Source organism: Cryptomeria japonica, chromosome 3 (assembly GCF_030272615.1).
Source record: "Cryptomeria japonica chromosome 3, Sugi_1.0, whole genome shotgun sequence".
NCBI classification, from domain to species: Eukaryota; Viridiplantae; Streptophyta; class Pinopsida; order Cupressales; family Cupressaceae; genus Cryptomeria; species Cryptomeria japonica.
In genome coordinates, this window is record NC_081407.1 from 250,513,695 (window position 1) to 250,585,783 (window position 72,089).

At 37.1% G+C, this 72,089-nt stretch overlaps 1 protein-coding gene across 1 annotated transcript; it reads right to left on the minus strand.

Moving 5' to 3' along the window:
* Positions 1–1,185: 1,185 nt before the first annotated feature.
* LOC131037197 (ATP synthase subunit gamma, mitochondrial) lies at positions 1,186–44,160 on the minus strand. Its single transcript, XM_057969265.2, has 9 exons — positions 43,917–44,160; positions 39,507–39,550; positions 39,116–39,268; positions 34,168–34,281; positions 13,541–13,668; positions 12,148–12,270; positions 11,902–12,021; positions 1,818–1,939; positions 1,186–1,682 (listed from the first exon to the last, which is right to left on the minus strand). The coding sequence occupies exons 1-9, from the start codon at positions 44,042–44,044 to the stop codon at positions 1,607–1,609; spliced, it is 1,008 nt and encodes a 335-aa protein (XP_057825248.1). The 5' UTR covers positions 44,045–44,160; the 3' UTR covers positions 1,186–1,606.
* Between the last annotated feature and the right edge of the window lie 27,929 nt (positions 44,161–72,089).

The window sequence follows — 72,089 nt, forward strand, 5'->3', positions numbered from 1 at the left end:
ATGATACCAAATTAGCTAATGTTTGGACATTGGGAAAAGAAAAAAGACATCTTGCATTTGCTTTTCTACAACTCTCACTTCAGGTTAAAAGCCAAACATTTCCAGGTCAAAACCAAAAATCTAACATAAGGTTTCAATCTATGTTACCCCAAGTTTCCGGGACGGGGGGACGGGGGGACGAGTTTCTGGGACGGCAAATTTTTTTCCCAAATTTGGGGACGGGGGGGACGGCAAAGGGGACGGCTGTATAAAAAATAGGGAAAATTTAAAATATATAGGAAAATTCTAAATGTTCATATGAAAACATGGATAAAGCATGCATCTATACATTATATTCATATGAAAACATGGATATAGCATGTGTATGATACTATGAAAACATTTTAGAATGCAAACATCGAACATACAACATTATCAATAGACTCAATACTCAATATGCACTCATAATTCAGAATTTCAATTCATTCACATTGTCAATATGCATATCATAATAGATATTAAAGAAATAAAATACATAATGGAGCCTAATCAGACTCGGAGGTTAAATTTTCACTACTTCCATCAGCGCAGTTCCCCCCTATATTTTTCGACAGGGGTTTGGGGGCAGCGCCCCCAACTTGGGGTCAAGGGGCATTACCCCTTGCGGGGTCAAGGGGCAGCGAGGCCAAAAATACTTTTATTATTTTATATAGGCATCGGGTGTTATTTTTCTATTGGCAAAAAACCCTTCATGAGATATTTCACTCCCTCAATTACGCAAAAAACATCATTAAAAAAAATTGAAAATACGACATTTTTTATTTTAATATTTTTCCCTAGCCCTAGATGTGGGGGACGTCTGGCCGTCCCCGGGACGGCTGGGACGTCCCCAATCCGTCCCCAGCCGTCCCCGGGACGTACGGACGTCCCCCACAGCTAGGGAAGCCGTCCCCCCGTTTCGGGGACGTCCCCTCAAAATTTTGACAATTTGGGGACGAGGGGGGGACGTCCCCTGGCCGTCCCCAAGTCCCCGAAACGTCCCCGGGACTGGGACGGGGGTTTTCAGGTAGGGGACGCGTCCCCGGGTTTCGTAGGTTTCAATATGTTCTCTTGTTCAAATATGAGATATCTTACTCTAGAGAGTGATCCACGACAAAAAGTTCACAAGAGAAAATTTATCATAAATATACACAACGGGAGGAATGATGACTCAATCTGAATTTCATTCATTTCCATAGTATTTTGAAACCTAGATTCATTTTTCTCAGAATCCAGTCATAAATTTGCCTTTCACAGAGAACAATCACAACATTAATAAAAAGGGAAACAAAAGCACGATTAACAAATTAAATGATGATGGCTAATTGTGCTAGTTTTGCAGATGTGCATAAGCACAAAGGAATGCAAATCGCATCCATGGGCAAAATTTGGTTATGTATATAATGCCTTGAAAATACTTATTCCAGCCACACTTCGGGTAATGAAACTAAAACAATTTATTTCCTGTGAGGTAAGATTTGCCCCTCACGAATGTTCAAACATACAACCCATCACCCAACCAGATTAGAATGTATGTAGGAGACAAATCAAACATAAAAACGTAATCCTGAGAACAAAACAAAGATAATCAAGCTTTAGCCTGTAAAGCTGAAGCACCAGAAATAATCTCTATCAACTCTGTTGTAATTGAAGCTTGTCGAGACCTGCATAGTAAATAAAAGTATTTGTAAGAACAAGAGAACAGCCAATCAAAAACATTAAAATATGAACTTAAAACATATAGAAACTCATATTGTCGAAATCAAAAGAATCCCACTACTGTAGATTTGATGGCATACCTATTATAAGACAGAGTTAGCTTATCAAGCATTTCCCCAGCATTTCTGCTGGAGCTATCCATGGCAGACATTCTGGCCCCTTGTTCACTACAGGCATTTTCCAAACAAGCATTGAACAATGCCTGCACATAAAGTTGAATGTGTTTTAGAACATCAAATAATTAAATTTTGGTGAAGTTGCATGCTTTGCTGCATGATTAGAGAGGATGCCAGTTGTCACTTAGAAAATATACTTTATATACCCCAAAAGTCACAAATAGATCCTATATTTCAGAATCTCACTTAAAACTAAGAAAAAAAATTGGTACATCCAAATGCAATGAATGAATTCTACTTGCTAATATTGGTGAGGCTTCTAAAATAAAGACATATAAAAGAGAGGTAAGACTATTTACATCAAACATACCATGATCCTCCAGGATACCATTATATTACAGAGCCTCAAATATAAAAGCTGAATTCAAAATATTTGAGTTTGTTGAAATTTTCCCTTCTCTAAACAATGTTGGGAATGGGTGTTGTCAAAACTGGTCTGGATTGGTCCCGATCAAAATGATTTTCTAGATTTCATCTCAAGTTGGCCGATTCTGAAAAGGAAATCTCTATGGGCAAAATCTGGTTAGCCACACCTTCTCTAGTAATGTGGCAAATATGGAAAGAAAGGAATAGGCGAACTTTTACTAACACAAGCATTGGGGTTGACAGTGTAATCAGAATAATCATAGAGAGTATCTACGAAACTGTTAATGTTAAATGTTTTATAAAGGCAAATACGTCCTTCACAAACTAGGATGAAGAAATACAGAAAAGGTGGCAGGAGCTAAAAAGACCAAGAGGAGTAATACAGGGTACGAAGCATTCCAGATCGGAAGCAGTGTGGAAAAGACCAAAGCTGGGTAGGTGGAAGATCAATTTCGACGGAGCATCCAAAGGTAATCCAGGCCCGGCTGGAGCAAGATGCTTGATTAGAGATGGTGAAGGTGACCTAATCTGTGCTATCTCTAGGAAAATAGGGCTGACCACAAACAACAAAGCGGAAATGGAGGCCTTCACTATGGGGCTTCATCTTTGCATCACAAAAGGGATTGATAATATAGATATTGAAGGTGATTTAATGATTTGCATTCAAGCAGTGACGAAGAATCAAATTCAAAATTGGAAACTAAAAGGATGGGTCAGGAAGATTGAGATTTATTAAAAAAGATCAATAATTATGATATCTCCCACGTCTTTAGAGAAGAAAACAAGGCAGCCGACACAGTAGCAAACAAAGGGGTATCACAAGATATAACAGAATTTTTAAGCAATTCTCCAATGTGCTGGGAAGGACTAGAGGAAATCATAAATCAAGAAAAATTACTTAAAGAATAAAACATTCAAGGTTGTATCATTACACACTCTAAGTAAGTGAGACAGCCAAAAAAGGTTCACTAGACATCTTGATTAACACTGTAATAGGATTGGATTGTTTGACTCTCGAACACCTCTCGAAAAAGATGGCAAGATCAAGTTAAGTGTAATGTCCCCACTTTAGCAGTTGACCAAGCATATGTGCGTTAGCCTAGCTCTACATGGTCCCGAGGGCTAACGAAGGGTTTAAAGGGATCCTGGAGTGTTTTGGCCTAGTCATTTCCAGTTCAAGCCAAAACGGAGTTGATTTACTTAATTTCAGGCATACTTACTATTTTTACTAAGTCAACAGGACACAACGGAGGCTAGTTTTGGTGATTGGATTCGATACTCCTTGGCGAGAGCTTTCTGACGAGTAATCAGTCGCGCTATTCGGAGTCCGATTGCTAGTATATTTTAATGCCTGAAGTGTTATTAAAGTAACATTTAATTTAATTGTAAAATATTAAAGTGTTACTTTAATATTTTTATGGGGATGTGTGCAAATCAAAGGGGCATCCAAGGGAGACATAAGTGAATACTTTAATATGTTTTATATTGCACATGTTTTATCCCACATTGCTTGAGTGAGTTGGGTCGACCCTTGGAGAAAGAATAAAAGGAAGCTTTTGTGACTTCATTCAGCATGTTGAATATGAGAAGAAATTGATGTGTGAGTTGCAGATCCGTTCTTGGCATTAGAGGACGTCTATCCTCTCGTGTGACATTCTAGACGTCATTCCCTTGGGGTTTGGCCTTTGGAATCCATTGCTTTCAGCTTCATTAATAGGCAGATTGGGTGCATTCTGGGTGCATTTCCAGCTACAGGCAGCAACACTATTTGGGTGTATTTCCAGCTACGGGCCGCAACACTATTCACGCCAACACTATTCACGTGGCACTATTCACGCGGCACTATTCATGTCATTGTAGCAGCAAGATTGGAAAACATTTGATGGAGCATTATTGCTGGAGTATTTAGTGAGTTGAAAAAATCTGCCATGTATTTGATTAATTCTGAAAATAATATCATATCAGCAGTAGTTCAATTTCCAGTTGCATATTATTGTAGTTTCATTCTTGTTCATATTCTGTGATTTCAATTCCATGTAAAACAAACCAACATTTCATTTCTGGAGCCATAAGGGAATTTAAAACATTAAACGGAGAAATAAGGAGTTGGATGCAAACTGTTTGATAAAATTCCTAGCAGCAGTTGGTATGGTTTTGGGCATTCCGGGGTGTCCATTACATTAAATGCAAGGAGAACACTGGAATATCTTTGAACAGATTAACATCCGTATAAAGAATATGCTTTTGACAAACTCTCGAATGTAGTACATCACATGTCTGACTGATCAATAAAATGTTGAACTAAAAGGATAACACCTCCCAAAGGACATGCATGCCCTGTGAAAGCTAAATCAAGACAAAGCACTTAAGGATTCGGCCAAAATATTCCTTTATAAGACAAAGCACTTAAGGATTCAAACAAAAGAATAAGGGACAATGGAGATCAAGTTTGTTGGTGTATTTGGATAGAGAATACGATATGATTCTGAAAAGTCTCATACCATTTCCAATAACCTGGCACTCACCGGTTATTTGTCAATGTGTATGACCGTTCGTCAAGCAAAAAAGAACGGTTGGTGAGGCTCAGCTACAATCATTATGCAAGGCTGTGTATCAAATATCAAATACCAATGAAGGCTGCGGATTATATTGTAGGAATTATTGTACTCTAGTGAATTTATTATAGTAAGGGACTCAAGGACGAAGAGATAAGGATGAAGATCCCGAGATCACAGAAAAACGTTGCCCGAGGGGTGATCATACACTGATGAAATCTGGCCTTGAGATATAATGAGATTTCATGTCACATCAAAACTGGGTGATCTGGCAATCATCCTTGATATTTTGAGTCCATGCCTGGAATGAAAAATATGTAAAGGGGGTGGGCATTCTGGTTAACATTAACTGTCATAAAACTTCCAATCAAAAAACAATGGCAGTGTTATTTGGAGTTAAATGCAGGTGCACTGAGGAGGCTCCGGAGGAGCATATCACTCACCTGTTTTGACGTGGTTCTGAAAAAGAGCAAACGGCAGTCATCAAGGTCTTGGGCCATGATTTTTGGCTTGGAGGCTACATCCATGATGGGGAAATTTGTGCCAGACTTTTCTCCATGACAGTGCAGGTCGTGGGTTATACACTTTGGGGGATTCGTATTGCCCCAAGGATTGTCTAAGCAAATTGTGTTGACCAAGTTTGTGAGGCAATAGACAAACTGCCAACGGTACCGGCTTCAAAGGTGATTCTAGGGATTATAGATCCGGAGGACAAGAAGACCAAGTTAAACAACACCTGGAATCTGTATAAGAAAGGTGTAGACAAGAAATAGAATTTGAATAAGTTAAGTCCTTCATGAATGATAACAGTGACCCCTTACCTCAAGACGTAGTGAGTAGGTTGGTAGAAATTGGGTCTGGAATAGGCAAGTTTTTGAGGTCTGCGAGTTTTTACGACTTTAACTCGTAGCAAAAACTCGGCTAGACTAAAAAAAGAGGCCCAAAAATGTGAAAAAATTATCAATTTTTGTTTTTTCCAGTCACTTTCATTCTCTTCATCAGAATATACACATGAAATATAACATTTAAGTATAAGTGGCATTTCAATGTCTTTTTCCTTTCTTATACTTTATAACACCCGACACCTTTATAAAATATCTTGACCCCGCAAGGGGCAATGCCCCTTGATCCCAACTTGGGGGTGCTGCCCCCAAACCCCCGTCGAAAAATATAGGGGGAAACTGCGCTGATGGAAGTAGGGTAAATTTAACCTCCGAGTCTGATTAGGCTCTCTATATAACAACATAATTAGCATTGAAGAAATCCTGGTATTATACATCTCTACCCCTCTTTTTCTCACCCTCAAACCCCGGTGAGGGGTGCTACTTTCAACCTAATTTTAATTTGCAGATGCTTGGTGGCAAAGTTGGGGTGGAAATACCCCAAATCTCAAAAAATTTGCCCTCAGAATCTTATGTCAACCTTGTAGTTCATCCAGTTGTGAGCACAAGTAGAGCTTGTTTGAAGCCATCGACATGAAGAGGAGGAGCTAGCTAGCTCAAAAACACCTCAATGACCTCGTCTTTGTGCAATATAATCTTCGATTGCGCGTAAGGAAGGTAGAGGAAGTAGCAGGTGGTCCACTTGACTTGGATGATATAGATCCTTACAGTGATTGGACATCACAGGAGCAGCCCCCATTGTTTTCTGAGGATGACAACACTGATTTGGAGAGGCAAGCTATGGAGGAGGAGGGGGGTGGATTTGGTTTCACGTTGGATGACATTGAGGAGGAAGAGGATGAGGATGAGGAGTCATTGCCAGTGCCACAAGCAGGTGGAGACATAGCCTCATCCAAGATGGAGGATGAGCCAGCCATACCGAGCGAGGAGGCACAGTCACACCCACTACAGACTTCTAGGACTAGACCCTCTAGTTTTACCTCTCCCCTAGTTTTAGCTAGAGCTGGGAAGAGGAAGTTGTAATTGTAATTTGTAATGATGTATTTACTTTTGGTTTTACAAAAACTATTTACTATTTTGCTTCCAGCCATCAGCATTCCTCATGAGGATGCGATTTTGTAGACACTTTGCATTTAAATATATCTAGAATCCGCTTGTTTCTTTTGTGTTATCATTTATTGACTCATTGGATGCATCTTCTCATTAAATTTTGCAAAAAAATGCATTTTTTATTAAAATTAAGCGTGTTTTTACGTTGCCGAGTTTTTCGCCGAGTTTTTGCCGAGTTTTTTTCTCAGGGGCTTGGCGAGTCGAACCGAGTCGCGAGTAGTCCAACTATGATCTCTACCATTGAACCCTATTCATGCTATGTAATTTTCTTTTCTTAAGTTTAATGAAAGGGAGCTACCCCCTACGGTAGCAACTTATCTTAAAATAAAATAAAATAAAAAATGTATATTATTATTAGGAAATATATTATGTGCATAAATTTCTAGAAAAACTGTTTATGTTTTTAGATTGACGTTTCAGATTGCACCCAGCAAGCCATCATCAAGAAGAGGAAAAGTGAAAAAATGGATTGCAAACAAAGACTAAATAAAAGGGTTGGGAACACGAGGAACATGTGGAAGGTTGAAGGAAAAGGGCCAAAATAATAAATAAAAATGTGCACATGCCATAAATAATAATAAGTATATTAATTTTCTTTATATATATATATATATATAAAGAGAATGAAAATGCAATTAGGAAATACACCTATCAATAACAAAAAGAAGTAACCCAAGATCTATACAAACAAAACACCATAAGAAACCATATAATACAAGAAGCAATATAATAGACATACAAATAGTACATATAGAATATAACAAAAATATACATAATGGAAAGCAAAAAGAATAACAAAACAAGAATATTGAAAAGCAAATCTATTATAATATATAGTACAAAATGACAATAATACATAAAACAAAACAAAAATACAGAACAAAGGGAACTATAGACCCAACACAATAAATAAGAAATAAAGAAATAAAGCAAGAAAACAAAGAATGAAAGCCTAGTATATTATATAAGATAAAATAAAAATAATAAAAAACAAAAATAGAGAAAAGGAACAATAACATCTCTAAACCTATAATACTAAAAAAACATGAAATTATTGAAAAAAGAAGAAAACCAAAATAAAGAAAAAGAAAAGCAATAAGAAAATAAAAACAGAAAAAAGAACAACAAATTACATGAAACACAACACATAATGAAAATTAGAACACATCAAAAACTGGAAAGAATTAATACAAGAAATATGAAGAAATAAATTAAAAACACAGAGGATAAATTATGTATTATAATAAATAGACAAATAGTACAATTATTAAGTAACGAAAATATACATTATAGAATACAATGAAAAAACATAATGTATGCACAAGCTAAAATGAAATGTATACAGAAAAGGAAAAATAAATAAAGAAAAAAAAACCTCACAAATTATAAAAGATAATTGACATAAGATTAAAAAAAAAATAAGCAAGCTAAGCAAGGAAAAACATCAGACTAGGAAGATTCAATAAAACAAATAAGGAAATGAAAAGGGAAGGGAAAAAAGGAAAATAAACAAAAAGAAAGGAAGGAAGAAATTGCTGGAAAAGGCCCAATGTTAAGAAGGTACAAAGGGAGGACAGAGGGCAGAGGATAGAAAGGTAGGAACCCTAAAAACAAGAAAGTCTATAATAGGAAAGCAAGGAAAGAAGAAAACAAGGGATCGAGAATGATGCTAGGTGGTATGGAGGGAGAAAAACAAAGGTAACCAAGCAAGGCTAAGTTGCCAACCTTCATCACGGTTAAGATTGGAGGGGTCACGTTTAATGAGAATGGCTTCTTGGAATTTCCTCTTGAAGAAATTGTCCTCTTTGACTAAAACTTGGGTGATTTTAAGACAAATGTGATGCTTGGAGTGAAAGGAGTGCTCAACTAGGGCAGAATTGGCCGCACAATTGTGTCTAATGTCTGCACTGTGTTCTTTATTCCAGGTGCTTATGGCTCTGCCCATTTCTCCGAATGCCACAAGAACAAGTGACCTTATAAACCCCTGAATTAGAGGTGGCATGAGTGGGGTCTTTGGTAGAAGGGATGCACATTTTATGCACATGACTACATGGACTGTGGAAAGCTCATGCCTAATATAATTATATCAGTATTAATAAATAATATATTATAATTTAATTAATAATCATATCATATCATATCATGTTATATAATTGTATTATACTATAATTATATAATTCAAAATTATAATAATTATATTATCAATATATTATAATTATTATATATTATATTATTATTATATTATAATAATACAATTATAATACAATAATATAAGAATTATATCATATTAATATATTATAATTATTCTTATATATATTTAATATTTTGATAAAACGCACTAGACGTGAATAATATTCTTATATTATTATTACTATTCTATTATTATTGTGTTATAGTTTATATATAAATTAAAAAAAATTGAAGTGAATAAAATAAGCTTCTACTATGCCATTGTCGAAACTTGCAGATGTTTAGATTCGTGAGCTTGCACTTGCATGGCAATCAATCACATGATTGGATATTTAGGCTTTTGGAGACTCATATTCTTGCTTTAGACAATTAAGCATTGAAGTCAAAGAATTTATTTGTCCATCCCATGCACCAATCTAAATATACCTTGAAATTTTAAGTTCTAATTCTTGAATGGATGAATCTAGTACATCCACCATATGGAACACATGGAGAATCCCTGCCAAAAATCACAAAAAATCCACACTGAAAATCACGCAAAAAAACACTATTGGTAATCGCAAGAAGAAAACCCTCCAAGAATTCATGATTAAACTCGAAAAAACCAGCAGAAATCAGAGAAAATGGGTCAAACTCAGTAGTCAACGACATTTTATAAAAAAATTGTGCTCCTTTCAAGGAAAAGATAAAGAATTTTGCCAATTTGCCATTAATCACAATTTTCCTGATTATGCTTCTATGCATAGTGCAGCTTAAGGGAGTGTCGTTGGTGCTGCTTGTGGTTCTAATCAAACTGATTTATGATGATGATACTGTTCTGATTTATTATTAAACAGTCAGTATTGAAATACCAATTGTTGATTGCATTTTGTGGTTAAAACTTAATATGTATATTTGTACAAATTATCGCCATTTTTCTTATATTCTATATATTTTGGTATAAACATACCCAAGTCATACTGAGCCTGGGATTAAAAAAATCAACAACATTACAAACTGATAATTTAGGTAAAGGGTGAAGATTGGACGTGCAGTATTGAAATACCAAACAGTCAGTATTGAAATACCAATTGTTGATTGCATTTTGTGGTTAAAACTTAATATGTATATTTGTACAAATTATCGCCATTTTTCTTATATTCTATATATTTTGGTATAAACATACCCAAGTCATACTGAGCCTGGGATTAAAAAAATCAACACCATTACAAACTGATAATTTAGGTAAAGGGTGAAGATTGGACGTGCCTTGAGAGATCATGATGGATAAAAAGTAAAAAACTCTTCTTATTCCTTCTCTTTTCCACCCTTTTCTCATACTTTTTCCTTGCTGCAAAAGAAAAATCAAAAGGACTTGAGGTTTAGGGCCCTTTAGGTGGGGAGCCCTTTCGAATATGTTTTTCCCCCTCACTTTTTGAGTTTCTTGTTTTTGTCCCAAAAAAAAACAAAGCATGACAACACTGAGAAAGTCTTGATGTCCCTGGTATTGTTGAAGTATGCCTTGACACCCCTGGAACTATAGGTCACCCCCACAGCATTTCTAAAATGGGAGACGTCCCCACTTTTTTTCTTTGTTTGCAGGGATGGGAAGGAATACCTTTACCCTCATTCCCACAGTGTTCTTGATGTTCAGGGGAGCTCCAAAACATAGGGGATGCAATCCTATGGTATGCAAGATAATGGTAATTAATAACAATGGAGAATGCCAATCTTATTTTGGAAGTATAACATAGATTACAAACCACTAGGGCATTTTGTGAACCATGAGCCTATGGTTAATATCTTGTCTCAATTGGATGTCTCTTTTCCTGCCAAGATGATCTCCATTGTTTTGTCACTTTACGTATAGGTAAAAATCCAACTAAATGAGAACCAATACACATACCACAATAACACAGAGATTGATTATGGTCATTCCCTTCTCCAAACACAATCCTGAGGCTAGCCTAATCCAAATCAAAATAATTTCTTCCCATGAGTCTGGAAGCCTTTAAAATCATGTGCCTCACCATGCTTCTTATCAGCGTCTCGAGTAGGAAAATCTAAATAATATCACTCACACTCATGATTTGTACAAGCAACTATCACCTTTGGTTTCTTCACAGAAACATAAATAAAAATTATGCAATAAACAGATAACCATAAGTTACCATACACATCAAGCACTTGATATGTGTCGAATGTAAAAACTTCTCCTGTTAGTAATTATCGAAATGAAACTGTAAAAAGAGCTTATGAAAGCAATACTATTTGACATAAAATAACAAAACAAAAAAGGAAGAAGACAACAAAAAGGATATTTATCCAGAGATACTAACTGCATAAAAAACGCATTCAATTTAAAGCAAAGCTTCCATAACATTTAACCAGAGATACTAACTGCATAAAAAATGCATTCAATTTAAAGCAAAGCATCTATAATAAAAATTTCCATCAGTGAACTCTCCAATGGGGAAACCCAATCGGCTACCAAAAATAAAAGTTTTACATGTTGGTCAAACTTTTCTGTGATAGTACAAAATAATGAAACTGCAATTATTTTTATTTCCTAGACCTTGTCTCTTCAATTAACAGATAACCACGAGATACTACATACACCAAGCACTTGATGCATGTGGAATGTAAAGACACTTCTCTTGTTAGTTATTACTAATTATTAAAATGAAACTGAGAAAAGAGTTTATGTAAGCACTACTATATGACAGAAAACAAAACAATAAAGGAAGAAGACAATGAAAAGTATAGTTAACCTACTAAGATCAACTATTGGCAACATCCAATGAGAACATTCTCAATTTTGGAATAACTATATTATTTTTAACTTCAAGAGAAAAATGCAAAGTTATAGTGCACCAGATTACATACACAGACAAAGTGAAATTCAGTGAGATTCTGTAGCACTTCTCCTTTTGTTTCAGCTCCTTCAATCTCATAAGAGTCCAGTTCGCCAAGCTTTCCTCCCATTTCAGATTCCTTTTCCACGACCTAAACCAACCTCAGTATCTTAGTAAATCATTCAACAAATATGCCAAAGAATGCCCACTAAGACACATGGATATCTCAGCTGACTTTCAAGTTTTCATAATTACGAACACAAAAATGAATCCTTACCTCCGGAGATAACACAGTTGACATTGTTGGCATAAATGAGACAATAGACTGGAATTTGTTGAAACAAACCCTTATGGCATCATACTCCACATTCTTCAGAATCTCATCCACAATCATAGAGACCTAACAAAATGATACCATGGTCAACCATCCAATGATTCATGCAAAGGAAAAACTCCCCATATGCTAGAGGTAATATACTAATTAGAAGAATCTATTCTAGTGTTGGATTTACACATGATTGCATGCATAAAATGGTTAAATGGTGTGTATAAAGACTACCATACATGGTAAAATATGACAATTGTAATCAATCTAAGAAGTTAGATATCTTATCAAAATACTAAGTGATCATTACAGGAGCAAAAAATAATTGGCAAAATTCATGTCAAGAAATTTTTAAGCATTTGATATGAATATATATACATGTATGTGCGCACGCGCGCACACACACACGTGTGTGTGTACAAAAACATATATGTATATATCGAATGGTTAAAAATATACTTGACATGAATTTTGCACATATTTATATATATGTATATGCATACATATATGTGTATATATATGTACACATGTATGTACACACACAATACATGTGTATGTAAGTATACATGTATATGTATATATGTAGATGTATGTGTCTATATGTATGTATATGTATGTATGTATATGATCTGGGAGTTTGAGGAGGTGGTAATCTAGGAAATCATAAATTCAGCTCATGAGCTACATCTTTATGAAAGTTCAATACAGCTTGACGGAGTTCTACATGGTGTATGGTTTGTTTTCAAAGACAAGTTTCTGAAGAATGACACACTTATGGTTCTGGGTTTTTAGTTAGTTTTGTTATGCTTTCAGTGGAGTAAGCCTTAAGGTAGGGTATTAGGATAATATTAATTTTTTAAAAGATAAGGCTTATAGTTGTAAAAAAGTCACCTTAGTGGGAAGTGTTTTCTTTTTAGTGGCAAGCGTTTTGTTTTTGTTTTCTCTTCTGTTCAGTTACTTTAAGCTATTTTAAATCTTAAATTTTATATAATTATTTTATAAGCCATCCCCCACCATTCCGAAAAATCTAGGAAAACTTTTGCTGTCCCTAATGCTCGTCGCATCTTGGAAACATAGAAAATACAGTAAATAATGCTCAGCATCCATCCAAACCAATTTTCAAACATTCTTCAATCTGCAGAAAATTGCTAGTAATATAGAGTCTGAACTTTGTCCTGACATTTCAGGTCAAGAAAGTATTTATTAAAACCTAAAAGTTAAATGCTTGTTCAAGAGGACCAAAATCAACATAATATGTGTCCCTTTGCTTTTTCAGAAAATATACAGCAATGGCAGCTCATTTTGCAATGATTCCTGAATCAAGAACTTTAAATAACCAACTTACCTGTGTAAAGTTAAGAGGGTTCTTTTGTGTTTCTGTTATGGACAAGCTAATATGTTTCTTTGAGTCACGCTGCAGTAGCGCCTTGCCCTTTTCCCCAAGTACCACATATCTTGCCTCTTTCTCAGGACCTGAAGACAAACACTAAATTATAGCCATAAAATTTTAACAACTAAAACAGTCAACATAAAATGTGATGTATCATCTAACATCCAAACAGCACCAAATACATAGGTTGCAAGAAGAGCTGAGAAAAAATGACATCTTCAACGAGCTTTAATTAACTCTCAGTAAGAATAAGGATTGGCCAGCTGGTATCAATATGTCCAAGAACTACCGAGTTCCACCTACAATCAAACATAAAAAAGGATAGCTAGAATACTCTAAAAGGGGAACAAAAAATTGGTAGGCTCTCTATTTCTATTTTCTGTTATGCTAGGCAGCATTTATAATATCTTAATTATCCACTGACCTTCATAGAGGGTTCGTCTCTACAATTTCATGCAGAGAGCAATATTGGGAGCAACTGCTTCCCTCTGAGCTTCTTAACAATGGAAATATTTTTCTATTTCTTTCTTTCCAAACCAATACGTTAGTAGAATTTTTTAGATTGGACGTACCAAAGTTTTAAAACTTGGACTCACCGTGGACTCAGCAAACCAAAACTTTGGACTCGGACTCGGACTCGAACTCGTGAAAGACTCGGCAAAAAAAAAACCGTAGTTTTACAAAAAAAACATAAAGAAATTAATGTATTTAGAGAACATAAGAGCCATGATTGAAACATTACACATGTCATATGATCTACAAACACGCAATATTTGAAATTTCATCATTCATACTCATAGTTTCAACTCTAAAATGTATAATAGCAGCATAAGTTTATAAATGTTTACAAAATTACATATAATGATACGTCCAACTCCAAATGTGAAAAACAGCAATGAACAAACTAAAGAGAAGACTACATCTTCCTCTTTGTATTTCTCCTAATATAGCTCAATTTTTCTGATTTTATCTTCATTCCTCTCCTCCTTCAAACCCTACAAACCTGTTATAACCAAGCAAAAATGCCAAATGAGGGGAAAAAATTTTAAAAAACTGAGTTTTATTGCTTGAATGGCATGTTTTCTGGGCTACACGAGTCCGTATGAAAGACTCGCGAGTCCGAGCAAAAGACTCGCCTCGTGAGTCCTTGGCGAGTCGACACATGGCTCCCATGGACTCGCAAATCTGTGGCGAGTCCACGAGCCTTAAAACTATGGGACATACTGCATTACCAAAAACTAGTTGTCTTTGTTTACATCCAGAGACATCACAGATGCAGATTAAAAAGCACTTACAAGCATAATTTTCTAAAGCTTTCAATCAGAGTGCTCAATACAGTTTCTTAATTACATCTACAGTTTCTTAACCACATCTTTCAGATAGAACATAAGCTAAAGAATGGAAAGGATGGTTCACTAAAGCTTTTAGTGGGCATCACTACTATTAAACTGCACATTAAAATTTAAGTTCTACAGATGGAAAAAAGTCCTCCACCTAATGCAAAGTTTCTTCATAACAATCTATGTGACGGCATTAAGGTGGGAGCATCACATGTAGTCCCACTTGTTACAGATGTAGCCCCTATTTGTAAAGCAGTAGGCATATTGGTGCAAAAAAAGTACAAGCATATATTTTGAACACCATGTTGTGTGCATTCGTTAAATTATGCACTCAACGATATTTGGCCAATTCCAATGGATTTTAGATCTCATAGAAAAGGACAGAAAAATACAAATGTCCATATGTAACCATCACTACACACCAGCCATTAAACCATTTATCCAAAATTTACCAACCATACAAATAACCAATAAGAGGGCTCCAAGAGGATAGAGAGGAAATGAAAGGATTTTGGGCTACAACTAAAAATATTTATGGCTGAGTTGAGGATGCTTCAATTATGAGGAGTCGATGGAATAAGTTTTCACATGAGCATGGGTGATTTTTCTTTCGTGTAAGTTTTATATGATATGCAAGCAAAGAAAGACCCTATAGAGTGGTGGTGGAACCATGGAAGTGTAACCCCTTAATTGCAATCATTTGCAATAAGATTGCTCTCACAATTACCCAGCTCTTCGCCTTGTCAAAGAAATTGGAGTACTTATGCTTTTATTCATTCACTAAAGAGGAACCGATAAGGGTCAAAGAAAGTAGAGAGCCGAGTGTACATTCATGGCTCACTTCGTCTTCTCTTTTGTGTAGATCCTAGGTGCAAGGAGGGTCCTTCAACAAAATGGGACCAACTTTCACCTGATGGAGAAGTTGCAGCCATGATGGATGAAGTGGTTCAACTGTTCAAGTACATGGCTTTAGTGACTTACCCACAGTTCTACTACCAACAAAGGAACCTGAGTCGAGAGTGATGAGTATTTGGAGAGCGTCATAGCTAAGGACCTTGATATGGATGATCATGACATAGAAGTGTAGCACTATGATAAATTTATGTTTTATATTTTTTGTTTGCATATCAAGATTTTTAAATTTCAATATGTAATCTTATCTAATATCAAATATGTAGTGTGAACTGTGAACTATGAATTCTTTGACTCTTTAAAAATTGTGAACTGTGAACTATGAATTCTTTCTCTTTGAGAACTATGAATTCTTAGACTCTTTGACACAATGCCATTTGTCATTTGCATATTTAAACTTTAAAGTCAATGTTAAACTTTACCACTGTTCTTGTTTTGAAAGTTCAATCATGATATTTTCTATAAATCATATTAAGAAAACAATGGCATCTCCGAGTACCCCATGTCTCCTATTTTGAAAAATACTCATACTAGTACCGATACCAATCTCCCATACCAATACTAGTACCAGTCTCTTAACAACCTTGGGGATTTTATTATATTATTTATCAAGGGGCGAGGGGGATGCTCCCCATGAAACACTACAATTTAATGTCCCCCTATTGTAATCCTCTATCCTTGAAATTTTATTATGCATCCACATAAAACACTACCACAAATTAGTGCCCCCTTATTTTTTCATTGAATATCGCCACCTTGATGATCTTGTTTTGGGAAAAGAATCTCGTCCTACCACAGCCGGATCAGATCAGGACAAGTTTGATGACCGGAATCGCGAATCAATCATGCTCCTTAGGCTCTCTGTCACAGATGACCAGTTGCCTCAAACTCCCTCTGGCAAATCAGCATCAGAAATATGTAAGCATCTGAAGGAGTTTCATGAGACGTCCAACAAAAACCGACCGTTCTTCCTTAAGAACCAGTTGTTCTCCATTATGATGGATGAACATATGTCCTTACAGGAACATCTCACGAAGATTAAGGACATTTGAGATCAGCTCAAAGCTATTTGTCGAAAAATGGAGGAAGAGGATATGGTAGTAATAACCCTTAAGAGTCTACCTAAATCCTATGAGCACTTCATAAAGATTCTCAAAATTACGTCTACAGCAGGACCATTGGAAACAACAATTTGGTAGCAATGCCACTTCGTCCTCCTCTAAGCAAATCTTTGCAGCCAAATCTTTTCACAAGGATAAAGGCAAATCTCAGTCCTCTCAGTCATCTCAATAGAAGGGCTCCAGTCAGTCTCAGGATGGTTCAAAGAAGAAGAAGGTACAATGCAACTACTGTCATAAATATGGCCATATGATCAAGGATTGTCGAAATCGGATAGCTTCCGAACAGCGCAAGTAGGGGGGTCTCAGCCTAAAGCCAATGTTTTTGAGCACACAGAGCAGAAAGAGTCTGCCCTTTTATGCCTTCATGGCTAAAAGACCTACAGACAATGTGAAGTCTTCTACCCGGTATATAGATTCCGATACTTCTTGGCATTTCACTCACAAGCGTGATTGGTTTATAGAATTCTCTCCCTATACTGATTCAGTCATTTTTGGAGGAGGTGAAGAGGATACTGTTGTCGGTAAGGGCAACGTTCAGATACAATCTGGAGGGAGGAATCTCATATTCCTCAATGTAAACTACGTTCCTGGCATGGAACTAAACCTACTCTCAGTGAGTCAGATCATGTGGCATTCTCCTCAGCTTGATGTGATATTCAGTGCACACAGGTGTTCGATTGTTGATCGTGCATCTCGCACTACTATAGCTGTTGGCATTGAGAATCATGGTCTATATAGACTTGTGGATACAAGTGATTCTCTTGAGCATGCTTTTGCAGCTAAATCCTCCTCTATCACCAGTCTAAGGCATCAGCGATATGGTCACCTGAACATTCACTACCTTGCTCAGCTTGTTCAAGAAGATTTGGTACATGGTCTACCTGAAATTCAAACTCAGAATTAGCGAGTTTGTGAAGCTTGTCAGGCTGGAGAGCAGCACAAGACACCGTTCAAGGATGGTGACTCATGGCGAGCCTCTAAGGTACTACAGTTGGTCCACACCGATGTATGTGTTCCAATGAATACACCTTTTGTTACTGGGTGCAGGTATTTCTTGCTTTTTGTTGATGATTTTAGTCATAAAATGTGGGTGTACTTTCTTAGACAGAAATCAAATGTGTTTCCTGTATTTCAAAAATTTAAGGCCTTAGTAGAAAAAGAGTCTAGTTGTTCTATCATTACTCTTAGGTCTGATAATGGGGGGGAGTTTTGTTCTACTGCTTTCTCCACTTCCTATGATACACATGGCATAAAACGTCAGTTAACCACACCATACACCCCTCAGCAAAACGTCGCAACCGCACCATTATAGAAATGTCTAGGTCATGTTGCGACATTTTCACACATTGCCCCATTGCTAACGGGGACCCCCTCTTTTCCCGCTTTTTGTGTTGTTAAGTTAGGGTTTTGGCTGCCTAGTGGGCAATTTTGCATTTCTCGTGCCCAGGTCTTGGAGTTTTGATCATGCCTAGTATCGTCTAGGGTTTTTGAAGTTATAGGATCAAGTTGCAAACGTTGATATTTTAATGATCCTAAGTTTTGTCTAAGTGTTGACCTTTTGAACGTTAACGTGTTTTTAAACACATGCATCGGTGATTTTAAAGTGTCAGGGTATTCCCAGACATTTTGGAGTTGTTTTCTCGCTCCTAAGGTATTATTTAAGTTGATTTCGCACTTTATCCCGATAATTTCCTAGCGTTTCGCTCATCTTTTTGGAAAATTTGCCTAAGTCCAATCTAATTTTGAAGTTTCTAAGCGATTTTGAGTGGTTAAAATGCCAAATTCCTAAGGGAAATCCATATTCCAAGGGTTAGAAGGTCAAATTCCATGTTAGAGGTGCTTTTCCTCTCATACTACACATGGGTTTCCCCTGAAATCCATACTGGCTATGATTTTTCACCACTGTTTATCCACACCTGGATCGATTTTCCCTTGGAAGTGCTAAAATTTGGCTAAGTGTCGGGATTTTCCAAACCGCCATCGATTTTCCACCAGGAGTGCGAACTGGAGTGCGGACTATAGTGCGGACAACGTTGAGGATGATTCCATGCCTGGGTCGATTTTCCACCAGGATGTTTTATGACAAGTTAATGTGGATTTTTGTGCAGACTCTCAGTCTAGACCCAAGTCGATTTTCCACTGAGGGCATTTTGATGAGTTTTAAGTCCGGATTTTCATCCAAACTGAGGTCGATTTTCCACCAGGGAGTATTTTTTGCAAGTAAAGTGAATTTGGAGTGTGGATTTTGTGTCCAGACTGCCATCGATTTTCCCCTCAAGTGTTTTATGTGCATTTTGATGAAATTTGGGCATGGATTTTTATCCAAGCTAGGATCGATTTTCCCTTGTAGGGAAATCTTTTATATTTTAATGATTTTTAAAAGGATTTTTTAATCCCAACTTAAGTCGATTTTCCCCTAGAGGCTCAATTTGGACTTAAATTGAAATATTTAATAAGTGAGCCTCATTTTTAATTGTTTTTAAATGATGATTAATGATTATTTAAAATTTGAAAAGCAAAAATTAAATAACTTGCAATAAACATTTAATATTTTAACCTTCTAGAAGCAATTTAGTTTTTTACCAAACAAGCATTTAAGCAAGTGTTTTATCCCACATTGCTTGTGTGGTGAAAGTGAGGTAAAAGCAAGTATAAGAGACGAGTTTTCCAGCATTATTTTATTATTAAATCTGCTAGGTGTCTCCATGAAAGGCGATTTTTCTCCCTTATTGGCGAATTTTGGCAAAGTGTTGAAGTGAAGTGTTGGGTTGAGGATTCTTTCCTCCTCCATTTTTTCCAATTGCTTGTTCCATTCCCTTGCTGCCATTGAAGACCATTTCCAGATTTAGCGATTTTCTTCAAGTTTGGCGATTTTTTTCAAATTTGGAGTTTTTTTGTGAAAGGTGGCGATTTTTGTGTATGGAAAGTTGGCGATTTTCTCCTCCATTTTTTGCTTGTTGTTCCAACCTCCATTGTTGCAGATCCGAGCTGCCATTGATGACATTTTCAAAAATTTAAAACTGGCGCTATAGTTGGAGAAATTTCGATTTTGGTTTTGGCGAGGTTTGGTGCGACATTTTAGTGATTTTCCATGCGTATTTGGTGGCTGCCATTGTTCCTACTTGCTGATTCGCTTCAGATCTGAGGTTTGTCTTCAAATTTGACCTCCATTAATGGCTGCCCATTAATTTTCAGACTTCAATCTTCTTTGCCCAGCCAATTCCAACTTAGGCAATTTGCATTTGGAGGTGTTTTGTTGAGTTTTTTAATGCACTTTCAGACCATCTTATCGCTGTTGCAGGTCTGAAAACTCCATTGTTAGGCAGTTGTCCTCAGAAATTTTCATTTTCAGCCACCTAACCACTTTGGTGATTTTGCTTGGAGCTGATTCGTTAGCTATTTTCCATCATTTTCAGGGATTTTTAACTACTTTGCAAGGTGCTGATAAGTTTGACGTAATCAATTTTCAAACTTGTCCTCAAAAAAAAAATTTTACAAGCCACACTTACATTCCTAAATATGATTGTTTCTATCATCAAAATTGATTTTTATCAAGTTGTGAACATTTTTTAAGGATTACAACATGTTTTAAAGGTCTGATTTTTAGGTTGTCTTCAGAATTGTTGACTGCAGAAGGTGTCTTCAGACATACTTTGTGTGAAAACACAACCTTTCACACCTTTCCTTAGTCATCGTTGATTTGGTATACTCCTTTGCATTTTAGCTTGCATATTTTCTAAGCATAAGGAGGTATTAATGAATTTTATAGAGGGTTTCCATACCCTAGCGTTGTCACACTTTGAATCTAATTGTCAAAATCTACAAAGTGTATGGATTATTCTCCTGACTTTATGCTCTAATTAGCTGAATCTTTAGAAAGTCGGGAATTTTATTAAGAGCATTGTTTATTTTCCTAAGTCTAACTTCAAGCTTTGTACAGGTACGATGTCAAAGTCTAGATATAAGGAAAGGAAAGAACCACTGAAGATGCTGGAAACTGGATTCTATCCAGAGCTCAAGATTTCATCCAGATGGAAGGAGATCACAAATACAAACATGCATTTCCTAGACTTCGACCAGATGCAACAGCGAATGTTCGGAGTCGAAGATCAAGTTCCTTCCCCGGCATATGCGAACATTATGAAGAGTGGTATTTTCCATGCCGCTGGATTTCCACAGTCCATACAGTGCAGTGAGCTTATCCTAGAGTGTGCACGGTGTTATGATCCGCTCAAGCGAATGATCAAGACTCCTAAGGGCGTTGTCATTGCCTACCTTGCTGAGGATGCTATTGTAGAGGTGTTCGGAATTCCACACGGAACGGACATGAAGGATGTGACCAAGGATGAATATGAAGAAAGATACATGAAAAAGATGGGTGTATGCAAGAATTTGATAAATAAGGAGTGGATGATTGAGCCTAGGTCTCATCATTCCAAGGCTCCCAAGAAGCTCATGTGCGTAGACTTCAAAGAGGAGTATAGCGACTTAATATTCCTACTCAACAGAGTGATGGGGATGCCACAGGGAGCAATATTCGATGGATGGATGTTCTACTTCATCCAGGATTATGTTAGACGAACATTAGTAAATTGGTCTAAGATTATAAGTGACAATCTGGACTTTCAGCTGAGGAATGTAGAGCGGTCCAAATCATTCGCCGTGACTTCTTACCTAGTATACCTGCTTGCACGGCTTGTTTCATACAGAGGATTAATATGCAAAGGTGAAGTCGGGAATGGGCAAGGGCAATTCAGGAGTCATGAATGCTACCCCCAGCTGAGCATGTATAGAATTGAAGACTATAAGAGAGTGAATGATGCATTCACTATGTACATCACACGGATGCTGCAAGGCGGAATCCACAGAAGGTTGTCCAAGGAGGCAATAGAGTTAATAGAAAAATATGGATCGTGGTATATTCAGTTTCCCACTTTCACGTACCTTAGGATTCATGGGTTTCAATCTGAACTCTACAGACTTCCTAGGTACCCGACTGACAGAATGATCTTGTTGGAAGTGGTGAGACGGCTTCTAGAGTTCAATGTCATTCAAAGAGAGAAGCACAGGACAGGCATGACATTCCCTATTTCAGTTGGGAAGACATTAGAGGTTTGTCAGTCCGCCATAGCCGCCAGCACTGCAAGTGAGGAGCTTGTATTCTATCAATTTGCTACATACAAGAAAAGAGAAAGATTTGATCCAGACAAGAAAGTTGGAAGGATCACGGGAGAAAAGTTCATTCACAAAGTTGACATAGAGGATTATTGGGCTAACCTGATGGACGAGCAAGCAATAAAGAGAAGAATGTGGTCCAGAATGTCAATGGATTTTATGAGGAAGTGTGGACTTTTCTTCATTCTTGATCAAGTGTTAGATAACAAAGATCATACGCACCCACAGTATGAGAGTGAAATGAAGAAGGCAATCCTATTGCCTAATTGGTCAGAGTCAGAAGGGATTGACCTGAATGTATTGATGAGAGAGGTCTTGAGTTTCTCCCGTGCATGGGTAGATATACAAATGAATAAGTTAGTTGATATGGGTGTTCTCTTCACTTATGAAAGGATGAAGTCGAAAGAGTCTATTTCCGAGGATGATCAGAGGACTATCAGTGATGTCAGGATTCATGCAGATGAAGAGAGTCAAGCTCCCAAGAGAAGGAAGAACACGCTAGGAGAAATCAAGGCCAGAGGGAAGAAGATTGAGGTGAAGATGAAACAGAAGACTATCATTCCTCCACCTATCATTCCTTCACCCCCTCTCAGTGTCTCATCAATCGAAGTGATTGAAGTAACAGAGCAGAACAAGGAGACTAAGCAATGTTCCAACACAACGATACTACCAGGGAATACTCGAGAGTTACATGCCACAGCGACATTTGCATCTCCAAATGAGAATGATGATCAGTCGGGATCCTCTACTGTCCTTTTGGAAGTTAGTTTGGGAAATGAGGTGTATGATTGGACCAAGAATAATCTTGATGATGATGATGATGTTATCTCGGCATTGAGAGGACTTGATCGAGAAATATGTCTCAATGATGGTATGGAGATGGCCGCTATTCCTGAGTGGCTGATGAGAAATATGGAGAAAAGTAAACAAATGATAGAGGTACAACCTATTGATGACACTGATGACTACCTAGCTAGGAGTGCTAAGGAGAAAAAGCCCAAGAGAGTGGAGATTTTGTCGCACATAGCTAGAGATGAGACAGGAATGCGGATTGCGCAAATTGTTGTTCCTATTGCACACGTGACAGCGGACATTGCTACTTCTATGGATTTCCAAATCACTTCAGTTGCCCTTGGTCGTACATCCAGAAAAAAATAATTTCAGGAGGTTGGTGAAAACCTCAAGGCAATTGATGCAAGGTTAGATAGAGAGATTGCGGAGAAAGAAAGGCACAGAGAAGAGAATATCAGACTTAGAGAGTATATTGCAGGGATAAGGCGTGAAAATCCCACCCTTATTTCCCCTATTGTAGTTGACCATGGAATGCATTCACACTATGAGTCAACGAGAGGTACACTCTCAGAGGTAAAAAAGTGGATTGAGAATAAAAGAAGGCAGGCAAATGATTTCCTTACTCAATTTGTCCATGCATATGATAGGACAACAGGGCTCGCATTCAGAATCCAGTATTTGGAGGGAGTTTGGGAAGAATTTCAGCCTATTCAAGAGAAGACTATTCCACGCCTCTAGGCTTTTTGAAGAAGGTTCCTAATTCCACCTTGGTCAGCGAGGACATTGTACATAGTGGAGACAAATACGATTTCCATGGTTGGTATTGTTCATTAGCCGTGAAGAAATCAACTTATGAGAACGCAGGGTCGAGTTGTATGGAGATGGAGGGATTGATTCAGGACATTCAGATGAAGATCCTTGCCTCGATTAAGGAATTATTGGATGTTGATGTTAGTGATGCTAGTGGTTTACACATAGCCGAATTAAGAGACAAGATGAAATTTATGTATTTTCGCCAGTTGGACTCTTTGAAGAAGAGTCAGATAGACGACTTAGTCTCTTTGTTGATTCATGTTCATAGTTCGCAGAAGCTCATGCCAGAATGGGAGAACACTTTGGATGCTTGCTCGGATTTATTGGACGTGATTGATTTACAACAGGATACCTTGCCTAGCATTTCCATGAAGGAGTTAGATTCAGTATTGGCTGGATTCTTGGAGTATGCTAGGAGAGAAAGAGAGATGCAGGGAGGAATCTTTTAGAAGATTCCCTATTTGATGACTAAGTATCTTTTCATTGGGCCATATGTAGGTGGCGCCATTTTTTATGTAAACCCTAATTAGGGCAATTCTAGGGTTTTGTTGGCATGATCTCGACCGTTATCTTGGATCAATCTTGGCCATCCATTTTGTAAGAGACTCTATATATGCCTCCTTGTCTCTCATTTGTAAGGGAGAGTTTTTGTAGAATTGTTGGTATATGTTGCAGCTATTTGAATCATAATCATTGTTCAATTGTTGGTGATTTTGCTCTTCAAGTGTTGTATTTGCATTCATGGTTCTCAATTCCTCCAAGTTAGATTAGAATTTATTTTCATGTATGTTAGATTGAGTGGAAGATTTGTTGAATTCATTTGTGTGGAATCCTTAATCCATACCACTAGCCTCTTGTCGCTGGTAAGTGCGCTTTGTGTGGTCAACTGGAAATTTAAGTAAGCTTAACTTCAACTATTACGCGTCCCTTGACAAGCATCAACTTGGATGGTGCCAACGTTTGATGGTGATAGCCTGAAAATCTTTAAGTATACCTTAGACGATTGCACTAAGCTTGTGTCAATACCTGATTGTGAGACCTTGCCTAGTTTGATTCCTCTAGATTTATTCATCATTTCCTACATTCCTAGGCTTTGAATAAATTTCCTGAACCCTTCCTTTTGCCCTTTTTTTAGTAAGAAGTAAAATCCAAAGCCATATTGATAGATCTTAAGTTGTCAGCACACCTATTCCGCGTCATTCATGATAATCCAAACATTTGCGTAAGTCCCCAAGTGAACACAGCAATTCACATCGACCATTGAGTTACCCACTCGTCAAGACCTAACATGTAGAAACCTTGGAATCATTTTAGTTGATCTCATTCTTAGCATCTGAGGTGATTTTGTTCAAGAGAGGGTAAATTATCCTGGTAATTTATTCTGTAATGTTATGCCTAAAACACACATCACCAGGTCAGTGTTGGAACACAGGATGTTCCTAAGAAGTATTGGGCAGAAGTAGTATACACTACAAACCCAAGATCAATCATCTGAAATTTTTTGGCTCTTTAGTATATGTATGGATTCTAGATGCCAATCACTCCAAGTTGGATTCCAAGCATCAGAAGCTAATGTTTACAGGGTACAATGACAACCACAAGGCTTACCGACTAATTGATGTAGACGTTGATCGTCTTATCTTCAGTCATGATGTTGTCTTTCATGAAGAACGAGGACCATTTTAGCTTTCCTTGTTTGAGCACAATTTAGAGGATCATCCTTTGAAGGCTTCTGATTTGGGTGTTCGTCTTCCATTTGGTTCACCTAATGGGAGGGGTGATGCAGATTTTGAATTTGATGATGCATTACCTAACTTACTCTGAATGATGCTAATCTTCCTCCAATTCCAGTTATTCCTCCTGCATCTGATGTTGGTTCTTCTACTCTCCGACCCAAATGGTGGGCTAAGACCATCAGTGATCTTCGTCCTGATGAGCTCATTGAGGTAGATCTTCCAGAAACAAGAGCAAGCAGCAAAATACAATCAATTTTGCTCTCATGGCCAACATTCATAGTATTTATGAGCCTCAGACATATGCAAAGGCAAAAGGGATTCAAAGTGGGAACAAGCAATGGATGCAGAATACCAAAGCCTTCTGAAGAAAAACACCTGGGTTCTCTTTGATCTTCCTCCAGGGAAGAAGCCCATTAGCTACAAATGGGTCTATAAGGTCAAGTATCATGCAGATGGTACCTTGGATAAATACAAGGCTAAATTGGTCGCTTGAGGATTCACACAGCGGGAGGGCATTGATTATGAGGAGACTTGCTCCTACTGCCAAGATGAGTACCATTCATCTTCTTCTCGCTATTGCAACTCAATTTGGATGAAAAGTCCATCAGATGGATGTTAAGAGTGCCTTCCTCAATGGTGAGTTGCAAGAAGAAGTCTACATGACGTAGCCTCCTAGTTTAAAGGTTGCCGGCAACAAACATCAAGTATGTAGACTCCTGAAAACACTCTATGGACTCAAACAGGCTCCTTGAGCGTGGTACATCAAGATTGATCATTACTTGGTTGCTCATGGTTTTCAGCATAGTCCTTCTGACCCAAATCTATATATCAAACACTCTGGTGATGATATTCTCTTTCTTGTTGTCTATGTGGATGACTTGATCATTACTGACAGTTCAGCACATTTGATTGCAAAAATCAAACATGACCTGTGCAAGGCTTTTGATATGACAGATTTGGGGCTTCTCCATTATTGTTTAGGTGTTAAGGTTTGACAGACTAATGGTAGCATTTTTATTTCTCAGTCTAAGTAAGCCAGGAACTTGCTTGACAGGTTTCGAATGCAGGATTGTAAACTTACTTCCACGCCTATGAAGACAAGACTGAAGTTGTCAACCAAGTCTGATTCTCCTCCTGTAAATGAAACAACATTCAGGCAACTAGTGGGTAGTCCCATCTATCTCACTTCCACTAGACTTGATCTCAGTTTTCCAGTGAGCTACATTTCACGCTTTAAGGCAGCCCCCAAGGCTGATCATTGGGTAGCGACAAAGCGTGTGCTGCATTATGTGAAGGGCACTTCTGATTATAGACTTCTTTACACTAGGAGTCACAATCCTAGACTCGATAGTTTCACAGATTCAGATTAATGAGAGGAAATCAACATCTGGGTATGTGTTCAGTTTGGGATCTGGTGCAGTCACATGGACTAGTAAAAAGCAGCAGGCAGTGGCTCTCTCCTCGACAGAAGCAGAGTATCAAGGAGCAATTAAGGCAGCTTGCGAGGCAGTTTGGCTTTGCCAGATGCTTGCTGATATGCAAATATCTCAAGCAAGTTCGACTCCCTTGTTCTGTGATAATCAGGGAGTTCTCAAACTTGCCAAGAATCTTGTCTTCCATGAAAGAACCAAGCATGTGGAAACTCATTGTCATTTTATTCGGAAGCTTGTTGAAGGCGACTTAGTTCAGTTGCAATATGTTCCAACTACGGATCAAACTGCAGACATTCTCACCAAGTCTCTCAGCCCAGATAATTTTGCTAAATTCAAGGGGCAGCTTGGTGTTGTTGACAGATTGACCATTAGGGGAGGGTATTAGAATAATATTATTTATTATTAATGGTCAATTATGTAGTATTTTGTAAATAATCAGTTTGAATTAGTTTGTTTCTATTTACGACTGTTTCTTTTTAGAAACATCATTGTTGTAATTCTTTATAATGATCTATTGATCATTCTGTAAATACAATTCATATTTTTACCAATTACTTGTTAGTAATAAATTAAACTCAAAAACATCAAGGAAAAACAGTCAAAAACAGAGGTCAACCATTTTGATAATAAATCACATTTTTTAAGGATAAAAATCAAGAATTCTGCCATTTCGAAATTAATCATTGATTTTGGCTTTTTTTTTTCCAAATTTATGCTTCTTTGGTTGACACAAACCACCATATTCCACAAGACCATAGGTTGTCTTCCTACTGTCCATAACATGATAAAAATGAGGAGCACTTTATCTTTAGGTGCTCAATCTACAATGAGATTTAGTGAAGGTTGCTTGTACAAAGCCTTAAGATGTTTTATATCCATATTCTACTGATATAGAAATAAAAAGCATCTGACCCTTTTCCTTGAAAAATAATTGGATGAATTATTGAAGAATATACAACCGTATATAGAGAGTTTACAAGACGATGTTCTATAGAAAGAACAAATTGTTTAAGTGAAAAACTAAAAAGCTAAAAAGCTAAAAAGCTTAAAATACTAAATAAAGCTTAAAAAGATAAATAATAAAAAGCTAACTATGCGTCTTTAATAAAGAAGCAATAGTTTCACTTAACAAACTAAAAAATTAATAAGCTAAATGACCATTAATAAAAGAACTAAATATAAGTGACTAAAATATAATTAAATATTCTAATACCCTCCCTTGATGGTCATTCTATCTACTACAATTCTATCTACTACACCACGTTGCCCTCTAAATTTGACAAAATTTGTCAGGCTCAGAGACTTGGTGAGGGTATCTGTTGTCTAATCTTATGTTGGAATGTACTGCAATATCACTGATCCATCTTCAACATGCTTGCGGATGAAATGACAATGAAGTTCCACATGCTTGGTCCACTCATGGAAGAATGGATTTTTGGCTAATTTCAGAACCCCTTGATTATCACAAAACAAGGGAGTAGGTCATGGTTGAGACATTTGCATGTCTGCAAGCATCCTACCTAGCCAAATTGCCTCACATGTTGCCTTAACAGTTCCCAGATACTCTGCTTCAGTCGAGGAAAGAGCTATTGCTTGTCGCTTCTTGCTAGTCCATGTGACTGCACCCGTGCCCAAGCTGAAAACATACCTAGAAGTTGACTTTTTGTCATCAACACAACTTACCCAATCTGAGTTTGTGTAGCCAACCAGCCTAGACTATTTGCTTTTGTTGTACAGAATGTCAAAATCGAGAGTGCCCTTCACATACCTTAGCACACGCTTTGCTACAACCCAATGTTCAGCTTTTGAGGCTGACCTGAATCAAGAAATATAGCTCACAGCATAACTGATGTTAGGTCTAGTAGCAGTGTGATAGATGAGGCTGCCCACTAGTTGCCTGAATGGATCTGGATGGTTCTGAGGAAAGTCAAGTGGTGCAATGTCATGCCTGGGAGACCCAACAACTGTAGAGTCGACTGAATCCCTCCCATCAGGTGAAGCTAAGGGAAGGCAAACACCCATACTTGTAGCCTTTGGAGGTTGATCCTCAATGCTCAAAACAGGAGAAGAAGGCTGAAACCACCCTTGTTCTTCATCAAATACTACATCTCGACTAAATATGAGACAATCAATGTCCACATCAATCCACCGATAAGCCTTATGGTTGTCACTGTAGCCGTTGAACATTAATTTATGACTCTTGGAATCCAATTTGGTGCACTTGGCATCTGGAATCCAAACATAAGCTGTAGAGCCAAAAACTTTCAAATGATTGATTTTGGGCTTCCTACCAGACCAAGCTTCCTCTGGAGTCATCTTCTTAACGGCCTCTGTGGGAGACCGGTTCAGAAGATAGATTGTAGTGAAGACTGCTTCCGCCCAAAACTGTTTTGGAACATTTCTATGCTCCAACATAGATCGAGCCATCTTAGTGAACGTGCAGTTCCTATGCTCAACAACAGCGTTCTGCTGAGGGGTGTAAGGTGTGGTGAGTTGATGCTTAATGCCATGTGATGCACAGAAGTTGGTAAACTCTGTAGAACAAAATTCCCCTCCATTGTCGAACCGAAGAGTGAGTATCTGATAGCGAGACTCTTTTTCCACTAAGGCCTTAAACTTCTAAAACATGCTAAACACCTCTGATTTCTGCTTGAGAAAATACACCCACATGCGTCTGCTGAAACCATCAACAAACAATAGAAAATACCTGCATCTAGTGACTGATGGAGTGTTCATGGGACCACAGATGTTCGCATGAATGAGTTGCAAGACCTTGGATGCTCTCCAAGCGTCTCCATCTGAAAACGTAGTCCTATGCTGCTTTCCAACTTGACAAGCTCCGCAAACTCCATGATTCTAAGTGTGAATCTCAAGTAATCCTGCAACTAGATCCTCCCGAAGCAACTGAGAGAGATAGTGAACATTCAAGTGCCCATATAGCTGATGCCAAAGAGTGCTGATGGAAGTACTCCTAGCTGCCATGGCAAGCTCCTGAGAACTACCAGAATCAACAAGTCTATAAAGACCATGATCCTCAATGCCAACAGCAACCATAGTGTGAGTATCCCTGTCAACAATGTCGCACTTGTGCAACTGAAAGACGACATCCAGCTGTGGTGAATGCAGCATAATCTGATTGACTGACAGTAGATTGAGCTTCATACCAGGTACAAAGTATACATTGAGGAATATCAAATCCCTCCCAACAAATGAAATCTAAACGTTGCCTTGCGGACAACAATATACTCTTCGCCTCCTCCAAAGATCACTGAATTAGTGAAAGGCGTGTACTTTGTAAACCAATCCCAACAATGTGTGAAATGTCAAGAGGCTCTAGAGTCAATGTACCAGGCTGGTGATTATACATCATCAGATGGGTTTTTGGGCCATGAACACATAGAAGGCAGATTCAGAACGCATAAAATAATCTAGACACGAGGATAAAATATATTAAACCTCCAACCAAAATTCCGCTTTTCTTATTGCATCTGACTCTAATGAACTAATTGCTGATTTAGATGCTCTAACAAAAGAGCATATGATGATTTGTTCACACAGCTCTTGAGTATGATTGTGACTGCTAACTATTTTCCTATTTTTCAAACATATATAAACCTATGCAATATCATATGTAATGGTTCATTTGAGGCTTTGCATTCAGTATCAATACTAATGTTATCTTTTGGTTTATATTATATAACGATATTATGTAATGGTTGATTTTATTTACATATTTTGTACCTTGACCCTTTTTTTCTTGTGCAGATGCCCTAAAGTTGTACCAAACCAAAGGTCCAACAGACAGTAAACCCCCATACACATTCCTAGACCCAAACCCAAACCAATAAAATATCTTTCATGCGAGGCATTGTAAAGTTTTTGATTCACATTCTCCTGATATCTTATATATAGTTTTGTCCATTTCCTATCATTATCACTTTCAAGCATATGGTTTTGCAGAGTGGCCAAAGACCACTGAGTTGAATAACTCCTCTCTTATTTCACAAATATGGAAACAGAATGGTGAAATGGCATGCATATCAACATACTGCAACTAGGGTGACCCAACAGTTTGACTCATGCTAGGTAACGTGAGTTTGTTTCTATTTGAACTTAAGCACCATCTAGCTTTACCTGCCCACAGCTCAAGCTATAAAGTCAAGCATTTTTCATCAATTTTGTCCCTTCCTTTTGAAGACATTCAGTCTAGGCTATTAGAACTAGTACAGAGAGAGCCATGTTACACACTCATTTACCAGCATGGCCCAATTAGCTGAATTATTCTTCTATAAACAATACCAAACAATGTACGGGACCTATCATGGTTGTAGATGATATTGTTGGCTCTTTATTTATTTTGATATTTGATCAAACGTAAAACATGTGATAGTGCTAGTCTCCATCTCATGTCACTAGCTTTACTTCTCATTTTCTCTTTATTTCATTGAAGAGCGCTTCCCCTCACTTGAATATTTATATTTGTATTTAAATCATATGACTAGGGTCTAAAGTTTTGGATTTAACCATTAGTCAACTATGTTTTATATTGTTTTAGTGCTAGACTGTTTATTTTCTATTACGTTTCTTATTTGCTATTGTAACTAGTCATACTTTGCAAGTCCCATCGGCCTAATGTTTAGTCATTGATCTAGGCAGCAGATAAAGCCACTGATATTTATACAATAAAACTAAGTCATCTCATGAGTGAAACGATAATTCCTTGTTGTAATTAATTAAGGATAGGCATACGCCTTATATAGAAAATTACGAGACAATCTTTCCATAACAGAAACGATTGAGAATAGAAACACGAAAGACAAAAATGAAACTTCCTAAAACTAACTAAAGACGAAAGACATAAATAGAAGTTTCTAAATACTAACTAAATGACTAAGATGACCATTATATCAATATTACGATATTATTTTAATACCCTCCCTTAATGATCATCCTACTAACAACCCTACAAAAGATGTGACATAATCTATAGGTCATTTGGCCACAAAAGCATAGAAGGCTGCCCCCTTCTCTTCAAAATGCTATGCAACATGACCCTGCCACTAAGACCCTCCCTAATTCTGCAGAACTTCTAGATATGACCAAGTTTACCACAATCCTTCCAACATGATGTTGCGTAACAAAGCTATCCCTCCCACTATTCAGAGATACAGAAACCGAGATCAGCTACTCAAAAACTTCACAAGTTTGAAAGAACATGATTTTGCCAAAAATCATCAAAAGAAGAAACACCCACGATTTTGTAAAAATACCATCAAAGTTTTGTAGAAGAACATCGTTCGCCATTAAAAACCTAGGTGGGACGCAAAAACAAACTGCAAGAAACCACGATTTTGTGGAAAAAATCGCCAAACACTTGATGCGATGCTGAAATCACACTCAAACTCAAGGAATCTAAGACTCGAGAGTTGCAACCCTTTGGATTATCATCCTTGTTGATTCAAAACAGTTCAAAAGGAAAATAAAGAGGAAATGAGGCATGGTTTAAAATTGTTTTTGGAGAAAGTGATGAAGAAATATAGGAGAGAGATAACAAAATACTTCATCAATTTTCTTTCACAAATCATGCCTACAACATCCACCTCTTCATTATTTCCATATTTTTGTGGAAAAAATCGTCAAACACTTGATGCGATGCTGAAATCACACTCAAACTCAAGGAATCTAAGTCTCAAGTGTTGCAACCCTTTGGATTATCATCCTTGTTGCTTCAAAACTGTTCAGATATTTAAAAAAAGAGGAAACAAGGCATGGTTTAAAATTGTTGTTGGAGAAAGTGATGAAGAAATATAGGAGAGAGATATCAAAATAGTTCATCAATTTTCTTTCACAAATCATGCCTACAACATCCACCTCTTCATCGCAGACCTTTCGGGGGTCACACACCCAATAAGTTTCAAGTGAATTTTCAAAAATCACCCTCTTTTAAGGTAAAATATAATCAAAATGCTCAGCAAATTGGAATCATTTTGTATGTAAATATTTTTTCTTGTAACGAAAAAATAACATTTGCACTTTTAAAAGCTACATCCCAAATTAAATATTGGTTGAAATCATATTAAATTCAAAACAGCAAAGAACATAGCTAAAATGAAATTACACTTGACCAGGACGACACCTCATTCATACCTTGGACAGAATTTGGAAATGGTATCACATAAATATATTACCCTGTGAAAAATTATGATGGCTAAAATAACAACTTGCAGCACTTGTGCCAGGATCAAGAACAGACTGTGAGATAAAACCAATATATTCATATTTTGTCTGAAAAAATAAGTCTGCATGATAGTTAATGACAGAGTACTCAAATACTGTAGCAGATACGAGTTACACATACAAGAACAAATGTTATTCTTCAAAGACAGAACATTAGAAGAAGTCTGTCAGTGTCCAATCAAAAATGCAAAAACGTTTAAACATTGAGCATAAAAGAAACTGCCCTCGTGATAATTTTTCCCCCTTGTTAATTTACAATTGTAACTAGCATGTTTGATGTCCCATTAACCTACTTTGATCATAGATCTAGATGACAGTTCTGGACAATTTTCTGAAATAATCCCAAAAAAATAGGTCATCTTATTGAGATATAACTTTGTGGTAATGATTCAACCGTTAACATGGACTGCATGTTTTAGTAAATTGTGATGTTGAATTCCTGTTGGTCATTTGCAAATAATGCTCTAAGAACTTAGGTCCTAGAGTTAAACTTTCTCCATAATGCAACCCAAGTCCCTAGACATCCAAGGTGAGACTGCAAACTTAAATTCACAGGAGCAAGGAGATGGATCAGTTAAAGATCTAGATTCAAAATATTATACAACTGGAAACAAAATTAGTAGGAAACAACTATGTCAAAGCTAAAAAAAATGCTCAGTAGTTGTTTGAAAGGACTTGCTGGAAAACATTCATCACTGCCACCAGACTTGATGAAAAGAATAGACAACTAATAGAAATAGGGATATCAGATTCAGTGTAAGATAGATATTTTCAAACTTTTTATAATGATGCTCTATCATTTATCTAGATGTTTGGAAGGCTAACTTTGATCAAAACAGAAACTTAATGTGTATTTGGCACTTATCAGAGAAACTCAACAAGTTGCAACTTATACCAGATCACAAAAATGTTAAAAGACAGTTTTCTATTACAAAATTGCAAAAAAAATCCTCTAAAAAATCACAGAAATGATTCCTAAATCCAGTCATGTATACAATGCTAGCCTTGAGGTTAGACATATACTTGATGCCATCTTGAAAAGTGCCTTGCTTATCTTGACAGATGTTGAGTTGATACCACCACAAAGACCTTTGTCAGATGTCACGGTAACAAAGACATTCTTCTTCACATCGATCCCTGCAATTCAACAAGAGTCATAAAGAAATGTATCAAGATCTAAAAGCTTGAGATATTCAAATTTTAAATGTTTGACGCAATATCTGGTTTCTATAAGCAAATAGTTTCAACAAACATTAGATGTCAAAACGTTAGAAACCCTGATCAAGAGGAAATAACTGGTCCCAAGTATGTAACATTATATTACATCAATCAATATGTACACTAGAAATAGAGCTGCTGCCACTTTTAGCAGTGACTCAGGGACCCAATCCCAGCATATGCATGGGCAGCAGGTATATAAGCTTTGGTATAAGAATCCAACACATTGATGTCTTTTGTTAAAATATCAATTCCAGAAGAAATATTAATAGCTCAGGTTGACTCTAAAATTTTCAATCTCTCTAGGTGTAGATAAGTAGAACCTTGATGAAAAAAGCAATCTGAAGTTCTACCTCTAAAGAAAGGAAACGTCAACAAGCCCATAAAACCTTCAAAGTTTGGCAAAATGCATCTTAGATAGTTAGAACTTAGAACAATTTCATCATTCAAGTTTCTAACCATAGTTGCACATAGCACAAATTAATCACAAGCAATTGTAGATAGGAAGCTTTACACAATTTCTCCATGACAAATTTTATGCTTTTTGGTAAAATTGCAGTCAACAATTTTTTATCAAAAGAGGAAATTTTATCACAATTAAATCTGCAAGAGCTCGACACTCACAATTTAATCGTGACTTTTTGGTTTTTTTGCCATATATGCAATTCTTCTGTTTTTTTCCAATCTGTTCCATTTTTTCAAACTTCCAGCCTTTTCTTGTGATTTTCAACAACAAAGAACATTTGATTGCAAAACTAAGGTTTTATAGATTAACATCACAACTTCTCCAAATCAACTTTCTAATTTGTACAAGTACCATTATATTAAATAGTACATCATTTTTAATTTATTAATTCATATTAGTGTCATAGCTTAACACAAATGCTAAAACCTATATTTTCAAGGTTTCGGGTTAGGATTCAGCTCTTTTTATTTTTTAAATATAAAAAGCTTACCCTAACCAAACCATTAAGGAATTGCAGTTTAGCATCATGGTTTCAACATAATATTATTTCAAAGTTACACCCTAACCTTAATGCTAAACCCTGAATTTTTTTTCAATTTGGTTAGATTTTCTATATGTACACACTAAACTCTTTAAGTTTTTTTCAGAATTAGGGTTTTTTGCTAAGTTGCCGTTTCAGGTTTGGGTTCAGATTAAGGTTCAAGAACCCAGTTCCCCAGTTCGGCAAAATTTTGAAAATGGGTTTTGGGTTATATATATATATATATATATATATATATATATAGATATATATATATATACGCAGCATAGAAGCATGAATTAAGATTAGAATATCACAATCTTTGGTTTTTATCAGCAAAAAATAGGAGAGAGTGAGGCATATGACCCATTATCTGCTATCTCCAATGGAAAATTCAATCTTAGGCCTCTTGGGCACACAACCAGCCTGAAGCAATTATTTTCAGTCATTTCTGTTTTACCTATTACAATCTATTTGTTCACTTGAGACTTATGGTTCCTCTTGGAGTTTGTTTCAAGACCTTTTTCACTCTCTTGGGCATTTACAACAAACTAATATGTTTGCAAAGGCCAGTCAAGAATCTCAGATGTCACAAGAAATTGAAGAGAAGAGAAATTCAAAGTGTCTCTAAGCATTACAAACTGTTTCTAGACAAGCGGAAAAAGTTCCTGTTCCTACAGTACAAAAGCACCTCAATGATTATGGTACCATACCTTTGACAAAACCAGCTGTTTTGACTTCTAAAGTGAAAATCTGAAGCTTCCTTCATTTTCTCCTTTACAATACCCACACCCTACACAAATGTGTCTTTTGAACCATATTACACTTCATCATTAAATTTGATATCCTTTTGTATATCAATGTGTCCCTGTTTTGAATTACAACATTTGTATCCCATTCAATGTGATACCGTAGCAAGTTGAAGTTTTGAAATAAGGAAAACAAGAATGATGACTCCACCAAAATCTATTAAAAAATGGTAACAAGAGAAACGCAGCTCTTGCCCATACAACACCAAAGCCTGCTCAAATAGGGCAAATCCCTTTAGTAAACAAGGACTACCCTAGAAAATATGAGAAGACCATAAAAGTCTCACCATAGAAGCGAGCACAAAAAATATGAGCAAACAACATTATAGGATTAAAAATGATCATACCAGAGCAAAATTAATAACAACTAAATTTTAAAGTTGCAATTTTTTTGACTTTTCGTCAAGTTTGGCCTCTGGGTTCACCCAAGACGAACCGGTGCCTGTTTCAGCGCACCCTGGCTGCACCCGCAAGAGAACCACACAGGGACCCGAACTAGGTTCGAGCCAGACCAGTACCCAACTTGCCAGGGGGCGAACCCTGCAACTTAGGATTCAAGAACAGACTGTTGAGCAGGCTTTGGCAACCATTGTGGAGGGAATTGGACATTAAACTAAGTTTTATTAATTCAGTCTACCATCCTCAAATGAATGGGCAAATAGAGGTTGCAAACAAGAGTTTGGGAGTGTTGAGACATGGACCAGCTAGGACTCGAACCTAGGACCTTCCATACGCTGCTGGAGTGCTCTACCACTGAGCTAATGGCCCCTCTTGGACCAGTCCATCATTGGTCCGGGTGTGGCTTATTTCCAACACCAACACCCCCCCTTAAGCCACACCTCTCGTGTGCTTGGGGCTCCTAGCCTGGACCTGGCTCTGATACCATGTTGAGACATGGACCAGCTAGGACTCGAACCTAGGACCTTCCATACGCTGCTAGAGTGCTCTACCACTGAGCTACTGGCCCCTCTTGGACCAGTCCATCATTGGTCCGGGTGTGGCTTATTTCCAACACCAACAGGGAGACCTCTTAAAGTGCTTAGTAGGAGAAAAGCTCACTTGATAGGACTTGGTTCTTACCCAGGTGAAATATGCCAACAATAATTCAATAAATAGAAGCATCACCAAAACCCCTTTTCGAATTATGTATGGGTACATCCCAAGGTGTGTGGATACCTTAAGAGATACTGCAGCTTTAGAAAGATGAAATGCGGAAGGAGAATAGTTTGCCATTTATGTCCATGAATTACACCAGGAAGTCAAGAAAAACTTGAAGAAAAATACAATGAAGTATAAGAAACATGCTGTTCAAAGAAGAAGAGAGCAAGAATTTCAAGTTGGGGATCTAGTGTTAGCACATTTAAGGTGAAAGAGGATTCCCCCAAGGAACCTATAACAAGTTGAAATGGAAGAATATGGATGAAGATCGGACCATGCCAGATCTTAAATAAGTTTGCAGTGAATGGCTATGAGTTAGAACTCCCTAATGGCATTCATATTTCACCAATTTTCAACATTACTGATTTATATCATTATTACCAAGACCAAACTTGTGAAGAACAGGATGCAGCTTCCAAGGACAGAAGGAAAGTTGGGTACAACAGTTGCCTAAGATGAGAAAAGATGAAGTTGAAGATTTCATAGATATCAAAACAGCCAAGAAGACAAGAAGGAAAAGAATAGAAGGAGAATTTGACCAAGTGGAGGAATAAGCCAGTTGAAGAAGCAACTTGGATACACACATCCAAAGTGTCTAAGCAAGGAATAACAATTCCAAAACCTTTGTTAAATGTTAATGGGTTTCAGACACAGAAAATTTTCTCCTACCTGGAGAGACCAATGCAGGAGCATACGAACCTGCCTTACTAAACTTCTGATTGTTTTGTTTGCTCAAATTTGGTGTCGACTTTTCTCTTTGTTACTTTTGTTTTCTTTTGTTCTCTTTTGCTGTTGCCAGTAGGGTTGGATGGTACTCCTTTTAACCTCAATGCCCACCTGTCATCTTCTAATCTTCTATTTTTAGTCCTCTTTTGGATCTGATGTGCTAGTGCTGCCTGTGCTATTCATTCATCTCTAACTGCTATATGACAGAATGACTTGGGCCTCACTGTGGCTATTTTGGACAGTCTTAACTGTTGAATGCTCAAAGAATAATTAGTGAAACATGAGCTAACGACTGTTTTGCTGGCACAGTCATTTATTACCCAGAAGCCTGATTGGAGGAGTATAACTATTCCTGTGTCATACCTCTTATGAGGAATAATTAATCCTAGGTGAGTGATGGTGTGGCTGACAGATATAAATATGGAGATTGGACTGGGTGGCTTCAGAGACCATGACTTTCTAAAATAAAAGATATTTAACAAAGAGCAAGAGGTGGAAGATTGGATTGCTAGAGGTTGATTGAAGAAATGGTGAAGCTGATAGATGATCAGAAAGCAATATTAAAGAAAAAAATGATGTATTGAACTAGAAGGCCAGAATGACTGAGCTGTATTCTGTAGGAACCCTTGGACATCCAGAATATCATTCTTGAATTATAAATTTTTGTAGGCTAAATGTTTCATGCTGAGCACCTGGATGTGAGAGTTAGTATTGAATGCTGATGTCAAAAGTTGCTGTACTGTCATCCTGAGTTTCTGGATGACCGTTATGTACTTGTTGAAATTATAATTCAATTTTTGTAAGGAGCTGCCTGGTTCGTAGCCCTTAATTGGGTTCATGAATTTGGACTGCATTTATGACTCCATTACCAAATCTACCTCATTACATGTTTACACCTTTAGCTTTTGTTTTATCTCATTAAATCCAGCTTCCTACCATGATCCCTCACTATCTTTGTCTCGACAACTTTAGAAACACAATTTAGGAAATTTTTAGAAAGAATGTAATTGAAGGTATACCAAAGCAAATGTACAAAGTAGCTTGAGCATAGTAGAGTTGCCTATGAAGACATACCAGGAACATCACCAAGCAGTGCAGTGAATGGTTGCCATAACCCTCGAGAATTCTCCGCCTTTGTTTGTATTGCCCTAAGCTTTGATGAGGCAACCATCTTCATTGCCTTTGTAATCTTTTGAATACTCTTTATACTTTTCATCCTGTTTCTTACTGCATAATAAATTGCCACATACAAACTCCACCTTACTTTTAGTTTCGGCTTGAGTAGCATTTCAAGCAACTAAATTAAGATCTCTTTCACTTTCCAAATAATTGTTGAATTTAAAGTAAATGGAAATTTAGAATATAGATTATAGGAATAGAGACTAAATTTAGATAATGACATGCATCTCACAACCATATAATTTGTTTGAGGAATAGAGGAAAAACAAATGAGAAGGCATCTCACCAATTTGAGTAGAAATTGCTCGCACGCCAAAAGAAGGCACTTCCCTGAAAAACAAAGTTTAATGGTGAGAATTGTCAATCCAACCAAGGAATGGAGTAATTGTGATGAATTAATAAAACAAAAGAATAACCAGAATACACAATAACTTGGGTTCATATTTAAGTAAACAATTAAAACTATGCTGTAACAAGAAAAACAAGAAACATAATATGACATATAGCTCCAATGTGATATAACATATAGCTCCAGGCAAGGAATAAAATCCAGCTATGTCAGCCTACCCATGATTAAATGGTATTTCATATAAGAGAATTTTGAAGAAAGGAAAGTAAGCAACATTCTCGAGCCTTCTTTGCCTACTAGAGGATTACAACTTCAAAATGATTTCAACAATCTAAACCATCAATGAAGATAAAACATGTTAAAATCCAGCTATGTCAGCCTACCCATGATTAAATGGTATTTCATATAAGAGAATTTTGAAGAAAGGAAAGTAAGCAACATTCTCGAGCCTTCTTTGCCTACTAGAGGATTACAACTTCAAAATGATTTCAACAATCTAAACCATCAATGAAGATAAAACATGAACTTCATTTCTCTACAAGTATGCTGCTGAGGTAAAATAGATTAGAGTCAACCAGGAGACGATCACTTAAGTTGAAAGCAAATAAGCTTAGCTGGTTTACAAGCATTTCCAACGAGGAGAAAAAAATTAATATGCCATTAGGCTACAGTTATCTTAGTTCACAGGGTAACATTACCAACATGCTGAGTGCAATATCCAGGAAAATGGAATATTTTCTGCAAAGGCTAAAATGTTTTTGAAAAAGATGCATCTTAGATTATGTTAAAGTGGAATGATATTACATCACAAAGATCACCAAGATCACCAACTATTTTAATATCAAACGAGGATTTTCATCCTCAAACGATTTTTGCAAGAACTCACAGGTTCAATCTGGCAACATAACAATATGTGTAGTCTTCAACATGTGAGCAAAGGAGATCCCAAACCTCCTTTTATAGCTTTCGAGGGAAAAAATAATACAAAATAATTCATTTCCCACCAAAAAACTTTTTTTGAAATATTAAAATGACTTTCATGTGGAAGTCCCCTTCAGTTTTCTCTAGGCATCCACTTTTGAAGAGACAAAAAGTACTTTAATTAAATATGACACTTAAGTGAAAAATTTAACATGAAACATTAGAACTTGAGTATATATTTTATATACTCCCCCACCTGAGTTGTGGAAACTGGAAAGCACCATTGAGGCATCAGAAACCAAAACTGATCATGCCATGATGTAACTGAAGCTGGAGGAACGATGATAAGGTGCCAACTCAGAGACATACTAAAAAAAGAAGTGCTCTCCAAGAAGTTTGGAGAACGCCCCAAGGGTCCAAAAAATGCTTCTAAAAGTGTCACCGCAATCCAAATCACCAAGAAAGCTCAATGCCAACCACGGAAACCAGGAAAAGCTAAACCTGAGCTCTCCAAGAACTTTGGAGTTCTCCCCAGCACACCTATAGGAAAACTCAGAAATTGGCCAAAAGCTCATGAAACAATATTGCATAAAAATGAGGACATTACAGTGTATATAGACTAGTGTGACATTAACAAATGGATAACATGATGTCAAACTCTATACACCTCCAACATTACCACCGACCCAAAAAATTATGTTCTATTGTCAAAAAGTATGATGGAAAAAAAGACCACAAAAACAAAAACTGCATGCCAAAGCTTGCCGAGCTGAAGGTGAACCAGATGTATACTCATACTTGAGATGAAAATCAATGAAACAAGAAAAAGATTACCAGGATACAGGTGCAGGTGCAGGGAGTATGATATTTAAGGAACTCTAGATACCAAATGGCATAGAAACATCCATACAAAAATATACATGTAAAGTATAAATATAAACATGATACTCCCCCCCTGTTAATGGAGTGATGGATTCCAATAGTGATCACTGTCAAGTTAACTAGACCGTTCCTCCTGATGGTTTCCTCAAATTAAATTTCAATTGTGTGGCTCCCAGAAATCCAGATGCTGCAAATGTCAGGGTGGTGATCTGTGGTTCTAAGGGCTGCTTTGTAAAAAGGGAGTTCTTTGTTGGGTGTTAAAACAAATTTACACAGCAGAATGGGAGATGATTGTGCATGGTCTTTCCTTAGTTATGTTGTTGAACTGCCATAAACTTTTGGTCAAAGGCGATTCAATGGTTGTGAATCTTGTGATCAACTGTATTTTTCAAGTACAATGTTCAAATTGGCAGCTTTGCTGTTTGTTGTATGAAGCTGAATCTTTGTGTACCAATATTTTTGACATCAGCTTCCTCCATTAATTTCAGGATTCTAAAGTGGATTGCTGATTTTTTAGCAAATTGGTGTGTGGTTCAAGACCCCTTTAAGCCTTTGGTAAGTAACAATTGGGACACATGGCAGGGATTTTTAAAAATGGGTAATAGACATATTTCTTAATGAGTGAGACAATGGTTTGTGCGAAGGCATCTTGCCTTCATTCTTGTATGCAGAGTGTTAATGTTATTATATAGTTGGTGATATTTTTGGCTTCCTCATAACTTTGACAAATGTGGCTTTGATTAGGTTCATGTGGTGTGGGTTTTAAACTTTTATATAAAATCAAGGTGCCTTGGCTTTGTTGTCTATTCTCTTTCCTTGGTTTGGTGTGTGGCTTCCTGTAGCACTCCTTTGCAGCTGTGGTGGATGCATGGTGGTTTTTTCTGCTGTGCTACTTCCAAGCAGGTCATTTGATGGCTAGCCAGAGGAGAACTTCTAAAGGTCACGATCCCTACTGTTGTGGTAAGGTTTAAAATAACAGGGTGCTGAAGATCTTCCACTGCCCTGATGCTATCTCTCTTAATTTAATTAAAAGTATTCTTAGTAGAGAGGGTGTGGAGGATAGCAGACTGAGGTCGCAAGAATTGATCATGGAGGACTTTCTGGAGATGGTGAACTTAGCTATCTATTTTGTGGAAGTGTGTCAATGGGTTGTGCATGGTCTGGTTTAGCCTAGTCAAATGATAGGCTCGAATTAGTTGGTGTCGTATGCACAACTTAAACTAGAAGCAGAGGTTGATGGTGATGCTGATTTGGATACTCTAGATGAGTACAGTCTGCTCTCTAAGAAAATTTTGGCTGTGAACTGCAATGTGGAAAATTTGCAGGTGTTTTTCCATAAATAAACATCTCTTACTTGCCCATACCAAAGCGATGCAAGGTGTGCTGGAGGTGACCAGTTCTTTCACTTTCCCATGTATCAATGAGCATAAGCTGGTTAACTCACAGCAGCATTAAGAAATTATCCAATGCATCCAATTCTTGGCCCTGTGGAATAGTGGTAGCAACATCCTTGTTCGCCCTAAGTCAATGGTGGTTTGGGTTTGGAATGAGTTTATTGAAGACAATAAAATGAGAGCAACTGGTCACGTGAGTGGTGCAGGTGGTGTCAGCAGCTAGGGTGTTTTTCATAAGCAGTTGTGGCAACTGGTTGGCATTGATCTCTACTTTTTTTGGCATACTGGTTTATGTGTCTTTACCCTGCCTGGGTCTGTTTTTTTGTCTTTATATTATTTCCTATCTTTTGTAATTCAAATTTTTTGCTTCTTGGGCAGAAGCCCCTATAGAATCCCCTAGAATTCAATCCATAAAAAGAAAACATTAACGCCCACATTTTGTCAATAAAAGATTCAAGATCAGACAAATAAAAATAATAATCGAGAAATAATATTCATTGGTCATAAAACATGGTTTATAAGTTTAAAATGCATCGCACGATCATAGTAAAAAGGCTAGTCAAGCAAATAATCACATTGTTCAACATAAGAGATTGTTGATATTGGAGTTCACAGTGGATTAAAAAGGCTCTTTATTTTAAGTTTGGCTCATGTAGATCTGCAGATCTGTCCTGGAAAACGCATGCATTTCTGGGAACAGACTAACATTTTGAACATTTACAAAACAGATTCCTTGGGAATCAAGATCCAAATCAGCACCCAAAACATTTTGGTACATATATATGCCATAGAAATCAACGAAGTAAAAAAACGTTCTACTGCAAAGTTACAAAGACAGGACTGCTTCTGATCAGGTATCAGCAAAAAAAAAATAGAAATATGGCACTTTAAAATCTGTATCAGTAACTTTGCACGTAGATCTCGGCAAAGATTCTTTCATAGACGAACTTTTGCTATCAGTGCCCTGCAAGATGCTGCAACTTAAATTGCAGTCTCCAAGTAAGGCCAAAGACTATTAACCTTGAATATGCAGCTCCCTATGGCAAAACTGTGAAAGGGAAGATACCTTGGCTTATACCCTTCACATAATGGCGTAAATATCTTGTTCTACAGAAGATCGTCAAATAGTGCGAAAATTAATTAAGCTTACTCTGTTTGCTGCAGCCATGGAGATGGCAATGGAGATTGGCATGGTCGTGTAAGGGTTTGGACAGTCCACGAAGAAGTGAGGCTACCCAGGCGCCTTGCTTCCCTCCGTAGAGTAGCTGAAGAAGCCATCGTCGTGAATTTCAACTTTAATCCCTCCCTTGCTCTGCGTTTCGCCCCTTTCAAAATAACTAGCTCTGTAAGATCGATCACTCCCACTGTTATAACCACGGTCTCTCCTAACTTGCAAATAACGGGTTTATGAGAGGTTTATTTTTATGTGAAATTTAGTTCATAATTTTAAAGTTATTATGTGTTTTTTTTTAATTTGAATGTTGTGTTTTTTTTGGATTTGAATGTTAAGTTTTCTAAAATTTAATATTTCATTTAAATCTTTATTGGTCTATTCACTAGTTGTTGTGAGTTTGTCTTATATATGTTCATAAACCTCTCATAAAAATATACCTCTCATAAACCCGTTATTTGCAAGTTAGGAGAGACCGTGGTTATAACAGTGGGAGTGATCGATCTTACAGAGCTAGTTATTTTGAAAGGGGCAAAACGCAGAGCAAGGGAGGGATTAAATTTGAATTGCACGACGATGGCTTCTTCAGCTACTCTATGGAGGGAAGCAAGGCGCCTGGGTAGCCTCACTTCTTCGTGGACTGTCCAAACCCTTACACGACCATGCCAATCTCCATTGCCATCTCCATGGCTGCAGCAAACAGAGTAAGCTTAATTAATTTTCCCACTATTTGACGATCTTCTATAGAACAAGATATTTACGCCATTATGTGAAGGGTATAAACCAAGGCGGAATGTGTTACTCGAAAGAGGGCATAGCCTTTATCTGCCCTTGGGTCTTAATCATTTTATTAAGACAAAACCATGGGATTCGTATACATATTTATCTTTCTAGGGTATAACAATACGAAATGCAGATCCACGAAGAAGTGAGGCTACCCAGGCGCCTTGCTTCCCTCCGTAGAGTAGCTGAAGAAGCCATCGTCGTGCAGTTCAACTTTAATCCCTCCCTTGCTCTGCATTTCGCCCCTTTCAAAATAACTAGCTCTGTAAGATCGATCACTCCCACTGTTATAACCACGGTCTCTCCTAACTTGCAAATAACGGGTTTATGAGAGGTATATTTTTATGTGAAATTTAGTTCATAATTTTAAAGTTATTATGTGTTTTTTTTTAATTTGAATGTTGTGTTTTTTTTGGATTTGAATGTTAAGTTTTCTAAAATTTAATATTTCATTTAAATCTTTATTGGTTTATTGGTTTATTTAATATAAGACAAACTCACAACAACTAGTGAATAGACCAATAAAGATTTAAATGAAATATTAAATTTTAGAAAACTTAACATTCAAATCCAAAAAAAACACAACATTCAAATTAAAAAAAAACACATAATAACTTTAAAATTATGAACTAAATTTCACATAAAAATATACCTCTCATAAACCCGTTATTTGCAAGTTAGGAGAGACCGTGGTTATAACAGTGGGAGTGATCGATCTTACAGAGCTAGTTATTTTGAAAGGGGCGAAACGCAGAGCAAGGGAGGGATTAAAGTTGAACTGCACGACGATGGCTTCTTCAGCTACTCTGCGGAGGGAAGCAAGGCGCCTGGGTAGCCTCACTTCTTCGTGGACTGTCCATACCCTTACACGACCATGCCAATCTCCATTGCCATCTCCATGGCTGCAGCAAACAGAGTAAGCTTAATTAATTTTCCCACTATTTGACGATCTTCTGTAGAACAAGATATTTATGCCATTATGTGAAGGGTATAAGCCAAGGCAGAATGTGTTACTCGAAAGAGGGCATAGCCTTTATCTGCCCTTGGATCTTAATCATTTTATTAAGACAAAACCATGGTATTAGTATACACATTTATCTTTCTAGGGTATAACAATACGAAATGCAGATCCACGAAGAAGTGAGGCTACCCAGGCGCCTTGCTTCCCTCCGTAGAGTAGCTGAAGAAGCCATCGTCGTGCAGTTCAACTTTAATCCCTCCTTTGCTCTGCGTTTTGCCCCTTTCAAAATAACTAGCTCTATAAGATCGATCACTCCCACTGTTATAACCACGGTCTCTCCTAACTTGCAAATAACGGGTTTATGAGAGGTTTATTTTTATGTGAAATTTAGTTCATAATTTTAAAGTTATTATGTGTTTTTTTTTAATTTGAATGTTGTGTTTTTTTTGGATTTGAATGTTAAGTTTTCTAAAATTTAATATTTCATTTAAATCTTTATTGGTCTATTCACTAGTTGTTGTGAGTTTGTCTTATATATGTTCATATAGATGGTGAGGCCCTACTCCAACCCATCCTATATTTTCAATGATTTTCATGTTGGAACTATTATGGATACTTTATTTTTATGCATTATGGATATAGAACTTTATATAATCCCATAAATTTGATAACATTGATATATGGATGCTTCATTTCTATGTTTTATGGATATAGAATTTTATATGATCCTAGAATACAGTAACATTGAGATGATGTATGTCATTATCTGATTTGCAGGACTTTATTTTGATGCTAGAAGTATGTTTGCATATCTTGCAATTGGATCAAATTATGAGGATTATGATGAATTGCTTATGTGAATTGCTTTGATATGTGGCAATTGTATTGTATAATGTCAATTCTATGCAGAATGATTGTATTGTATTCTTATTATGTGTTTTATATTATATGAGGCTATTGGAAAGTACTAGTGTTTAAATTGAGATGCGCAGGAAATTATCCATGTGACCATGGAAATATTATGGAGAATCAAGCCTAGGCCTATGTGCGTTCGTAAAACCAGGGGTTGTCTATTTGGAGAGACAACACCCTGTATGTATTGTATTTTATTCGTAAACGTAAAATGTTGCATGAGTGTAGATTGTATTTATTAAATTGTTTAAATCATTCAAGGGACAATTGCCATGTGTGTAATTGTGATGTGAAATTATTTTGTAGTGTCACTTGACACATATGTTGTATGTTGTGTTGGCAATTGTCATGTCACCTTTTTGGAGAGTTTTATTTTTGTTAATTGTTATATCTCCTAATTATCCTTGAAGGAACCAAGAAATCTAGGTTAGTGAACCACAAGGAGGGTCAACTCAGAGTTGACCTGTAGTTTAATTTTAGGTGGACTTTCTAAGGGTTAAATCAACTCCTAGAGTCAATTTTAGAGCATTTTTATTAGGCCTCATGGGGTACCTATGGGTGAAGGCCAAAATTGGCCATGTGTCTTTCCTTTAGGGCTTGTTTAACCACCCAAAAAAGTGGTTTTCCCAAGATGGACGAATTTCATTTATAGGAGTGTCATCCTTGGTAAGATAACCTTCTTGATAGGTGTAATTCCTCTTCCCCATTTCATTCCCCTTCTCTAGGTGCCTTGGTTAGGGAGTGTGTAAGACCTAGGGAAGACCAACCAATGGGAGTCCCTCACTCTATCCAAGAGGTTGGAAGGAGTGAGAGAAGCCTTCTTAGGCTAGGGATTGAAGCTTAGTGAGCTAATCACCCACTCTCCATCTTTGGAGTTTTTGGACAATTTTTGGAGGAAAACCAGTTTGGGATAGGAAAATTGGCTAAGTGTTGCAGAAAAAGATTGTGGATTGGGCTACTCTTCTTCAAGCTTTCCCCTAGAGTACCCTTGGCAGAGTCAAGGTTGATGTTTTCTTTTCTTACTTGATTACTTGAAAAATCTGTTGTAGAATGCTTGAATGGAAAATATTGTATTTTTATTTGTGTTGTACTTGTGAAAGCTTTATGTGATTTCTTGCTTATTTTATGTTTATGCGTTGTTGTGTTTTGGGAGTGTCCAAGGCCATCTTTCCCTTGGGAGGGGAGAATGGTCTTGGGGGTGGAAGGAGTTTGACAGCCTTAGAGTGAGAAACTCTCATTATGAGAGTGATCTCAAGAGTTTGTCCATGTGACCCTTGCTGCATTTTTGTGTTATTTTCACTTGGGGTTCATAAGGGGAGCAAATATGACATGTTTGTCTTTTGGGGGTCATAAGGATGTAGGGGTTAAGAATGAGTTTTGGTTGTGTTTTCTTGGATGCCATGAGTTGGCTGTGAGTTACTATCTAGTAGAATCTCCTCTAGGGTACTTGGTCCACTTCCACCCTAGTAAAACATCACATTTGGTGATGAAGTTTCAGCTTGGGAAGGGAATGTGATTGTTGTGTTATGTTTCCCCCTTGTCTGTCTGTGTTTGCTTGAGTGTAACATGTCTAGGACTTGGTTCTCCAAGCTCGGGGGTGGCTTCTAGTAAGCCTAGGCTGGGAGGTGAGCACCCCATGGTCACAGCCCTAAATTTTAAACGTAGGTTGCTTGGAAAGGAAAGCTACGAGTTGCAGAATTATTTAGTTGCAGGCAAACATAATAGGAAAAGCAATATTGTATTTTGTAGCAGAAATGTAAATAAGGAGCTTTATGTTATTTTTTAATTCTACATAAAGGAATGTATTATTTTAGTTAAGTCCTCATCCTTTAGGGATGAGAGACTAATTGGGTATTTTACCCATTTGTAAAAGTGACTTATTGTACCTGGATTTTCTTCTAAACAATGCATTTTTCTTTTAAGTTGAAATTGCAACTCATGGATAAATGTATGATAGAGGAATAAAAGTTTCTGCATTCTTTTTGTAAGTTTCTCAGTGTTTTCTGGAATGTAATATGCTACTGGCATTTGTTAAATTATGTCATTTATTTATAAAAAAAAGAGAGATGCAGAAAAATAAGACTAGTCACTTAGTTCCAGTTATTTATTCATTCCTAAAACAGAATATGGTTAGATAAATTTAAAAGTTTATCTCTAAAGTTATTACAAATGATTTCTAGGCTTATGGAGTTGTTGTTTTGATTGATTAAAAAATAGGTTTTAAGGACTCGAAACCATTACATCATGGAGAGAAAAAGAGCAGCAAAAGGAATAAAAATCCACATACATAACGACTGGCCAAAAGACCAGCGAACAGAAAGAATAGCAAGACAACAAAACACAACAAAGAAACCGAGGAGACCCTACATTGCAATTTTCTTTAGTAGGTCCTCTGCCTTTATCACCAACTCATCATAGGTAGCCCTGACAGCTTTCAGCTCTTCCAGATCCTTGTTCATTTTATTTTCCTTCCTCTTGCCTCTGGTACGGATTCTAGGACCTTGAGCTTCCCCTGTACTTTCAGCGTCCAGGTCAATTTCCTGGATTTCCTTGTCATCATCAAGCTTACTGATGAGGGTATGAGTATTATTGGCCGAGATTTTCAGAATACTAAGGCTTTGCTCCGCAATATTCTTAAGGCACTCCTCAATTTTTTCCACTTTGGTGGTTGTATCCGAGAGTGTTTTTTCACTAGTTTTCGAAAGGCTTTTTCTGTCCAGCATCTCCTTTTCAATCTTCCCAAACCTGGGGTTAAAAGCATCTTTGATGTCTTCTGCTTTAGCAATAGTGTTTTTCAGATCCTCGATATAGTCAGCCATTGTATTCCCCTCTCCTATATTTATGGTCTCCAGAATCAAGACTCTGTTGCATAGTTTTTTATACTCATCCATAGCTTTCTTGTAACCATCAATGAGCCATTCCATAGTTTTCATAAAACCAGTCAAGCCCTCGGGAGGAGGGTCATAGGGGGGAGTCACTTTTCCAGGGGTTACCTGTTCATCTTTAGGGATATGGAGGGTGGAGATAGTGTCGGCAGCCCTGAGAGTCTCTTCCAATGTCTCCTTTTCCAGGCTGTGCTTGGCTTCCAGGGTCCTAGTTTGCTTGTCAGCTTCCGGTTCCTTGCCAGTCTCCTCTTTTTTCTTATGCTTTTTCCAGGTCTGGGCTTGGTTTTTACTTTTATTCTTCAGCAACCCTTTAGGGTTCTTCTTCTCCTCAGAATAATCTGAATCCTCTTCTTCCGAAGAGATGTTGATCAAGGGTTTGCTTTGAAGTTTTTTGCCCTTAGAAGATGAGGGTCTTGATTTCCTCTTCTTACTACTCTCATACTCTAAATCATCAGAGCTATCCTCATTATCAGACGAGGAATCATTGTCGGATTCCTCCTCCTCCGAAAAAGCAGAATTAGACATATCTTCCTCAGAGTCCACAGAGGGCTGCATCCGGTTAATTTGACTGGCCTTTAAATGGTCATAAATGAGGACCATAAGGCCTTGGTGCATTGCGGTATCGCCTAGAGGATTCTCTTTGTAGGCTTTTAGGGAAGCATTCATTGAGCAAAGCAAGAAATAAGGAAAATTCACCTTATCATTATTCCTAAAGTGGTTTAACGGAACAAAATGATACCCATAGACTTTCGTAAACCTACCATCTAGGGTAATATACCGCATTAAAACAAAGAGAATTTCCCGCCAGGGCTTGGCAAAAGCCCTAGGCGGGTAATAGGTTTTGCTCAACTTTACCAATCATTTTTTCTCTTTCTCGGTAACCGGGTACCTTTTAATGGCTTCCCTATTGACCTTCCTGTCTCTGTAGAAGTTGCAGCCTTCCCTGTTGAGACCCGTAGCTTTAGCAATTAAATCTTCATCAATTTCCACCATTTGGTCACCCATTTTTAGCATGCCCTTCTTCCAGTTTTTGCAGAAGAGGCTAGTTACCATTCCATCACGGGCGTGGAGTCTCTCTATGAAGTTTGAGAGACCACCCTTCTGCAAAATACCCCACACCTCTTCCTTCTATTTCCACTCATTGCAACTACTTGGCTCATATCGTCTCCTATTTCCGCCCATGATGTAGCTTCTCACAGCCAAATTTTGAAACTTGCAGAGTTGGTAAAACAAAGAAAAATTCGGAGCTAAAACAAATACCCAGAAAGCATGTGAGTTGTTGGCCTTAATGATCTGATTGATTAAAAGACAGGTATTGATGGCTTATGGAGTTGTTGTTTTAACTTTTAAATTCTATCATTTTTCTTCCTCCTTAGTATTGTAGAAAATGAACCTAGATGTAATAATTTTTAGTTGAAATGAACTATATGAAATATTTAGCATGCTATGTATTTTAGATGTTGTCATAAACTCCTAATGCTGCATATTAAAATAAATCATACCTAAGAAATGAAACATAAAATCATTGAAATGCTGCCATTATTTTATACATTCCTGCAAGCTTCAAAACAAAAAAATAGATATACATATTGCTGTTAAAAAAAAAGAAGAAGAGAGAATTGCATGCTTATGTATTAATTTATTCAAAAAAAAGGGGAGATTACTAACCTTAAAAACTTGATATTTATATATATATATATATATATATATATATATATATATATATATATATATATATATATATATATATATATATATATATATATATATATATATATATATATATATATATATATATCTTTGTGTGTGTGTGTGTAAATATATAAATATATACATATATTTTAAAATAAAATTTAAAAAATAATAAACAAAATGAGGGGCGAAGGGCCGAACCATTGTGTGTAGACACAGTGGACGGCCTGCGGCCGCCACTGTGTGTGCACATAGTGGTCGTCCCGTGGCCGCCACTGTGTGAACACATAGTGGGTGGAACCAATACCACCACCCCTGTGTGTATGCAAAGTGGCATCCGGGGCAGCCCTACGCCACCGCCTCCGCCTCCTCAAAACCCCCTGCCTCTCCATGGCCGTCGTCGTGCCCTAGCTCGGCCCTGTACCTACACACACACAAACACACACACCACTAAACAAAAAATATATAATATATTAAACCCTAACCCATTTCGGGTTAGGGTATAAGTTAATAGAAAAAAATAAAATAAAATAAATTTTAAATAAGAAGAAAATGCAACCCTAACCCAATTACGGGTTAGGGTTAGCATTTTAAGAATAAGAGATTAAGTATAAGAAAAAAAATAAAATTTACTCAACCCTAGTTAGGGTTTAAGATTTAAAATTTAAGTTAAAATAAGAAAAGGGGAGGGGAAATGCTTTTCAAATTTGAAAAGAATTTCCCCCATATAATTTTGGTCATAAGTGTTGTTTAATTAAAACTCCCTAATTCGATTTGGAAGAGAATTAAATTTTAATATAGTCTATTTTTTATAATTTAAAATGGAGGATTAATGTTATTTACATTAATCGCATAGTTGATTTAATTTATTCAACTAGGGAAATTATATAGTTATTTAATATACTCGATTATATATAGACATTAAGGTTAAAATTGGGGAAAAATGTATAATTGAAGATTATTAATTTATTTTTATGAATTCTTAGTCCTTGAGGCCAATGTTGGCCAGATTAATTATATCATCAAATTTAAAGGTTTAGGGAAAATTAAAATTGACTTTAGCTTATATCGGATTTAGTTGACCAATGACAATGTAGAATTTCAAACCCTTATCGGTTAGATTTAAATAATGAATTTGCATGTGTTTCAATTAATTAATTTTTAAATAGCATTATCATTATTTGGTCGGGAATGATTTAAATGCATATGAGATAACTAATTATCTCTCGTTTTTAATTAGCGACAACTTAATTAAGATAATTGAACTAACTAACTAAATTGCGACATTAATTAATCTCCACTAAATAAAGTCGCTCATTTGAGTTGGTTAATTAATCCAACCTTAGAAAATAATTTTATTTACATCTTAGTTATGACAAAACTCTATTGAATTCATTTTAATGTAGGATATGTTATGAGTTTATGTTGTTCAAAAAAAAAATTTGTTGTTCCGTTTTTTGCCCAAAAGTTTGGGCATGACATAGATTTGTGTACTATATTGTAGTTGTATATAAGAATCTTTCTTATTCATCTTGTAGATCACTTAGAAATGATTAGAAGAAGATTCACATGAAAGCATCATAGAGCATCTCAATTATTTGTCAACTTACATCGTTGGCTTAGGCATACTATATGCTCACTTGTCTTTAATCTCAGTTCATCATTAGGGGCTTGACTAAGAAGAACATGACTCTCACTTAGCAAAATCTCAAATGGTGTATGTAGACACAACCCCACTTCAAACATAGGTGAAAATGGATTATACAAATCTACTATTGATATTCATTCTCTATTATTTAACTTTTGCATGTCTAGATACAATCTTATTTGTATGGAGATCAATTCTATGGGTGCAAATCTGAATTAGCATTCATCTAGTTAAAGCCTTGGTTTTCAACATGCTAGCAAATCAATTTTGGGCATCTTCAACAACATTGATTCATCATCAAGATCTAATTCATGTGTATCACATTTAAATTACTTAAATTCTATAAATTTAATTCTCCATTTATTATTTTAGTCTCAAATATTTGTCCTATAATTTTGTTGTTGCTTAATTATTTTCTATAAGAAGTGAATATATATATATATATATATATATATATATATATATATATATATATATATATATATATATATATATATATATATATATATATATATATATATATATATATATATATTTATTATGTTTTTTACTTGTTAGATCTTGTTTAGGTTTGGATCCCCTTCTATTGTATTGATATACATTCTTTAGGGTTTAGTGCTTAATCATGTAGTCATATTTTCATTGCATCCTACCCACACTCATTTTTGCCTTTAGGGTCCATTTTCTAGTTACTTGTAGATTTGATTACTTGTCCATCTTTCTAAATTTATATTAGATCATGCATCCCTTAATTTAGCATTTAAGTTTATGTAATTTGTTTCTTACCTCTCATTAACATCCTCACATTCCTTTGAAAAAAGTCTCATTCAAATCCTTAAATGACCCAATCTTGTGAGAATGGTGTTTTCAATTATATGTATATGGATAGTATTCATGTTTTTGATTAAGGAAAAAGCAGGTTTTGAAGGGGCCCCAAAACCCTTTACAAGCAAAACTTAAACAGCAAAGCTACAAGAAACAGAAAAGAACAGAACCACAAAAAACTAGTGGAAAACCGAAGAAAACCCAAAAAAGCCCCATAAAGCCAGCGAGCCTTCCAGCATTCAGATTTTTTCCAGGGCTTTAGCCAGGGTGTTGCTGATTTCATACAACTCTTTGATGTTGTCTTTGAAGTTAGGGGGATCCTTTGTTGAAGCAGCCACAACTTTCTTGATACTGGCCCTGGTTCTCTTCGCAGTACCGCCCACCGGAGTAGCATCACCGCTTCTAGTCTGGATGATCTCTTCCTCCAGGTCAAGATCCATGACCGGTTTAGGAGTGCAGGTATGATCAAAGACCTTGGCGATGTCCTCCAGGTTTTTAGTGATAGCAGAGAGGATACTTGGGATAACTCCCATCAGATTTTTCATCGCTTCTTTTCCCTCTTCGAGCAATTTTACCTTATTCTCCATTTCCTACTTCCAATTAATCTGCTCTTTGTTTTCATCCTCCCTCTTTTCATCTGTATTTATCCCTTTCTTATCCAAGTTTTTCAAGGTCTTGTGGGTCCATCTATCGAAATCCATTCTAGCCTCAAAGAGCTTCTTGAGGTTATCCAGGATAAGCCCTTTACCAGCACTTTCCTTGTCCTCGCTATCCCTATCCTCAATCAGGTCCTTCTCAGAGTCTTTGTTCATTTCCTTCTCAAAATTCACTTTGGTTTCCTCGTTATCCTTGGGATCCACTTCTTCCATTAGATGGTTGTTGTCCTTACCAGGGCATTCGCTGAGGGTAGGGCTTTCTTGACCAGGCTCATTATCGCCACTTTCTTCCTCGTTACCCAGCTCCTTATCTTTCCAGCTGTCTTCACCATTGGAGTCATCTGTCTCCATTTCGTTGCTTTCCTTAACAATGTCCTCTGTTTCCAACCCAGGAACATTTTTCCTTTTTTGCTGGAGGATGCCTTCTCCTTGCTAGTTTCTCCCTCTTCCATCTTTCTCTTGCCCGGAGAGGCGGAAATCCTCTTATTTTCCAGCAGGGTGAGGGTTTTGCAATGCTCATAGATGAGCAGCAGAAGCCCGCAGTGGAGAATTGGGCTGGAAGGGTTAATCCTGTGTTTGTTGAGGGACCTAGAGAGGGACTGAAAAAGGTAGTAGGGCAGGGATACCTTTTTGTCATGTCTGAAATGGTTTAAGAGCACGAAGTGGTAGGTGTGGGCCCTGGAGAAATGACCTTCAACCGTGATGTACTCCAAAATTGCGTTCAGAACCCAGCCCCACAGCTTCTTGATGTTTGCAGCTTCGTATTATCCCCCTGTAGCCTTGCCAATTTTGGCCCTCTCTTTCTCTTTTCGCGGGAATAGGTTAACCACTTTGTTGGAGACTTTAAGGTCTCGAAAGAAATTAAGCCCAGTGTGGGGCATTCCGGTCACAGTGGAAATGAGACCAACGTCCAGCTTAAACTTAACTCCATAAATTTTAAAAGAGCCATTAGACCAATTTTCGGAAATCTTGGAAACGACTAGGTTAACCCTACCTTTGTCATAGTCCTCAAGCTTCTCCATGAAGCTAGTAAGAGAGCCCTTCTCCAATTTTGCCCAGACTTTTGGCATCGCTTTCCAGGTCGATGTGTTGTCTGGTTCTTCCCACCTTAGGTCTCCTCCCATCTTCGGATACAGGCTATTTGCTTTGTTTCTCTGCAAATTATAACCTTCTTTCCCGATGTTGCTCAAGTTTTCGAACTGAGTAACCCACAAAGCGTGCGACAATTTATTAGAGATAATAAAAGATCTACCGCAATGCCAAGTAATGATGACCTTTCCAGCAAGGCATAAATGATGCTTTTTACTTGTCATGATTAAATTGTCCTTCTCTCCCCGTATAATGGTCCTTTCTAAGGGACTCTTTGATATTTAAATTGACAACCCCCTCGTGCCAAATCATTTGAGAGTCAGAGTTAACTCCAGTATTCGCTAAACAATCTGCAACACTGTTTTGCTCTTTGAAGGCATGTTGAATAATAATTTCTTTGAAACTGGCAATGATCTCCCTAGCTTTCATGATGATATTTTCAATAGACTAGGAGTGCTCTGATTCCCCCTTTAAGCACTTAATAATAATAAGTGAATCTCCCTCAAGCCATATTTTATCATAATTAAGATTTTTTGCTATAATTAAGGTATTCAAGGCAGCAGAGGCCTCAGCAAAATGACTAGTATGATTCCCCAGAGGACCAGCCACTGCCTTAAGACAACTTCTAGAAAAATTCCTGACAATGCCCCCATATCCAGCTTTACCCGAATTCCCTTTAGAAGCCCCATCAAAGTTAGCCTTAATCCATCCCTATGGGGGGAAACACCAGACTAGACCTTCTCTTCCAGTCTCCTTGCTAGTAGTAGTGGTAGAAAGGTTCCACCTGTCTTTAAAATCATCTTTAGCAGCAGGTCCCTGATCAGTGCAGTAGAGGCATTCAAAAATACTTCTAAAGATTTTATCTGCAACCACTTCAAGAATAGCCCTTTTATCCCTAAAAATCATGTTGTTGCACTCTTTCCAAATATTCCAAATAACAATCGGTAGAGTAAGTTTCCAAGTCTCCACAATTTTAAGATTAGAATTAGGGCAATGCCATTGAAGCCAGGTGTCACCAAGAGAGTTTGGGAAGACCCAGCTCAGGTTCCACCTGGTAAGGATGATTTTCCAGATATCCTGGCTAAAAGTGCATTGATTGAGAATATGGCAAGCTGTCTCTTCTTCCCTGCAGCAAAGAGAACACCTATTAGGAAAAATAATGCCTCTTTTATGAAGATTGTTCAGGGTTAATACCTTATTTTGGATGAAAATCCAGAAGAAGATATTGACCTTAGGAACTAACTTCTTGTTCTAGACTTTAGCCCAGATGGGAATTTCTTCCATCAGGACATTGTGTATAGCCACAACAAAGGAAACAGAGTATTTCCCATCCAGAGTTTCCCTCCATATCAATTTGTCATCTTTGTTGTCTCTAGGGATTTTAGCAGAGAGAGCAATTTGAAGGAACTTGAGTCCCGGACACTGCTGGCTAAAATCAATTCAGTTCCCATTTCTCCAGTAATCTCTTACCATTTCACCATACCTGCTTTTGAGTCAGTCTTTCCAATCTTTAAGGATTGGGATTTCCTCTAGAGGTTTATCCAGGATCCATCTATCTTCCCAAAATCTTATTCTCCTCCCATCCCCATGGTTCCAAGTTCTGCCAGCAGCAGCCCAGCTTTTAGCTGATTGCACAGCATTCCATATGGTGGATCCTTCCACATTAAAAGAGTTGTCAAAGAATTATTCCTCAGAAGGTTGCATATAGAGATATTTGTTTTTCCAGATAGAGTTCCATTCTTGTTCCTCCCCTTTGAATCTCCATATTTGTTTGGCTAATAAAGCTTTATTCATAGAACCAATGTTCCTTAAGCCCAGCCCACCTGAGGCCTTAGGGGAACATATTTTATTCCAAGCAATAAGGGGAATTCTGTTTTTAACTTCCACTCCTGACCAAAGGAACTTTTTTTGGATTCTTTCAATGGCTTCTGCAAACTTTAAGGGGATTTTGAACAAGCTAAGAGCATACATAGGAAGATTTTGGAGAGTGGCTTTGAGCAGAGTGATTTTACCTGCTTGACTTAGGACAATCCCTTTCCAGCCAGCAAGTTTCAAGTTAATTCTATCAATTAACTTGTTCTAGAAGGAATCCTCAGGCTTGAGACACAGAGGAAGCCCCAAATAGGAGGAGGGAAACTCAAAGATGTTGTAGCCAAGAATCCTGTCAATCCTTAGTTGCCTTTGGACTGGGGTATTGATGAAAAACAGAGAGCTTTTATCCCAATTGATTTTTTGGCCAGAGGCAGATTCATAAGTATTCAGAATAATCTTCATATTTTTAGCTTCCAAGATGGTGGCTTCCCCCATGGTAATAGAGTCATCAACAAATTGTTCATGAGAGTAGACAACATTGGATGAAGAAGGTTTCAGACCCTTAAGATTGCCATCTTCCACATTTTTAAGGATGAATCTACCCAGGCATTCAACAAGAATGGTGAACAAGATAGGGGATATGGGGTCCCCCTGTCTGAGACCTCTAGAGCTTTTGAAGAAACTGGATGGGGAGCCATTGACAATAACAACAGAGGAGGAAGTTTCCATGAGTTGAGAGTAGAGCTGAATAACTTTGTCACCAAAACCAAACGCTTTAATGATCCTAAGGAGAAACTGTTAGTTCACTCTATCAAAAGCTTTAGCCATGTCTAACTTTAGGAAGAATCCCTGGTTATTTGCCACTTTCAGGGAGTGGATATTTTCATGAACAAAAATAATGGAGTCCAAAATCTGTCTTCTGGGGACAAAGCCATTCTGCTAGACAGATATAATCCTTGGAAGAATTTCCAATAACTTGGAAGTCAGAACCTTGGATAAGATCTTGTAGACAGAGTTACACAAGCTGATGGGTCTAAACTTGTTAAGAGAATCAGCTTCGGGGATCTTAGGGATTAGGACAATGAAGGTGGTGTTCAGTTCCTTAAGAAGTCTTCTAGAGAAAAAGAATTCCTTAACACCATTGCATATGTCAGCCTCCACTATGTGCCAGAAATTTTGGAAGAAAAACATGGGGAAACCGTCTGGACCAGGGGATTTATCACCCTGAAAGGAGAACACCACTTTTCTGTTTTCCAGATTAGAGGGAATACGGGATAAAAGGTGGTTGTCAGCTTCCGATAGGATAGAAGGGATAGCTTGTAAAAGGGTGTTTTGCTTTCCACATCACCCAGCAGGGTGCTGAAATGCTCGAGAGCTTCCTTCCTAATGTCGTAGTCCTTTGTTAGGATGCCTTTATTGCAATTTAGTCTGGATATTTTGTTGGCTTCCCTATCCTTAAGAGTTGCTAAGTGAAAGAAGCGGGTATTTTTATCGCCTTCCTTTAGGAACAAGGCTCTGGATCTTTGTCTCCAGAAAGTCTCTTCATTAGAAATGATGGAGTGGTATTTAGATAAAAGATCATTTTCAGCCATCCTAAGATCTTCGGTCAACCCCACCTCTTGGATTCTATCCTGAACATACTTTATTTCAGCTTTGACTTGAATTTTGTTCTTGAATGTCCCCAAAAATCTCTTTGCTCCAGGTTTTAATTTTGGCTTTTATGATGTTGAGCTTTTTGGTAATTCTAAAAAAAGCCTTACCCTCCACTTCAAAGTTCCACCATTCAGCAATGCAAGCTTCCAGAGAAGGATGGGAGAGCCAGGCTTTTTCAAATCTGAAAGGGAAGTTTTTCTTTGCCGAAAAAGAGTTGGCATTAAAGGAGATGGGGTAATGGTCTGAACCAATTTTGATAACAGAAGCCAGGGAACAACTATACTTAGAAAGCCAGTCAGGAGAAATTAAAGATCTATCAAGCTTGACTTGAATCAAATCAGCTCCAGTTCTTCTATTGGTCCAGGTGAAATTGATGCCCTAGAGATCCACATCAATGAGGGCTTGGTCATTAATGAAGTTCATGAGGTCTTGTTTCCCATCAAGTTGTAAAGGGATACCTCCCATCTTCTCTTCATCTTTGAGCAGGGTATTGAAGTCTCCCATAATAATCTAGCTTTGATCAGCAAACTGGAGTTTGTCAGGTGCAAGGCTTTTCCAATATTTAGCTCTCCCAGATTTGGTATTAGGTGCATAGACATTAGATAACACCCAAACAAAGTTGTCCTTAATATGCTCAAGCTGAACAGAGATCCTATTAGAAGTAGAGATGATTTCCTTTCCAGTAATGGTTTTTTGGTTCCAAAAAATCGTAGTTCCTCCAGAAGCTCCCTCCGAGTTAGATCCTATGACTCCACTTTCTTTGAAAATTCTAATCTTTTCAACTTTTTCTTTAGACATCTTGGTTTCCTAAACAAGGACCACATCCGGTTTATGATCTCTAATAATGTTCTGTAACACATCCTGCTTATGAGGGGTGTTCAACCCTCTAATATTCCAAGATATTATCTTCATACTTTAACTGGGGATAGGGCTGACTCAATGGAACACTGTGTTCCATCAGCACGATTCTTCCAGCTTTCCTGTTCCCTTTGAGGTTTTAGGGATGGCCTTCCCTGCTTTTTGTTCTGACTTCCAACATCTACCTTTTTCTTAATCTTGCTTCTAGTTGAGATTCCTCCATTGAATTCCTCCTTGTTCGATTTTCCTTCTCTCGATCCGAATATCCGGAGATTCCCATCCAGCAAATCCACACTTTGAGAAGGGGTTTTACAGAGGAGAGACCTTGGGCTTCCATTGGTTAAAAGCAGTAAAGGCTCAGTATCAGAAGGGTCTTGAGCTTCATTAAAGTTTTCCTCAACCGTTTTTGAGAGTGATAGGACTGGATTGGTCTCTTCCTTCTCCTAACTCACTGATCCTGCCTCTTGGTCCGGAATGGATTCTTCCTTCTCCTGACTAATAGATCCAATCTCCTGGTCCTCTGGGTTTTTTTTATTGTTCAACTCAATTCCTTGCTCTACTTCTTTAGGGTTATCTGGTTGGTCATTGGAGCAAACACAATCTTGTTGGTCATTACTACTACTCCCATTCCTCTTGGCTTCATTCATAAGATCCGTTATATCCTTATTTTGGTTACACTCAGTTGTTGATGAGTCTCCTTTTTTATTTATCATTTGCCAAGTCTTTTTGTTTTTGTTATTGCTATCAGTCTTGTTTTCCTTGTTTTTCTTGAGCGGACATGATTTAGCCCAATGCCCTGATTTTTTGCAGTGGAAACAAGAAAACGGTAGAGATTCATATTCAATAGCTTGGGACCATTTTCCAAGTTTAGAAATAATGTCTATGGATTGAGGCATATCTGTCATTTGATTAACATTTATGCAGATGCGAGCAAAGACTAACCTTGATTTAGCCGCCGTCATCGGGTCGATCAACAAGAGTTCTCCAAAGGATTTTGCAATGCCCTTGAAAACTTCCTCATTCCAGTGTTCCAACGAAAGACCTGGGAGGTGCGTCCAGACTGGCACAAAAACAAAGAAGGATTTGTCGAGGACAAGATTTGGGGCCCATTTCTGAAGAGCCAGGGATGACTTGCCAAACATCCAAGGGCCTTCGCAGAGAGCTTTATTCATGTCTTCTTCAGAGTTAAAAGCGAAGGTAAAAAACCCTCTAGGCAGCGTTGTCACTTCCACTTGTCCTTTAACAAGCCATTTTCTCCTTATGAAATTCCTAACACCATCAATGTTAGGCCTAAAGCCAGAGAATCGTCCTACTAATGTCATAGAAAGGCCAACAACAGTCATATCAACCACTTTGTCTGGAACAGAAATAGCAAGCTGTCCAGAGGCTGGGTCTGAAATGTTTGTTACTTCCGGGAGCCCAGATTTAACCAGCGGCTTCACTCCAAAGAGCGAAGACCATTTTTTTCCCTTTACCTCTATCATGTGGGTCCCTAGGGTTCGAATCTTTGTCCTCTCCCAATTTTTCTTTTTCCTTGTCCTCTTTTGACCCTTGAGATGCCTAACCCCCTGCCTGATCGCCAGTTCTAGTCCCAGAAAAACTACAATCTCCAGGAAATCCGTTGTTCCCAAGGATTCCGCCATTTCCCAATTTGAAATTTGGGATTCCTGCTTCTTTTTTATCTGCACTCGCTCCCATAATTTTTTCACTCACTTTATAGTATTCATGTTACTATTATTGAACATAATGTTAAAAAATTATAATCACAAATATTTGGAACACCAATAATTCACACATGAGATTAGTGTTTTGGTTAATATGAAGAGTCATGCACATTATTTTAGGCCTTTCATCACATGTTTCTTACTAATTCATTTGGTTTGGAAGTGCTTCAAACATTAGAGTTAAGGTGACCCCTTCTAGTTCTTTGAATGGTGCATTTTCCTCACAGTTTCCTCTTGATTTTATTCTTGGGTTTACTAAGCAACCTTTTTCCACCTCTCCTCATACCATGTTGAATTCTATTACTATTCCTATTTAATTTTAATGAATCCACTCCTACCTTCTCCCATCTGACTACCATTTCACCTATCTTCCCTACCACTGCCACAATATCCATGTTCCTAGTGTTTCCTCTACCATATGCTTTTCCACTAGTAATGTGCAATCTTCTTCCATCAATTATAACTCTATCCCTACTTCCATATTTGGTTTGGAAGTGCTTCACTTGTGTTGGTGCTAAGATCACCCTTTCTAGACTTTTGAATGACACATCTTCCTCACTATTTCCTCCTAATTGTGTTCATGGGTTTATTAAACCACCATTTTCCACCTTTCCCCACATCATGTTGAATTATATTCTTATGCCTACTTCCAAACTCATTCTTTATGCATACACTCTTCTTTCCTTCTCTCATATTACTACCATTTCACCTATCATTCCCTAGTATTAGCAAAAATAACCATGTCCTTAGTGTTTCACCTACCATCTCCATTTTTAACACTAATGTAGCATATTCTTCCCACCCTTATAACATTATCAATACCTCCATCATTACCATACCTCACTTTTTCCTTGATATGTCCTTAGTTTCATGCCTCATTCTACACCACATTATACTCCTCTGGTACAATGGCTTATTATGTTATGTATACCCAACCTTTTTTGCCTCATCTTTTACTACCATCATTCTTCTACCTTTGGTGCACATATTAAATAGTTAGATAGGGTGGAGAATGAATTTGATACCATACTGAATGCTCAAGATAAAGATGAATATGTGGAATTATTTAATACACCCAAAAAAATTTAGAATGTTACATATCATTTACTTAGTGGTTTTACGACACCTTTATTTAAAAGGTATAATGGAAAAGGTGATCATGGTACACATTTGAGATTGTTCATTACTACATTTTTAGATTCTTTATATGAAGATTTTTTTCGGTTAATCTAGTGTCACATACCTTAAAAAAATTTGTTATCAAATGGTTTTTCTCTTAGCCTTTTAAATTTGTTCACTTTTTCAAGTTATCCAAAGCATTCCTTAACTGTTTCAAATATTAATAAGGGTCGAAGATTACTATTATATATTTATTTGAGTGTGTTGAAGGACCTAATGAGTGCATACATGAATAGATTTTAATTTATTTTCTCTAAGTTACTTCATTAGCTTCATGATGATAAGTTGCAAACTATTTATCTTTAAGGAATTATCATTAATGCCTCTCATTAGAGTGTATTTGAAAATATTTCAATGCATGATCACATGAAGAAAATTGGATTAAATTACTTAACAATGGTGTGCCTAAGTACGATTCATCTTCTCATGGTTCTCATCCATCTTTTATCTTTCTAAGTTCCAAAAGTTTGATGTTTTTCAAAGGATAATGATCTTAAGGACAAAAATGATATCATGCATCTTGGTGTTAATATTTTGAATATTTCTCCTTCTAAGTCTCGTGCTCTTGGAAAATTTACCAAGTTATAAGGGACCTTGTATAATGTTCTTGAACCTTATTGAGCTTCAATTTAATTACTCTTCCATAGATTAACCCTTTTGCTCCAACTAGTGGGCTACACAAGAATTATAATTAAAAAAAAAATTATTTCATGGAGTTCATGGTCACCATACTTGATTTTGTTTGGAAATTTTGAATCTCTATCAAGAGAATTAAAATTAAAGACTTGTTATCAAGGTATGAATCAATGGATGATATACCAAGCTTGGACTACTACGATATTAAAAATTAAAATTTGTATGCAAATCTTAAATTCAGTAGTCTAAATGTTGAACTAGCATGAATAGATCCATCTTTTAAAATAAGCCAACATAACATGTCTAATAACACCACCTTATATGAACTTATAACAATAATAAATAAAATATAACATTACCATAAGATAGCAGAAAAAAGGCACAAATCGGCAACAAAAAGCATCAAATGACAAAGGATTTATGTAGATAAACCCTTTTAGGAAAAAACTATCCCAATAAGATAGGCCAAGTATGCATTATCTTTGAAACAAGATTAGAATTTATAACACATTTGTGTTTTTCTCTTTTCTTTCAATATAGAAACACCTATGTAACTTTGAACAACCTCTCTACGCTCCAACCTATCACTTGTACCTTAAAAAAAATTCAACATTCAATTGTTCCACTTACTTTCCACATACAAGGAGCTGATTTTATAGAATTGTAAAGAGGTCCTATACATCAAACTCGACTCCCAATGATGACTATTCTTTCCTAATGCATCATCCTTTGATTTCCATCTTAAAATGTCAAAGGAATTGGGTTTTGGCTCTTTCCCTACAACTTAGTTGCCCAATCTTGAAAATAAAACATCAAATGAAATGCAACAAATGAAGCAATATCAAGAGAAACATGTTACCTCTTTCCAAATAACCTAAATGGTTAGGGACACTTTCTAAGAGTGTTGGAACCATGCAATATGACATATGATTTATAACCTCCAGATGGCACCTTAATCTTAACATTCTCCCACTTGACATTGTACATTGTAAACACACTCTTAAGAACCATAAAAAAAAAAAAGGAAAAACATCCCTTAGCCAATCATGTACCACCCAGATCTTTACCATGCTCTCATGCAACAACAAGATACCTACAAAAGTAACCATGACAACAACCTTCAAGAAAAAAACTCCCCACATCATGTCACTCGTGATTACACAAGAAACATGCCAAAATGTAACATACCGATTATCATTAAAACTCACACCAATTTTTACACAAATATTAACATCAAATTCAAACAATAACAAATGACTTTGAGTAACTGCCTTACTCATACCAACTGGAATAACAACCAAAGCAATTGCAATTCATCTAAGTTAATAATACCTAAAACCAAGGTATTCAAAAGAACATAGGAAGAGCTCCATGTTATGAACATATCAACCCATAGAAAATGTTGACTTCGTTTCATATCTACCACTTTAAGCATCCATCCTTCCATATCAAGAAACTAAAGCATAAGAAACCACAAACGAGGCCAACTAACAAAGTCTGCATCAACATTTAATCCATCTTATAGGTTTTAAATTCCCCATTCAAGTCATCCCATTGCTATCAATAGGCTATACACACCTACATACTACATAACTCATAGATTTGAAACCAATGCAACATGAAAAATCATCATCACATTGGTATCTTACAAATTGAAATAACACGCACAACTTGTCAGTGAAGAAATAACATATCCAAGAACTCCCACTGCATGGGTAATCTTAAATATAAAAACATGATCAAAACAGTATACAATTTTGGCTATATCACATCTCATGGAGGATGTGACTAATTATTCTATCACATAATGTTAATAAAAAGTGTATGCAAAACCTGCAACCATCTCTCACCTATAGTCTCAATAAATCTTCCAAGATTTCCACACTCAATAAAGGAAAGAGATCAAGGAAGCTTCATGTCATCACCATAGAAGGATGAAAAACACGTGACCACAAGCATAGCAATCACCATGGTTCTATATAAATCTCAAATACAAATGTAGCATGGATACAAGTTACATCTAGGAGGAAGAAGAAGATCAAAGAGAGAACCTACAAATCAAACCATATCCTTGTATCACTCTAACGTTCACAAAGATGTGTGAAATGATATATCTTCCAACATCCCAAACATGAAAGGATATCAACATCTAAAATTCAAATTATGATCACAACATGGCAATAATAGATGTAAACCTCTCACACCAAAGGTAGATCAGACAAACCAATAATTCCTTGATAAAGAGAATATGCCCAAAGCCACATACTATTTTTTCTACCTCTCTAAATAAGTCCCCACAATTAGATCCATAGGTTAAGACCAAGAAAAAGGAGAACAAGGAAAATCTATAAAATCACGCATCTTCTTTTTAAAAAGTCCTCAAAACTTTGATATTCATGAATAATCAATATGAGAAGATAAGATACTTGAATAAAAAAATGCATCTAATATTTATGTTGCAAATACCTCTCAAATAATTCTCCTACTAAGTAGATCAAGAGTGATATCAGATTATCTTGTGCATACACCATGAAGCAATGAAATCTTACAATAAGAGAAAATATTCTCTTTAGATCCATAAGCATTCACACCCATAACTAGGCGTAGGCTCTTTGGTCTTTCTATTGTAATCCTCACACTATGTAACTCTAATTTTCACCATTAGATGTAGTAAAACCACTAATTTTGCTTAATTACCATCAGATATAGAGAAAGATAGAAATTTGATAGATATAAACCTAATAGATCTAGATTCTAATCAAATTCCAAGGGTCTTGAATGTGCCTCTTCTTTCCCTTAAGTTGAATTGAATTATTGAAAATGTTGAAATTAGGGCAAATGGGCTGAAATTGAAGTAATCATGCACAAACAATGAGCTATAGTCATCAGATCGAGTCACAAACCTAGATTTGAGGAATATGAGAGTGTTTGGACGTATTCCCAGAAGGAGCTCTTGATTTGTTGAGACCGAGATGGTGGTTCCTCTAGTCATCTGTAATTTTTGCGCTCCAAAGGGCGATCTGTTTGTTATAAATAAAGTTGATTTTGAAGATCATAGCTCTATACCTGTTCATGTACAGACTAGAGAAGGGAAATAGGTTGGGAATAATGGTTTGTCTAAATCAAACCCTAGTTTAGGAATTAACCTTGAATGAAATGTTGCAAATACTAAAATAAACAATGAAAACATATACCTCACATTTGCAATGACTAATAATGATGCTTTGCTTCTTGAATATAATCAGATATGTTACATATGAAATTCATGAACATGGCAAAACCCTAACCACACACACATTCTTGCATATGAATTATGTAATTTTGCTCCATAATGGTTGAATGAAGAATATGCAACCATGAAGACCTCTGAAAATGCTTGATGATGAATGCTTGAATGCTTTAGGTCAAATACTCATGATGCGTGGATGAAATTATGTTGATCAAATATATCTATATATGAGATTATAGGTCAATTTACTGATTAGGCTGACCTCCAACGATCATATAGAGCCACCAATTTCATTTCTCATTGGAGAGATAAGTTCCATCCTCCACTTGAAAATTGGGCCCCATTAGTGCAGGAGCACCTAGTTTTACCTAGTTTTATTGATGCATTTTCAAAATTTTGGAGTGATTGATCATTTTTGGGATCAATGAATGAATAATGGACTGTTAATAGGTCCGCAAGTGTGTTTTGGAGTGATTTTAAGAGTGTTTGTTACCAAATTTTGCGTGTTTTCTCAGTTTTGGCCAATGTGCCCTTGTAAGCCAAAAATGGCATTATTTTGAAAAATAGCGTAAAACTCCTTGTAAGGCCTCATTAGGAATTTTTTCATGTTAGTTATATGTTAGGGAACTATCCTAGGGGGGTTAGAGTGAATAGAAATGCATAAATTGCAAAATGCAAAATGGAGCAAAAGTTGCCACTGTTGCTTGACAACTTTTTGCAACTTTTGAGCAACTTTTCAAAATTGATCAAATCGGTGGTTAGGAAAATGATGGGGGGTTGGTTATGAGAAATGAGGCATATAAAATTATTTTTCAATGATTATAAATGTGTTGGAAGTTTTATGATCAAATTTTGGAATAAAATTTGAAAGCAATTTCCAGGTTTTTGCTTAAGGTTTGTAAATTTGGCTATAGCAGTCCATACCAGATGATCTGATCTTGGTATTTTCCTTTCATGGTAGTTTAGTATATGTTATTATGGTTCTCAGGAAGTGGTTTTATTCTTTCTTAGTGCAGGTTTAATGTGTGTTCACAAATTCTCTTCTACTACACAGCTCTCAGTTTGAGCAAGGGTTTAAGACCCTAGACATGGTTCCAACTTGAAATCCCATTGTGTTTGTTCAATGGACTTTGGGATTCAATTCATGGAGTATATTTATTGTGTACATATTCTTTGTAATGTCCTGGAGGTTGTTTGGAAACCATTTGCCATCATATCCTAAGCGAGCTCTGCCATATCCCAGCTAGGGATATGACTGTCATTTTTGTCATTGCTTGCAGGGAAGACAATATGTGGATGTGCCAAGTGTTTGGAATGAAAGAAGGAAACCTAATGGACTCCTAGTAGAATCAGGGAGGTATGACAGGGTGTAGAAACCAATAAACCTTTTGGAGAAGACTATTAACCCTTAAACCCTCAAAAAGAGCCACTTTGGGGTCCATACCTGTACGACCATACCAATTAGCCTAACCTACTAAATCCAAAAGTTTGTCCAAAAGGGTTTTAAGATCGCCAAGGCTCTTAGGAGGTCTTTTGGGAGTTTTCTGAGCAATTGCACAAAAACCGTGAAGGTAGGGCTAATAGGGGCTCTTAGGGCTACTAGGCCTAGAAAATAGGAATAAGAGGAAGCGATGGGGAAATGGAGAGAAACCAAACAAAGAACCATGTGAATGGAATTGAAACACCTTCTCTACCCCCTGAGACCCCTGCAAGTGTATGATGGAGATTTGACAACTTGAAGGTTGGCTTTACTCTAGTGAATCTCAGTTATGCTTGTGAGTAATAGGAGCAAACAAGTTAATAGGAAGCACTCCAAAGGAGTTTAGCTGTTTGAATTGAAGTTGGACAAGAGTAGGGTGTGAATAAGGATGGAAGCCCACTAAAACATCTTCTACCTACCTATTATTCAAGGTGCAACTCTTTTGTGAGATCCTCCCCATCAAAGTGGTATCAGAGCAAGTTAAGATTTGGGAAGAAACCAGATGATGTCAGAGACTGAGTCAGTAGGTGAAAATAGCCTTAGGATGGTGACCAATGTAGATTTAGCCAAAAAGTTAAAAGATCAAGAGGAAGAGAATAGACTCCTCAAGAAAAGATTGAAACAATTGGAGAACAAACTAGGTGAAATGGAAGACAAGACTGAGAAGGTAACTATCAAAATAAATGAAGGGAAGGGTAAAGAAGTTGTAGAAGAGGATGGAACACCTGAACCAAATCCTATTCTTCCCGAAGAACCTTTCCTTAGAGCCATCAAAGCCTTAGAGGGGAATTCCCTAGAAGGAGTGCCACTTTTTTGTGAAAAAATGGAACCAGAAGTGGTCATGGAGTGGATTGAAGGGTTGGAGAATCACTTTGAATGTGATGGAATTAGCGAAGCACAAAAGGTGAAGGTAGCCAAATCTAGATTGAGAGGAGCAACCTTGACTTGGTGGAAGTTCATACAAGAGGAGAGGCAAAAGCAGGATAAGAACCCAATTGCCACTTGGAAAGGAATGCTAGCCAAGGTGAGAGAAGCCTATATCCCTTAAGACTATGAAATTCAATTACACAAGAGGAGACATAATTTGAGACAAAGAGAACTAGATGTGAGCAGCTATACTGAAGAATTTCAAAAGTTGTGTTTGAGATCTAAGGTGGTGGAAGATAAAAGCATCAAGGTAGCCAGGTACTTGAATGGTTTGTGGTGGAATATCCAGGAAGAGCTAAGTTTGTTGTCTCCTAGTAGTGTCCATAAGTGTTATCAATTGGCACTCAAGGTGGAAGAGAAGAGTTAAAAGAAACAAGCGCAAAGCAATAGAGGTAGAGGTAGGGGAAGAGATGGTAGAGGTCATAGAGGTAGCTATGGTGGAAGAAGTATAGACCAAAGGTCCCAAGGGGAATCCAAGTTGGTAGAGTAGAGTGGGGATTCCAATAGCAAGAGCGGCTATAGAGGAAGGGGATCTAGCAACTCTAGTAGAGGAAGGTCTAGTGGATCAGGAAGAGGGTTCTATTTCGGCACAATGAAGTGCTACAATTGCCATCAACTTGGACACCCAACGTATAGATTTCTTGAGAAGTCTTCTTCATCCCAAGGAGGTGAAAGGAGAGTAAATTATATTCTGGAACATGCAGCAAATGTAAAGACATCAGAAGTGAGTTTAGATTATGAGATTGGAGAGAATCTCATGATGAGAAGAGTTTTGATCAAAGAATTGATTAAGGAGGAACCTAGCCAAAGAAGATCCTTGTTTAGGATAAAGTGCAAGATCATGGGTAAAGTGTGTAGAGTGGTGGTGGATTTAGGTTCCATTGATAACATAGTGTCAGAAGAAGTAGTAAGCAAACTCAACCTGCAAAGAATTCCACATAGTGATCCTTATAGGGTTACTTGGCTCAACAAGGGGCAGCATGTTTTGGCGAATGAACAAACTTGGGTGGATTTCACTATAGGAGGCTACAAGGACAAAATATTGTGTAACATCTTGCCAATGGATGCATGCCACCTACTCCTAGGTAGGCCTTGGCAATTTGATCAGAAAGCAATACACCATGGGGAAAAGATGGGATTACCTATAAAATTCAGTCTATAGGAGATCAAGAAAAGGGTAGATCTAAAGGTTCCAATGTGCTACTAGTTGGAGAGAAGGAGTTTATAAACACTCTCAAGGAAGGAGAAGGAGTGGGGTTTGCCCTTGTTGTGAAACCAAAAGATGATAGCAAGGACAAGAAAGTAAGTATTCCCTATGAAGTGCAAAAAATACTAAATCAGTTCAAGGACATCATAAGTGATGGAAAACCTGCAACCTTACCTCCTTAATGTGCCATAAGTCACCAAATTGACTTCATACTCGAAGCCTCATTGTCTAATAAGGCAACTTACAAAATGACACCGAAGCAGAATAAAGAGGTAGCTAAACAAATCTAAGAACTCTTGGAGAATGGTCTGATAAGAAAGAGCATTAGCCCATGTGCAGTTCCCTGCATTTTGGTACCAAAGAAGGGAGGTACTTGGAGACTTTGCACTGATTCAAGAGCCATCAATCAGATTACAATCAGGTATAGGTTCCCCATTCCAAGAATTGAAGATTTGATGGATTGTTTAGGGGTTGCTAAGTATTTTACCAAGATAAACCTCAAGAGTGGCTACCACCAAATCATAATCAAGGAGGGAGATGAATGGAAGACAACATTCAAGACCATAGAAGGACTTTATGAATGGCTTGTTATGCCATTTGGACTCACAAATGCCCCTAGCACATTCATGAGACTCATGAATGAAGTACTCAAGGATTACATTGGTAAATTTGTTGTTGTTTATTTAGATGATATCTTGACTTTTATTAAGTTTAAAGAAGAACATCTTAAGCATATTGAGATTGTATTGAAGCAATTATGTGATGAGCAACTAACTATCAATTTGGAGAAGTGTGAGTTCATGAAACAGGAGTTGGTACATCTTGGGTTTGTCATCTCAAGTGGTGATTTGAAGATGGATGCCTCAAAGGTGGAAGCCATAATCAGTTGGCCTACACCTAAAATGGCAAGTGAAGTGAGGAGTTTTCATGGTTTGGCACAATTTTATAGGAAGTTCATCAGGGGGTTTAGTGAGATATGTGCACCTATGCTCGATACAATCGAAGGAGGTGTAAAGACTAAGTTTCAATGCAAAAAAGAGGCACAAAAAGGATTTGATCTCTTGAAGACAAAGATGGCTACTCAATCTGTGCTTGTTCTTCCAAGCTTTGACAAACTCTTCACCATAAAATGTGATGCAAGCAACATAGCGGTTGGAGCAATCCTCAGTCAAGACAATAGACTGGTTCCATTTTTCAGTGAAAAGCTCAATCAAGAAAAGGTATTCTTCCTATGATTTGGAGTTATATGCACTTGTTCAATCACTTAGGAAATGGAGGCATTATTTATTACCTAAATAATTTGTAGTTTACATTGATAACCAAGCTCTTAGTTTTCTCAACTCCTAAGAAAAGTTGAATCATAGGCATATCAAATGGGTAGAGTATTTGCAATCCTATACTTTTACCATTAAAAATAAGAAAGGTCAATGTAATAAGGTTGTTGATGCATTAAGTAGAAGGTTCCTAACGGTTCAAGAAGTGCAGCTCAAGAGCATTAGTAAATTTGTTGTTGTTTATTTAGATGACATCTTGATTTTTAGTAAGTTTAAATATGAACATCTTAAGCATATAGAGATTGTATTGAAGAAATTATGTGATGAGCAACTAACTATCAATTTAGAGAAATGTGAGTTCATGAAATAGGAGTTGGTATATCTTGGATTTGTAATCTCAAGTGGTGATTTGAAGATGGATACCTCAAAGGTGGAAGCCATAATCAGTTGGCCTACACCTAAAACAACAAGTGAAGTGAGGAGTTTTCATGGTTTGGCATAATTTTATAGGAAGTTCATCAGAGGGTTCAGTGAGATATGTGCACCTATGCTTCATACAATCAAAGGAGGCGTAAATACTAAGTTCCAATGGACACAAAAAAAGGATTTGATATTTTGAAGACAAAGGTGGCTACTCAACCTGTCCTTGTTCTTCCAAGCTTTGACAAGCTCTTCACCATAGAATGTGATGCAAGAAACACAATAGTTGGAGCGGTTCTTAG

Bases quoted from the DNA above. Each gene is read 5' to 3' on its own strand.
- LOC131037197 (XM_057969265.2), bottom strand. From the start codon at position 44,044: ATGGCTTCTTCAGCTACTCTACGGAGGGAAGCAAGGCGCCTGGGTAGC. The intron at 13,669-34,167 runs GTATATGTCTAA...GTTTGTCTTCAG, and splicing joins ACTTTTCAAGATGGCATCAA to GTCCTGAGAAAGAGGCAAGA. The intron at 12,022-12,147 runs GTAAGGATTCAT...AGGTTGGTTTAG, and splicing joins CAACTGTGTTATCTCCGGAG to GTCGTGGAAAAGGAATCTGA.